General features: G+C 45.0%; 1 protein-coding gene across 1 annotated transcript; it reads right to left on the bottom strand.

The window, feature by feature from the left end:
* Window positions 1-2,480: 2,480 nt before the first annotated feature.
* On the bottom strand, window positions 2,481-36,163 carry LOC114839119 (extensin-like). The gene is made up of 2 exons (XM_034291747.1): window positions 35,990-36,163; window positions 2,481-3,143 (listed from the first exon to the last, which is right to left on the bottom strand). The coding sequence occupies exons 1-2, from the start codon at window positions 36,161-36,163 to the stop codon at window positions 2,481-2,483; spliced, it is 837 nt and encodes a 278-aa protein (XP_034147638.1).
* Between the last annotated feature and the right edge of the window lie 26,960 nt (window positions 36,164-63,123).

Raw genomic sequence — 63,123 nt, 5'->3', positions numbered from 1 at the left:
ATTTGAACTCAGTTGTTTTAAAAAACAATGCGAACACACGTAATCAAACAAAAAACTGTAATGCAACACGCCGACCACAGCACTGCAATCTGCAGAAATATAATTGGTCTCTCCTCTCCATTCTTTAGTATTTAATTGGCAAATTCCAAACTGCAGAGCTTAGTCCTTGGTTCTGAAGTCTGCATCCATGCTGTGCAACTGGGATTCTCCCCAGGGGCTCTCAATACTCTTAGACATCTGGGATGCAAATAAAACTACAATCCCAACCATTTCCCGTCTTGTATTGCACTGCGCCTGAGACCTGAGTTCTGGCTTCATTTGTATACAGCTGCTTGTAGTATTTTCTAATTAATGTGTTTCAGGTTCTATCCAGGTGTGTTTCAGGTTCTATCCAGGTGTGTTTCAGGTTCTATCTAGGTGTGTTTCTAGTTTGATCCAGGTGTATTAATGGTTTTATCCAAGCGTGTTTACAGACAAATCCAGGTGTGTTTTTCTAGTTCTCCACAGGGGTGTATCTGGGTCATTCTAGGTGTGTTTCAGATTCTATCTAGGTGTGTTTCTAGTTTTATCCAGGTGTGTTTATGGTTTTATCTGAGTGTGTTTATAGTCAAATCCAGATGTATCTGGGTCATTCTATGTGTGTTTTCAGGGTCATTCTATGTGTGTTTTCAGGGTCATTATAGGTGTGTTTGCAGTGAGTTTTATTGCAAAACAGTAACACTCCTATCATTGCATCATATTTTCACAAATCGTTTTTGAAAAGTAGTCACATTATCATAGTATTAGAATAGTTTTTTGAAAAGTAGTCACATTATCATAGCATTAGAATAGTTTTTTGAAAAGTAGTCACATTATCATAGTATTAGAATAGTTTTTTGAAAAGTAGTCACATTATCATAGCATTAGAATATTTTTTGAAAAGTAGTCACATTATCATAGTATTAGAATAGTTTTTTGAAAAGTAGTCACATTATCATAGTATTAGAATAGTTTTTTGAAAAGTAGTCACATTATCATAGTATTAGAATAGTTTTTTGAAAAGTAGTCACATTATCATAGTTGTCACGGTTGTGGTTGTGGTAGGACACAGGTGCAGAGTCAAAATGGTGGAAGTAATCCATGGTTTTAATTAAACAGAAACAAAACCACAGCAGCAACCAGTGACAGAGGGCATTCAAACCTAAATGAACGAACCCGGGTGTGGCCACACAGAACATAAATAGGGTCCCCAAATGGAGGCAACGGTCTACACCTGCCTCCAATTGGGGAGACCAAAAAGGATTGAAGGTGGCTGAAGGCACCACCTTCTGTTCTGTTCTGTCCTGGCTATGGCCCCTGCCCAGTGCAGAGATAACTAGGGGCATAGCCAGGACATAACAATAGTATTTTGCTAGGTGACCACATTTTACTAGCCACATTATCAAACACTGACATTCAAGGAGACCAGAGTTTTATCCTCAAAGCCAAACATTTGTTTTTTAGATCACAATAAATGAACAGGTTCTAGACCAACACTTGTACTGTGAAGTGCTTGGTGGGAACAGGCCCAGAACAGACCAACTAAATGGATCTGGTGTGACTCTTGGAGCTTGGAATCAAACAGTCCAAACAAAGGACTTCCTAATAAAGGATCTGTTACAGTCATTGGAGACTCAGTGGAAAGACTGACTGTTCTGTTCACGCCTGCCATTCTCATCTTTACTGTGTTCATCAACTCACCCCTTCTCAAACTCTCTCATCCCTCTATGGCTCTTCCTTCTGTCTTCCCTCTCTCATCCCTCTATGGCTCTTCCCTCTGTCTTCCCTCTCTCATCCCTCTATGGCTCTTCCCTCTGTCTTCCCTCTCTCATCCCTTTATGGCTCTTCCCTCTGTCTTCCCTCTCTCATCCCTCTATGGCACTTCCCTCTGTCTTCCCTCTCTCATCCCTCTATGGCTCTTCCCTCTCTCATCCCTCTGTCCCTTTCGCACTTCCCCTATTTCCCCGATCCCCATCCATCTCTACATCCATTCTCCCTTTCTCATTCTCCCCTCCACCCCAACCACATCTCCCTCCCTCCCTCCCTCCTTCCCTCCCTCCATTTCTCCCTCTCTCCAGAGAGATGTTTCTTTTGTTCCTTTTGTTATGCTAGATTTATGATGTTCCGTCATCTCCAACACGGTGCGTAGCAACCACTGTAGCAACCGTAGCAACAGCCGTCCTATTACAGAGGGCTGTGAAAGTGTTCATCATGTCTGGGGACCCCAAAGTCACTGGAGCATTTAACCATGGAGCTAGTTGGAGCGGAGGCACAGCCCTATACCCCAGCTCTGCCTAGTCCCCAACACCATCCAACTCCAGCAAGCCACCAGCCCAAACCTAGCCCAGCCTGCCCTGGCCCAGCTCTACCTCAGTCTCTCCCCAGTTCAGCCCTACCTCAGTCTCTTCCCAGTCCAGTCCTAACCCAGTCTCTTCTCAGCCCATCACGGCCTAGTTCCCAACCTAATCCAATTCCTGTCTGGAGGGGTGAGGTCTGGGGGGTGAGGTCTGGGAGGTGAGGTCTGGGGGGTGAGGTCTGGGGGGTGATGTCTGGAGGGGTGAGGTCTGGGGGGTGAGGTCTGTGGGGTGAGGTCTGGGGGGTGAGGTCTGTGGGGTGAGGTCTGGGGGGTGAGGTCTGGGGGTGAGGTCTGGAGGGGTGAGGTCTGGGGGTGAGGTCTGGAGGGGTGAGGTCTGGGGGGTGAGGTCTGGGGGGTGAGGTCTGGGGGTGAGGTCTGGAGGGGTGAGGTCTGGGGGTGAGGTCTGGAGGGGTGAGGTCTGGAGGGGTGAGGTCTGGGGGTGAGGTCTGGAGGGGTGAGGTCTGGGGGTGAGGTCTGGGGGGTGAGGTCTGGGGGGTGAGGTCTGGGGGGTGAGGTCTGGAGGGGTGAGGTCTGGGGGGTGAGGTCTGGGGGGTGAGGTCTGGGGGGTGAGGTCTGGGGGTGAGGTCTGGTGGGGTGAGGTCTGGGGGGTGAGGTCTGGGGGGTGAGGTCTGGGGGTGAGGTCTGGAGGGGTGAGGTCTGGGGGTGAGGTCTGGAGGGGTGAGGTCTGGAGGGGTGAGGTCTGGGGGTGAGGTCTGGAGGGGTGAGGTCTGGGGGTGAGGTCTGGGGGGTGAGGTCTGGGGGGTGAGGTCTGGAGGGATGAGGTGGATCAACAGTGGACAGCACAGCTAACTGATTATTTAAACCCAGAAACACCTGGTCTCTCCTCAACATAACAGAATGTGTGCGTGAGTGTATGTGTGCGTGTGTGCTTGCGTGTGTGTGTGTGTGTGTGTGTGTGTGTGGTGGGGGGGTGATGACAGCTCCTCTCTCCTCTGTTGGTTGGAGACAGGGAGGGGCCGTCCAGCTCTCTGTCAACACAACAGCAGCCACACCACTACAAAGACATCAGCACTGTCAAAATAGTAACGGCCTTTTAATCAAAACATTTAGAAACACAAACAACACAGAAGATAGAGCAGGTTGAGACATACAGCTTCCTCATCAGTGTCTGTGTGTATCTGTCATTGTGTCTGTGTGTGTATCTGTCTCTATGGGTCTGTGTGTGTATCTGTCTTTGTGTCTGTGTGTGTATCTGTCTCTATGGGTCTGTGAATATATAACAGTACATTACAGCAGCAGCAACAGTACAGGGAGCAGAATCTGTCCACAGCCTGTAACAGAGGAGAGAATAACACCATGGTGGAGTCATGTTACATTAACAGACTCTTCTGTCTGAAGACAGGCAAGGAAGCTAGGTTGGACAACAGGAAGCTAGGTTGGACAACAGGAAGCTAGGAGCACGTCACTGACAGGTTGCTTTTGAATGGTCTGTCCTGGCGACCTCTAGATTAGAGCTGATCTGCTGTAAGAGGGACATTAAAGTACATATACTGAATCTGAAAGGGGTCATCCTAACAAAACGCCTGGAAAAGAAAATAACCTTTGTTCCCTGAGGGAGTGAACAACAGCTGGTAGATGGAGGTGAAAGGCTGGTAGATGGAGGAGATGGCTAGTAATTAGAGGATAGAGACTAGTAGATGGAGGATAGAGGCTGGTACATGGTGGAGAGTGGCTGGTAGATGGAGGAAAGGGGCTGGTAAATGGAGGAGATGGCTAGTAATGTGAGGATAGAGGCCAGTAATAAGAGGATAGAGGCTAGTAGATGGAGGAGATGGGCTGGTAGATGGAGGAAAGAGCCTGGTAGTTGGAGGAAAGACACTGTTAGATGGAGGAAAAGGGCTGGTAGATGGAGGAAATAGCCTGGTAGTTGGAGGATAGAGGCTGGCAGATAGTAGATAAAGGAGCATTCAGTTGACAGAGAGAACACCTCCGGTGTCCATTCAGCTTGGATCCGATCACATACCAATGATAATCATGATTATTCTGTTTGCTTAAAGGAGGTGTGAGAATGATCCATTTCCAATAAGCATTCAGCTGGATCCTGATGTCATAACTGACGTGCGTCTGACGTCTGTTCAAGCAGTGTGGTCCTCTGGGTCGGAGGCGCTGATCTGCAGTCTGGAAAACTAGGGAGCTGATGATATGAGCTGACAGGCAGATGGCACTTTGTGGAGCGATAGAGATAGGGAAGACCTTGGGAGAAAGGGAAAGAGTGGGATTGTGTAGAGAAGAGGAGAGGAAAAGAAAGAGGGAGGGATGGGCATAGGAAAAAAAAGGGATAACAGGCTCTGCTCCCCCGTCCACACCCTCCCCCGTCCAAACAGTGACAGGGTGGGGAAGCCTGGCAGACACACACACACACACACACACACAGACAAACCTACACACACGGAGGTGTAGTAGAAGCAGTTGACTGCCCGGTGGTGTGTCAGAGGTTCCGTGTTCTAGCTAATCACTGTTCACATCACTGGACTGGGGCAGAGCTTCACTTTCCACCAGTCTGCTGCCATTCTCACCCAAGACCCTCTAGCTGTCGCTTGGCTTATTACATTGACATCGTTCAGCAGTTTTGGAGGCTATTTGTGTTTAAAAACCAAATCTCCCACCAAATTGGTTGTGTCTGAATCGTGATTATGGTCTTGTCACTTTTCAGCCACTCACAGCTGTTGATTCTGCTTCTTATCTCAACTCTTCCTCAACCTGAACAGCCACAATGAATATCCAGAATGCAAGGCAAATCTGTCCTAGCCTCCCCCGAACCTGGACGTTCTCTGCCAGTTTTCACCGCCCCTCGTCTGCACTGGGATACTCCTTCTAAACCCGTTTCCATTGTCCTGTACTTTATGTGAAGATACCCACCATGCGTAGATTCTGATTGGATGAGTGGTAGATGCATTCCACCTATGGAAGGATGAACACTGACAGACCTGTGACATCACAGTGGAAGGTTCCATGACAAGGTGGGCTAATGTCGTTGCAGGGGGCCGTCCCCTGGGAATACTGTCTTCCAATTGGATGCTGTGGCCTGAATGACATGAACAGCAGAGAGCCGAAGATCAAAAGATCTCCTGATTGTCTCTTTTTCATTCTCTTTCCAAAATGGAAACATAAGTGTCAAAACTAAACCACCTCGTTGCCACCAAACATAACGACTGGAAACTGTGAGATATAAATACCCCCCCACCCCCTTGTCTGGTGAGGGACTGTGAGCCAGGGAGGGGGAGAGACAGAGATAGGGGTGAGGCAGAGAGAGGGGAATGCCAGTGAGAGAGGTGAGGTAGGGAGGGGGGAGGTGGGGGGAGGTGAGGGGAGGTGAGGGGGAACTAAGTGTGACTGTCATCACCCCTTAAATATCTCTCTGGAAGCTTTAATATTTGTTTCTGTGACGAAAGGCAGAAAATACTGACAAGAACCCCAGTGTAACGGGTGGGGGGGGGGGTAATAACAGTACTGTATTGCCTCATTAACCTGCCCCATCAACCAGTCCTAGTGAAACTTACCTGTCCATCTCTATAACACACACAGTCTTCAAAATGTTTCTCTCTCTCACACACACACATCCACACACACATGCACACAGAGCTCAGGACTTTTGGTCTTTTGTTTGCATTTAAAATACAATGTAGAGTCAATCTACAGTACTCTCTGTTCCTGTCTGTTTGTCTCTCTGTTCCTGTCTGTTTGTCTCTCTGTTCCTGTCTGTTTGTCTCTCTGTTCCTGTCTGTTTGTCTCTCTGTTCCTGTCTGTTTGTCTCTCTGTTCCTGTCTGTTTGTCTCCCTGTTCCTGTTTGTTTGTCTCTCTGTTCCTGTCTGTTTGTCTCTCTGTTCCTGTCTGTTTGTCTCTCTGTTCCTGTCTGTTTGTCTCTCTGTTCCTGTCTGTTTGTCTTTGTCTGTTTGTCTCTCTGTCTGTCTGTCTGTCTCTTTGTCTGTCACTCTGTTTGTCTGTCTGTCTGTTTGCCTGTCTGTCAGTGTGTCTGTGAGTCTGTCAGTGTGTCTGTGAGTCTGTCAGTGTGTCTGTGAGTCTGTCAATGTGTCTGTTTGTCTGTCAGTGTGTCTGTCTATCAGAGGCTGTCCTCCACTGCCTTCATTAGAAGTACCACAAACCTCTGGATGTCAGTAGTGAATGAAAATCATCCTAAGAGCCAGCTGCAAGACTAAGACTTAGACCAAGAACAAGACCAATACGAAGAAGAAGAGAAAAATAAAGCGGAACAGAGAGAAAGAGTTAAAAGAGAGAGACTGGGTGAAAACATTCATTCATTATGTTACTCTCCACCATGACAGCTGACAGTGATTTGTGGACACTCCATTTAACTAGTATTCCAACATGAAATACTCATAAATATTTTGACAAATGGAAATGTGACACTGTCAACGTCCCTAATTTACATGTCAAACTGTACAAAAATACCTCAATCATGGCTTGGCTGCCTGATTTTCTCCCTGACTGTTTTACAAGCTCTCTCAGTGGAAAGGGTCTGGAGTTATCATTGAGATGAGGTTCTATGTGTATTTGTGTGTATGTGTGTGTATGAATGTGTTTGCATGTGTTTTTATGAGGGTATTTCTGTAAGTCTTTGTGTGAATGAGAGAGAAAGAGGGAGCAAAGGTGTGCTTTGACAAAGGTAGTCATTTTAACTTTCCATTTAAATAAAGTATCTGAATTGAATTGAAGAGACTGAGTAGTACAGAGACTGAGTGGTAGAAAGACAGAGTGGTAGAAAGACAGAGTGGTAGAAAGACAGAGTGGTAGAAAGACAGAGTGGTAGAGAGATGGATTGGTAGAGAAATAGAGTGGTAGAGAAATGGATTGGTAGAGAAATGGAGTGGTAGAGAAATGGAGTGGTAGAGATGGAGTGGTAGAGAGATGGAGTGGTAGAGAGATGGAGTGGTAGAGAGATGGAGTGGTAGAGAGATGGAGTGGTAGAGAGATGGAGTGGTAGAGAGATGGAGTGGTAGAGATGGAGTGGTAGAGAGATGGAGTGGTAGAGAAATGGAGTGGTAGAGATGGAGTGGTAGAGAGATGGAGTGGTAGAGAGATGGAGTGGTAGAGAGATGGAGTGGTAGAGATGGAGTGGTAGAGATGGAGTGGTAGAGAGATGGAGTGGTAGAGAGATGGAGTGGTAGAGATGGAGTGGTAGAGAGATGGAGTGGTAGAGATGGAGTGGTAGAGAGATGGAGTGGTAGAGAAATGGAGTGGTAGAGATGGAGTGGTAGAGAGATGGAGTGATAGAGAGATGGAGTGGTAGAGATGGAGTGGTAGAGAGATGGAGTGGTAGAGATGGAGTGGTAGAGAGATGGAGTGGTAGAGAGATGGAGTGGTAGAGAGATGGAGTGGTAGAGATGGAGTGGTAGAGATGGAGTGGTAGAGAGATGGAGTGGTAGAGAGATGGAGTGGTAGAGAGATGGAGTGGTAGAGATGGAGTGGTAGAGAGATGGAGTGGTAGAGAGATGGAGTGGTAGAGATGGAGTGGTAGAGAGATGGAGTGGTAGAGAGATGGAGTGGTAGAGATGGAGTGGTAGAGAGATGGAGTGGTAGAGAGATGGAGTGGTAGAGATGGAGTGGTAGAGAGATGGAGTGGTAGAGAGATGGAGTGGTAGAGAGATGGAGTGGTAGAGATGGATCCAGTCAGTCCAGGAAGCATCGAGGAGAACTGTTTTTGGGATGTAAGTGTACTTCCTGAATTGAGAGGAAAAAAACTGAGATGATGAGAGCCAATCAGGAGAGAGATAAGATGGAGGAGAGAGGACCAATGACAGGAGAGAGGATCAATGATAGGAGAGAGGACCAATGAGGAGAGAGAGGGCCAATGAGAGGAAAGCGGACCAGCAGCACATTAGGACAACCAACTTGGCAAAATGCTTGTCAAAATTGTCCTCATCACTTCTTATGTACATAGTTCTGTCTGAGTTGGTAGAAACATGCATTCTGCATTGAAATAGGCTATGAACCGCAGCGTTTTATCAAAGTGAGAAGACAATCTCCACTAAATTGTTTGTTCACTGGTTGATTTTCACTTGATTAGTTAGATCAGATTTAATAAAAAAAAGATCTATATCATAAATACACATAAGAAATAAACAGAACAGCCTTGTGGGAGTTAAAAGATAGAAGAAACGGATGTTCATTTATAAATCAATTCTGGAAACAAAGCTGCTTGCACACAACGAGGGACTGGCCTTCATGAAATTCAACAGAGCACCTGTATAACCCCTGGCACTTCTAAAATGGAGTACATATGTTTAAATGGACCCAGAAAGTCATGGAGATTCAGAAAAACTCAAAAAGAATAAAGATAAAAAAAACATGTTGGCAGTTTGAACAGGAAAGGAAACACTTTGTCTTTATGGAAAAACAGATTGATTGTCAGGTGGCAAGGCTGATGAATAGCACAGCTCTGTGTACTCACCTCCCTCGTTGACCCATACACACGGCAATGTTGTTCCTGCTCGAGGTTAGCAAAACAGATGGGGTCAGAGTGATGTGTTTTGTTTTTCGTAGGAATCTGACAAATGCAGGGTTGGTGAACGTCAGGAGAGTTGGATGCTATTCATAGCATCAGAATGTTTGTGTGTGTGTGTGTGTGTGTAGTCAAAGCACACTCTGACCTTGAACTCCCCCAAGAGTAAAGTGTAGAGGTTGGAGGGGTGGTGGGGTGAGGTGAGGTGGGGGGAGAGGTGGTGTGAGAGGTGAGGTGAGGGCAAGGTTGGGTCGGAGGGGAGGGGTTGAGAAGAGCGGCTGGGTTGTGTGTGAGAGGAAGTGTGGTAAGAGAAGCCGAGGGGAGCATCACCCTCCACAACAGACGGAGGGTGTTGTCAACTCAACAGACGGAGGGTGTTGTCAACTCAACAGACGGAGGGTGTTGTCAACTCAACAGACGGAGGGTGTTATCAACTCAACAGACGGAGGGTGTTGTCAACTCAACAGACGGAGGGTGTTGTCAACTCAACAGATGGAGGGTGTTGTCAACTCAACAGATGGAGGGGGTTGTCAACTCAACAGATGGAGGGTGTTGTTAACTCAACAGACGGAGGGTGTTGTCAACTCAACAGACGGAGGGTGTTGTCAACTCAACAGACGGAGGGTGTTGTCAACTCAACAGACGGAGGGTGTTATCAACTCAACAGACGGAGGGTGTTGTCAACTCAACAGACGGAGGGTGTTGTCAACTCAACAGATGGAGGGTGTTGTCAACTCAACAGATGGAGGGGGTTGTCAACTCAACAGATGGAGGGTGTTGTTAACTCAACAGACGGAGGGTGTTGTCAACTCAACAGACGGAGGGTGTTGTCAACTCAACAGACGGAGGGTGTTGTCAACTCAACAGACGGAGGGTGTTATCAACTCAACAGACGGAGGGTGTTGTCAACTCAACAGACGGAGGGTGTTGTCAACTCAACAGATGGAGGGTGTTGTTAACTCAACAGACGGAGGGTGTTGTCAACTCAACAGACGGAGGGTGTTATCAACTCAACAGACGGAGGGTGTTGTCAACTCAACAGACGGAGGGTGTTATCAACTCAACAGATGGAGGGTGTTGTCAACTCAACAGATGGAGGGTGTTATCAACTCAACAGATGGAGGGTGTTGTCAACTCAACAGATGGAGGGTGTTGTTAACTCAACAGACGGAGGGTGTTGTCAACTCAACAGACGGAGGGTGTTATCAACTCAACAGACGGAGGGGGTTGTCAACTCAACAGACGGAGGGTGTTGTCAACTCAACAGACGGAGGGTGTTGTTAACTCAACAGACGGAGGGTGTTGTCAACTCAACAGACGGAGGGTGTTATCAACTCAACAGACGGAGGGGGTTGTCAACTCAACAGACGGAGGGTGTTGTCAACTCAACAGACGGAGGGTGTTGTCAACTCAACAGACGGAGGGTGTTGTCAACTCAACAGACGGAGGGTGTTATCAACTCAACAGACGGAGGGTGTTATCAACTCAACAGACGGAGGGTGTTATCAACTCAACAGATGGACAGTGTTATCATCTCAACAGATGGAGGATGATGTCAACTCAACAGATGGAGGGTGTTATCATCTCAACAGATGGACAGTGATGTCAACCCATCAGATGCAGGGTGATGCAAACCCATCAGATGCCAACCCCCTAAATTTCCTTGTCAACCCAGATTATTTGAGCCCCTGAGGGATGACAGCAGTACACTGTGGCTCCTAGACATTTCTATCAGGTCGTAAACAGTTGTCACACTGTAGCTCACTGACTGCTTCTCAAAGGACACCCTATTCCATATATTCAGAATTAATACTGTATAGCTCAGTATTCCAAATATACAAAACTACAGCTGTACAGCACAGTATTCCAATTAAATAGAACTAGAATTTTTCCTCTCTCTGCCTCACTAGCATTCCCTTGCTAGCCTTCTCTCTCCCCCTCCCTCTCCCTAACTAGCCTTTTCCCTCTATCTCCCTCCCTTGCGAGCCCTCATTCTCCATCGCTAGCCCTCATCCTCCTTTGCTAGCCTTCTTCCTCCCCTGCTCACCTTCTACCTCTCTCTCTGCCCTTCTGACGTGCATTTCCATCTCCCTCTCTATTGTGTTTAGCAGTAAGCTCTTCATGGTTGTTTCTGTCTCCGTGACAACAAATACAATTGCAAACTGATAATGGACATGTCCTGTAATGATGATGTCATCATCAGGAGACAAAGGGAAGCGGCGGATTAGATCAGGGTTGCGGTGGTGAGACAACAGCAGGTATTATCCAGGAGGATCCAAGGTCTTTATAATCTGTTAACACTGCTGGGTTAGGAAGATTACTGGGGCTTTAGAACACAGCACTGCATTATGATCAAAGGATTGCCCCATCCAGCCTCGTGTTACTTTCAAACAGCTCCCCAATCCTTTACACTCACTTCCACTGAGAAAATGACATCTACAGAGCCCTTTACATTGTATTTTCCATTTAGTTACAATAGCCACGGAAAATATCACACAATGCCTAACTAGAATGGCCACTTCAAAGCATGTAAGAAAGGGGAGGCAGTTTAGGTGGGAGAGAAAGGAGGAGAACACAGGGTAGAGGAAAGGAGGAGAAAGAGTCAGGGAGGGAGAAGGAAATAGGAAAGGGCGGAGAGCAGAGAGAGGCAGGGCTGCTTTAGTTGCTTCTGTACACAGTCTTCCTTCACCCCTGCCAAAACACACTGTAATCCAGACACAAACATAGCAAGATGTAGAACTGGGCTCTAGGACTGGGGTACAGGGTTAGGGATATGGTACAGGACTGGGGAACAGGGTTAGGGATAGGGTATAGGACTGGGGTACAGGGTTAGGGTATAGGACTGGGGTACAGGGTTAGGGTATAGGACTGGGGTACACAGTTAGGGTATTGAACTAGGGTACAGGGTTAGGGTATAGGACTGGGGTACAGGGTTAGGGTATAGGACTGGGGTACAGGGTTAGTGTATTGAACTAGGGTACAGGGTTAGGGATAGGACTGGGGTACAGGGTTAGGGTATAGGACTGGGGTACAGGGTTAGGGTATAGGACTGGGGTACAGGGTTAGGGTATAGGACTGGGGTACAGGGTTAGTGTATTGAACTAGAGTACAGGGTTAGGGATAGAACTGGGGTACAGGGTTAGGGTATAGGACTGGGGTACAGGGTTAGGGTATAGGACTGGGGTACACGGTTAGGGTATTGAACTAGGGTACAGGGTTAGGGTATAGGACTGGGGTACAGGGTTAGGGTATAGGACTGGGGTACAGGGTTAGTGTATTGAACTAGGGTACAGGGTTAGGGATAGGACTGGGGTACAGGGTTAGGGTATATGACTGGGGTACAGGGTTAGGGTATAGGACTGGGGTACAGGGTTAGGGTATAGGACTGGGGTACAGGGTTAGTGTATTGAACTAGAGTACAGGGTTAGGGATAGAACTGGGGTACAGGGTTAGGGTATAGGACTGGGGTACAGGGTTAGGGTATAGGACTGGGGTACAGGGTTAGTGTATTGGACTGGGGTACAGGGTTAGTGTATTGAACTAGGGTACAGGGTTAGGGATAGGACTGGGGTACAGGGTTAGGGTATAGGACTGGGGTACAGGGTTAGGGTATAGGACTGGGGTACAGGGTTAGGGATAGAACTGGGGTACAGGGTTAGGGTATAGGACTGGGGTACAGGGTTAGGGTATAGGACTGGGGTACAGGGTTAGGGATAGAACTGGGGTACAGGGTTAGGGTATAGGACTGGGGTACAGGGTTAGGGTATAGGACTGGGGTACAGGGTTAGTGTATTGAACTAGGGTACAGGGTTAGGGATAGGACTGGGGTACAGGGTTAGGGTATAGGACTGGGGAACAGGGTTAGGGTATAGGACTGGGGTACAGGGTTAGGGTATAGGACTGGGGTACAGGGTCAGGGTATTGAACTAGGGTACAGGGTCAGAGATATGGTTTAGGGTTGGGGTACAGTGTTAAGGATAGGCTATATGTTAGGGGTTTACATCCGTTTTCTGTTCAAACTCACATCCATATTATATCATCTGTATGCAAGTTTTCTGAAATGTATAATGGTGACAGGAGAAGTCAATTTCACTCAACTGTTTTCTACTTTGAGAAAAATCTGTCACCCATTGACTTTGACAGGGAAAATTTGACAGAGGCCATGAAAAAGAGCAGTAATTGAGGCCAAAGGCTCTTCCGCATTAAAAACATTGTAAAGTGAGGCCAAGAGGCCTTGATCGAAAGTCTAGAAAACTACTCTGTCCCCATGTCCTAAAGGATTAGTAAACTACAGACCCATTCATATTGCATAATTCATATGAACAAACATCTCATATTATGTACTTCGTATGTGACAATTTGTAACCGTTTTAGGGGTTTCATTTTTTGAACAAACGTTTTGCGTAATCAAGAGTCATTTTTGTACATGACAGAAAATGTATCTTGATTACGTAAAACGTATTACATATTGTAGTATACGAAATACGCCATCTGAATACCAAGATAAGTATTTTTCTAAGGGCCATTGCGTAAAGTGAATGGCTCAGTTGTAATCATCCTTTACGCCAAAGATGAAAAAAGGAGAGGCCATGTGTCCGGCAGTAATGGAGGTCAAAGGCTCTTCCACATTAGAAGCTGAAATTGTAAAGTGAGTACACGAAGCCAGAAGCAATCGAGACCAAATGCTCTTCCACATTAGAGGCTGAAACCGTAAAGTGAAACCAAGAGCCCAGCAGTAGTCAAAGCAGAAGGTGAGAAAAAGAAGCACACCTAATCTGAAATGTCACAGCCTCTTTGAAGGATGAAGAACAATTACAAACAACACTATGACCCAAGTCTTCCTCATTAGAGGATGAATTGATTGTATGTAGAGGCCAAGAGGTAAGCAGTAATGTGTAGTGTAGGTAGTTCTATGGGGAGAGGTCATGACCTTGGTAATGTGCCATTTTAAAGGTGAATGGTTAACACCAGACCTTTATAGGTAGGACTGCATTCATTGGAACGACCTCATGAGCATTCAGATCTTTGAATCGTGCTTCTAGGCTAAACGGTTCTTCCAAGGTGGCCCAAAAGGGGTTACAACTCCAGGCCAGGCTATCAAAAGCTATCAAAATGATCTAATCCTTAATGTCCTCATTGTATAGATCACGATTTGAATGTAATCAATATACACTATTTGCATCTTGGCCCAGTCGATAAGCAAGAGTCAAGACAAAGATCAAAGTCAAAGTAATAGGAGGATCTCCCTCATCGGAGAGCTTATAGCCTCTGACCCAGCAAGAACAAAATGGGAAAGTCAGGCATTTTGGGTTAAAGGGCTTGGGTATAGATCTGGGGTATATGAGTGGGGTATAGGACTGGGATATAAGAATGGGGTAAAGGGCTTCGGTATAGGTCTGGGGTATAGAGCTGGGGTATAGAGCTGGGGTAAAGGTCTGGGTATAGGTCTGGGGTATAGAGCTGGGGTATAGAGCTGGGGTATAGAGCTGGGGTATAGGTCTGGGGTAAAGGTCTGGGGTATAGAGCTGGGGTAAAGGTCTGGGGTATAGAGCTGGGGTATAGGTATGGGGTAAAGGTCTGGGGTATAGGTCTGGGGTATAGGTCTGGGGTATAGAGCTGGGGTAAAGGTCTGGGGTATAGAGCTGGGGTATAGGTCTGGGGTAAAGGTCTGGGGTATAGAGCTGGGGTATAGAACTGGGGTATAGGTCTGGGGTATAGAGCTGGGTTAAAGGTCTGGGGTATAGAGCTGGGGTATAGGTCTGGGGTATAGAGCTGGGGTATAGGTCTGGGGTATACAGGTGGGGTATAGATCTGGTTAAACCATGATTCTCGTTAAATAGAGCTGGTTAAACCATGGTGCTCTTTAAACCATGGTGCTGGTTAAACCATGGTGCTTGTTAGACAATGTTGCTCTTTAAACCAAGGTACTGGTTAAATCATGGTGCTGGTTAAACTATTTTTCTCTTTAAACCATGGTGCTAGTTAAACCATGTTGCTGGTTAAACCATGGTGCTTATTAAACAATGTAGCTGGTTAAACCATGGTGCTGGTTAAACCATGGTGCTGGTTAAACCATGATGCTAGTTAAACCATGGTGCTGTTTAAACCATGATGCTAGTTAAACCATGGTGCTGTTTAAACCATGATGCTAGTTAAATCATGGTGCTGTTTATACCATGGTGCTTGTTAATCAATGTAGCTGGTTAAACCATGATGCTGGTTAAACCATGGTGCTGGTTAAACCATGGTACTGGTTAAACCATGATGCTAGTTAAACCATGGTGCTGTTTAAACCATGGTGCTAGTTAAATCATGGTGCTGTTTATACCATGGTGCTGGTTAAACCATGGTGCTGGTTAAAGCATGGTGCTGGTTAAACCATGGTGCTGTTTAAACCATGGTGCTAGTTAAATCATGGTGCTGTTTATACCATGGTGCTGGTTAAACCATGGTGCTGGTTAAACCATGGTGCTAGTTAAACCATGGTGCTAGTTAAATCATGGTGCTGTTTATACCATGGTGCTAGTTAAACCATGGTGCTGGTTAAACCATGGTGCTGGTTAAACCATGGTGCTGGTAAAATTGACTTTGATGTTGTCCAACTCTTTGCTCTTTCTGCTCATGCTCACAACATTTTAGACAAGGTTGTAACAGCCTTTTCTCATGTGCCTGATGCTGGTTTTGCTTGGCTGGTTTCTGTCTTTTTCTGATGTTCTGTCTGTGTTGAATAGTCAGACAGACAGGCAGACATACAGTTAGATAAACATCTAATCAGACAGACGGGATAAACAAATGTAGAAGATACTTTTTCACACACAGAAGAAATACCCACTCATTTGTTGACTCATTACCACCAGTTTCTCATCCTGTTTTCTGATTGGCTCAGAGGTTGCGAGTAGCGTCTAGCTGGTCAGAAAGGCCAATCACTAAAGCACTAGCCGTGGGTGTTCAACAAAACACAGCGGAAGCATAGCGTAAGGTGAATTAGCAATCGGAGCGAAGATGAACACCTACAGTCGCTACAATGTGACCCCACCTAATTGTTAACATTTAACATGATTACAGGGTCATTTTGGAGGAATGGCTGCAGAGACTTTACATACAGCCCCCTGGTAATGATCAATCAATCAATCAATAAAATGTATTTATAAAGCCCTTTTTACGACATCAGTTGTCACAAAGTGCTTTACAGAGACACCTGGCCTTAAACCCCAAGGAGCAAACAACAGTAGTGTTGAATTTCAGTGGCTAGGAAAAACTCCCTAAGAAGGTCAAATTTTAGGAAGAAACCTAGAGAGGACCCAGGCTCAGAGGGGTGACCAGTCCTCTTCTGGCTGTGCCGGGTGAGATATTAAGAGTCCAATTGGAATAATAAATACATTTCTCTGGGCTAAATCCAGAGTCTATTTGATTTTAGACTAGGTCAGAAGTATGACCAGGTGGACAAGGACAGGGACAGCAATGGGCCCCCCAAACCAGGTAATCTGCAGGTGTGGACCAGGACCTCATCTCCTCCTAAAATTTTAAACTGGAGGAGACTAAGAAAAGTTAATAGTGCATTTTTCATATCCCCCAGCACAATAATATAGCAGCGTAACACCTTGGAACTGAGACGGAGGGGTCCGGTAATGATGATGTCTGTTTCTCACCATGTCTGTCTATCGTCCTGCTGGTCTATCTGTCTGTCACCCTGTCTGTCTGTCGTCCTGCCTGTCTGTTTGTCTTTTGATCAGTATGTCTGTCTCTCACTCTGTCTGTCTCCCTGATGGACTATCTGCCACTCACCCTATCTGTCTGTTTGTCTTCCTGCCGGTCTGTCTGTCTTTTGGCCAGTCTGTCAGTCTTCCTGCCAGTCTGTCTTTTTGCCGGTATGTCTGTCTCACCCTGTCTGCTTGTCTTCCAGACAGACTGTCTTTTGGTCGGTCTGTCTTATCCTGTATTTCTGTCTAAAACTGTCTTTCTGCTCTGGGCTGTATTCGAGGCAGACACCATGATTAATGATATTGATCCAGTTTTCCAGCCTTGTTTTTTCTTCATGATGTTTCATCAGTGTTGCCATGCTTAATTAGTCAAGATTGTTTTCCGCCGCCATCAAAGGGCAATGTAGTGTGCTTGCGTGTGTGCTTGCGTGTGTGCTTGCGTGTGTGTGTGCTTGCGTGTATGTTTTCCCGTGTGCCTGTGTGAGTGAGACAAAGGCTGATGTCTATCATTTAGCTCATTTAGCCTTATAGCAAGCCATCAAAGGGGACGGTAGAAATGTGAACAATTCCAAATATGTCTTCTGGGTTCGCTGGATAAATGATTACATGGATTAAACCATGGTCGAGACGTCACACACAGACACACACACACACATACACACGCATATAGACACATGGTTGTGTGACGGTACCAAACAAACAAAACAAACACAACATTCCACAAAACCATCTCAATTAGGAGATCAGATGCAATGTGATGCTGGAGGCAAGATCTCTCTCCCTCCATCTCTATCTTCCCCTCTTTATTCCTCCTCTCTCCCTCCATCTCTATCTTCCCCTCTTTATTCCTCCTCTCTCCCTCCATCTCTATCTTCCCCTCTTTATTCCTCCTCTCTCCCTCCATCTCTATCTTCCCCTCTCTATTCCTCCTCTCTTGCCCATCCACTCTTTCTCTCTTTCCTTCCGTGTCCCTCTTTCTTTATTTCTCCCTATATCTTCCATTCTGTCTTTTTCTTCTCCCTCTCCCGCCATCTCTTTCTCCCTCCTTCTCCCACTTTCTCTATCTTTTTCTTCTTTCTCTCACTCTCTTCCTACCTTCATCCCTCCATTCCCCATTCCCTCCATCTTCATCAGTGTATTCAGTACTTCCTGGTTACCAGACATGCTCATTTGGTTGTTTCTCTGTAACTGTTTACAACACAATACCACCAGTTAGCTCTAACAGTCTCAGATCTCTAAGATGTAGTTGGTCCTCCAGCCCCATGGGAGGCAGTGGTGTTCTGGCATTGTAAAATGACACCCTATTCCCTTTCAAAGTGTTTACTGAGTACCCAGATAGTGACTGCAATGTAAGCAGACACTAAACCCTACAACTTATATCCTGCTCCTTAAACCCCACTTCTAACCCTCAGCCCTACACACTAAACCCTACGCCCCTAACCCTCAGCCCTACACACTAAACCCTACGCCCTTAACCCTCAGCCCTACACACTAAACCCTACGCCCCTAACCCTCAGCCCTACACACTAAACCCTATGCCCTTAACCCTCAGCCCTACACACTAAACCCTACGCCCCTAACCCTCAGCCCTACACACTAAACCCTACTCCCTTAACCCTCAGCCCTACACATTAAACCCTACTCCCTTAACCCTCAGCCCTACATCTACACTACACTACACCCATTACACTCATTACACCCACTACACCCACTACACCCATTACACCCACTACACCACTACACCCACTACACCCACTGTACCTATTACACCCCGCTGCACCCACTACACCCATTACACAGACTACACCCACTACACCCATTACACCCACTACACCCACTACAGCCACTGTACCCATTACACCCACTACATCCACTACACCCACTATACCCATAACACCACTACACCCACTACACCCACTGTACCTATTACACCCCGCTGCACCCACTACACCCATTACACAGACTACACCCACTACACCCATTACACCCACTACACCCACTACAGCCACTGTACCCATTACACCCACTACACCCACTGTACCCATTACACCCACTACATCCACTACACCCACTACACCCACTATACCCATAACACCACTACACCCACTACACCCACTGTACCTATTACACCCCGCTGCACCCACTACACCCATTACACAGACTACACCCTCTATACCCATTACACCACTACACCCACTAAACCCACTATACCCATTACACCACTACACCCACTAAACCCACTTCACCCATTACACCCACTATACCATTACACCCACTATACCCACTAAACCCACTACACCCATTACACTGACTACACCCTCTATACCCATTACACCACTACACCCACTACACCTATTACACCCACTATACCATTACACCCACTATACCCACTACTCCCACTACACCCATTACACCGACTACACCCTCTATACCCATTACACCACTACACCCACTAAACCCACTACACCAATTACACCCACTATACCCACAACACCCACTACACCCATTACACCCACTATACCATTACACCCACTATACCCACTAAACCCACTACACCCATTACACTGACTACACCCTCTATACCCATTACACCACTACACCCACTACACCCATTACACCCACTATACCATTACACCCACTATACCTACTAAACCCACTACACCCATTACACTGACTACACCCTCTATACCCATTACACCACTACACCCACTACACCCATTACACCCACTATACCATTACACCCACTATACCCACTAAACCCACTACACCCATTACACTGACTACACCCTCTATACCCATTACACCACTACACCCACTTCACCCACTACACCCATTACAACCACTATACCATTACATCCACTATACCCACTAAACCCACTACACCCATTACACCGACTACACCCTCTATACCCATTACACCACTACACCCACTACACCCATTACACCCACTATACCATTACATCCACTATACCCACTACTCCCACTACACCCATTACACCGACTACACCCTCTATACCCATTACACCACTACACCCACTAAACCCACTACACCAATTACACCCACTATACCATTACATCCACTATACCCACTAAACCCACTACACCCATTACACCGACTACACCCTCTATACCCATTACACCACTACACCCACTAAACCCACTATACCATTACACCCACTACACCCACTACACCCACTATACCATTACACCCACTAAAACAGCTGCACCCACTACACCCATTACACCCACTACACCCATTACGCCACTACACCCACCACACCCACAGTATCCTCCAAAACGATTGGCACCCTTGATGAAGATCAGCAGAAAGAGAGTGTGCTAAGTGTATAAAAACACTGAACCTTTTTTATGCTTTTTACTGTGATCGGAAAACACACTGGAAGGGATTTGAGACCTTTCCTCAACAGTATTTCCAGATCCCTGAGATCCTTTGCTGTCACCTTGCCCTCAAAGGGGTTCAAATATGGTTCTTTGGTAAGATACCATGACAATCTAAAATGGATGAAAATGTTTACACATTAGTGTTGACCTACAGCAGGAAGTAGAGACTATGGTGACAGGTATGTAGAGTGACACGGATGATCAGATCCTGTCCCAGGGGGGATGTGTGGCCTGCAGGGTCATGTCAGGAGCTGAGCCAGCTACACTCTTAGGTCTACTCAGCAACTTTTTCAATGTATCTTTTTGTGTTGTGGATCTCGTGTGTGTGTTGTGTTTTAGCCATCTGTGTATAAACATGATAACCAGGTTTTACCAAGGATTCCGTAGCGGTTTTCCGACAGCTTTCCCATCCCGTTGTCTCTCGGCAGGGTGCCCCGCCTCTAACCACTTCCAGATGATCTGATTGGATCATAGTTGGAGACGCACCAATCACACATGACAGGAGAGGGCGGGTTGCTCTGCACTTCTGATAAAACGGACAGAGTAGGAAAACATTTCTAAGGGGACAGTCTATTAAAGAACGCATGAGGCCTTTTCCACCACAGCTGGTTTACACATTACCCAGGGGAGGGGGAGTAGGAGGGGAGTGGGGGGGGGGGTGGAGTAGGAGGGGGGTGGGGGGTGGGGTGGGTAGGAGGGGAGGTGGGGGGTGGGGGGGGTAGGAGGGGAGGTGGGTAGGAGGGAGTGTGTTTGACAGAGATCACAGAGAGTATTTGATTGCCACCCCCAATTCAAAAAAACCAGAACTCCCATCTTCCTTAACCCCTAGGCAGAAACATAACCCAAACACTAACGTTAACCTCAGTAACCACATGACCAAACCTAACCTAGCGCTAACACGTGAAGCAAACCATAATGCCTAAACATACATTCTAACGATGTATGCTTCCCCCTAAAACTAACCTCTATAGCGAGAATTGTATTTTTTTACTAGTGGAAACCGAAAATCCTTGTGGTGACCAATTTGTCAGGTTTTATTATCTTTGTGTCGGCTTCAGGTCCCCACATGAACACATTGGCCTGGATCTCTCTTACACACAAAACATTATGCTAAATACTAAAATAGGCTGTAAAAGCACTATGTGACCATAATGTTTTAATGGATTATACTGTTCACTTCCTCCCACTGAGAGTAGACAAGAATAGAAAAGAGTCACTTCAGACCAGAAGATATAATAATATAATCACCTCCTTCCCATTCTCGCCATGCTGGAGAGACAGAGGTAGTGGGGAGGGGGAGAGAGAAGGAGAGTGATAGAGAGAAGGGAAAGGATAGAGAAGAGTAATAAAATGGGGTAGAGAGAGTGATAGAGAGGGGTGAGTGGGAGGAGTGGTATGAGTGAAATCAGATTTAGAATCACACAACATCATATTGCACATTCATGTCAGGACAGGTCAATGTTTGTACAGGTCTATGTCAGGACAGGTCAATGTTTGTACAGGTCTATGTCAGGACAGGTCTATATTTGTACAGGTCTATGTCAGGACAGGTCTATATTTGCACAGGTCTATGTTTGGACTGCTCTGTGTTAGGACAGGTCTATGTAAGGACAGGTCTTTGTTATTGTACAGTACAGTCTATATTATTGTACAGTGTTTGTTTGGACAGGTCTATGTTCTGACAGGTCTATGTTAGGACAGGTCTGTGTTAGAACAGGTCTGTGTTTAAAAAAAAAACATTTTGTCAAAGAAATATGTTCAGTCTGGTCTAGAGCTGCTTCAATATGTTACAGAGCTGGGTGTTAAAGTCTGCTGCCTCAGTATGTTACAGAGCTGGGTGTTAAAGTGTGCTGCCTCAGTATGTTACAGAGCTGGGTGTTAAAGTGTGCTGCCTCAGTATGTTACAGAGCTGGGTGTTAAAGTGTGCTGCCTCAGTATCTTACAGAGCTGGGTGTTGAACCACGCCTGAGGAATACCTGGCCTGGTGACTTCTGGCTCACCCAGTCCAAAGTTCTTCTGGTTGTGTTGCAGATGTAGCTTCTGGTTGATGATTCCTGTTGTCCCTGCCCACTGCCCACCTGGTCGTCCCTGGTCATTCCTGGTCATCCCAGGTCACCTGGTCATCCCTGGTCATCCCTGGTCACCTGGTCATCCCTGGTCATCCCAGGTCACCTGGTCATCCCTGGTCATCCCTGGTCATCCCTGGTCACCTGGTCATCCCTTGTCACCTGGTCATCCCTGGTCATCCCTTGTCACCTGGTCATCCCTGGTCATCCCTGGTCACCTGGTCATCCCTGGTCATCCCTGGTCACCTGGTCATCCCTGGTCATCCCAGGTCACCTGGTCATCCCTGGTCATCCCTGGTCACCTGGTCATCCCTGGTCATCCTAGGTCGTTTCTGGTCATCCGTCAGTGTCTGGCTTCTATCTCAGTTCCGACACTACTTGGATTATACTTCAGGTTAATGTCACTTCAGGTTAATGAAATGGAACTTTTTAAATTAGAAGTCCAAGCAACGACACGTTTTCAATGCATCCATTCAATAGTTAAAATCAAAGTAATTTTGATATGTTACCATGGCAGCATTGAGCACAGGCCGAATCAACACGCTTAGGATGGGTGATATTAACAGAACCTAGGTTATTCTCATATTACCTATTCCTGGTTCTGTTAATATCACACATCATTGGTTATTCTCATATTACCTATTCCTGGTTCTGTTAATATCACACATCATTGGTTATTCTCATATTACCTATTCCTGGTTCTGTTAATATCACACATTATAGGTTATTCTCATATTACCCATTCCTGGTTCTGTTAATATCACACATTATAGGTTATAATCATATTACCTATTCCTGGTTCTGTTAATATCACACATTATAGGTTATTCTCATATTACCTTTTCCTGGTTCTGTTAATATCACACATTATAGGTTATTCTCATATTACCTATTCCAGGTTCTGTTAACACTTCAAAGACTTTTTCCATTTCCCAACATGTAGATATATGAACAAATATACAGCTCCAGAAAAAATTCCTTTCCAAAAAAGTTGAAAAGGAAAGTTTTGAGTGAGGAACAGAAGCGTTCAATTTGCTGTGGTCTCTAACTTTTAAACCTTACGTTCCTCGCTCAAAACCTTCCTTTTTGACTTTTTTGAAAAGGAAAGAAAAAGATGCAGTGGTCTCTTAATATTTTCTGGAGCTGTGTGTACGTGTTATCTACATTAAATTAGATTCACATCGCTGAAAATCATTGCAAATTATTGTATACGGTAGGACAACCTCTAACAACTCTTTCACCCCTATGCTCACAACTTTCTGATAGAAATGTTTCCAACTAGATTTCACACATCTGCAGATCTCATCCAAAGCTGCTTCAGGAATTTCCTTTCTAGTTATTGGAAAACATTTCACTCCCCCTCCCTTAGAAGTTCTTTTGTGAAGCCCCAGCCATTAATAAACGTGTAAGATACATTATCTGAAGTTAACCAGACAGATGTAACATCTGCTCCGTGTAGCACAGCAGGCAGGCTTCTCATCATTAATCAGTTTGACTATATGTATGTTTGCTTGACACCTGCACTTCACAGTTTACTGTCTGTCTTGTTTCGCAGCAGTCTTGTTTCGTGGTGCAGTTGTTTTTTGGTTTATTTAATATGAAGAAAAGTAATATACTCGCTGTCGTTTTGGTAATTTCCTTTTGCCTTCTTTTATGCACTTGCCACCCTCACACATCATGGATTTACCCTGTGACTTTAACCGGCTTCTAGAAGTCAGAATTCAATGTACTACAAGGTTTTCCTCTGTGATGCGCACAAACCTCTGGAAGCCATTTAAATATAGACGATGGCTGTGTATCAGTACAATTAATGATAATGAAAATGGGAACTGTGCTGGGTTTACCCCTCATCTGACAGACAGACCAACAGAGAGACAGACCAACAGAGAGACAGACTAACAGAGAGACAGATCAACAGAGAGAGACAGATCAACAGAGAGAGACGGATCAACAGAGAGACAGACTAACAGAGAGACAGATCAACAGAGAGAGACAGATCAACAGAGAGAGACGGATTAACAGAGAGACAGACTAACAGAGAGACAGACCCACAGAGAGACAGACTAACAGAGAGACAGACTAACAGAGAGAGACAGACCAACAGAGTGAGACAGACCAACAGAGAGAGACAGACCGACAGAGAGACAGACTTACAGAGAGAGACAGACTAACAGAGAGAGACAGACCGACAGACAGACCAACAGAGAGACAAACCAACCGAGAGAAAGACTAACAGAGAGACAGACCAACAGAGAAACAGACCAACAGAGAGACAGACCAAGAGAGAAACAGACTAACAGAGAGAGACAGACCAAGAGAGAAACAGACTAACAGAGAGAGACAGACCAAGAGAGAAACAGACTAACAGAGAGAGACAGACCAACAGAGTGAGACAGACCAACAGAGTGAGACAGACAGAGAGAGACAGACCTACAGAGAGACAGACTTACAGAGAGAAACAGACTAACAGATAGAGACAGACCGACAGACAGACCAACAGAGAGACAAACCAATAGAGAGACAGACTAACAGAGAGACAGACCAACAGAGAAACAGACCAACAGAGAGACAGACCAAGAGAGAGACAGACTAACAGAGAGAGACAGACCAACAGAGTGAGACAGACAGAGAGAGACAGACCGACAGAGAGACAGACTTACAGAGAGAAACAGACTAACAGAGAGAGACAGACCGTCAGACAGACCAACAGAGAGACAAACCAATAGAGAGACAGACTAACAGAGAGACAGACCAACAAAGAAACAGACCAACAGAGAGACAGACCAAGAGAGAGACAGACTAACAGAGAGAGACATACCAACAGAGTGAGACAGACAGAAAGACAGACTTACAGAGAGAGACAGACCGACAGAAAGACCAACAGAGAGACAAATCAATAGAGAGAAAGACTAACAGAGAGACAGACCGACAGAGAAACAGACCAACAGAGAAACAGACCAAGAGAGAGACAGACCAAGAGAGAGACAGACTAACAGAGAGAGACAGACCAACAGAGTGAGACAGACAAACAGAGTGAGACAGACAAAAAGAGAGAGACAGACAAACAGAATGAGACAGATAAACAGAGAGAGACAGACTTACAGAGAGAGACAGACTAACAGAGTGAGACAGACCGACAGACAGACCAACAGAGAGACAAACCAATAGAGAGACAGACTAACAAAGAGAGCGAGAAAGACTAACAGAGAGAGACAGATCCACAGAGAGAGAGAGAGAGACAGACCCAAAGAGAGAGAGAGAGTGGCAGGGTGCTGCAGACATTTTTGACTTTCTTTCAACTCCCTCTTTCTCTTCTCTGCCCCTCCCTCCTCCCCCTCCCTCCTGTAAGGTTCTTCAGAGACTGGGCAGGGTGCCTGCTGATAGGCCTGTAAACTCTGTGACAAGAAAAGTACCTCTAATGAATAGTGGCCATAGAAACCATCAAATCACAGCAAAGGACTGTGAACAAATGGATCCCTGAGAACATCAGACATGCTCCAGAGCACTGAGACACTTTCCTCCAATTATCACACACACACCCGCTAGAAAGCAGACACATGGCAGGCACACACACACAGACAGACACACACAGCTTCAGGGCTGTGTGTTTTGGTTAATAACGACTGCAATTCATTTTCAATGTAATGCGCTGATTAGGATTAACTTTGAAGTGAATAAGACGAGATGAACATGACATGTTTACAGTACCGTGTGTGTAAATGCATGTGTCCATTACTATGAAGGTCACCACAGGACTGAGTAACGGATGGAGGGTAATTATTATATAGTTCCCCCGTCAGATGGGTCTGACGTCATAGCGCCAAGCCCTTTGGAACGGGTCTGATGGGGCTTTTCCATGCATTCATTCTCTCCCCTGTGACTTGTCCGCCGGTTCGCGTGTGTGTTTTGCATGCTGTTCAAACCTATCTCTCTCTAACCTCTCCTCCTCTCCTGTCATCTCCCCCTCCCCTCAACTCTCTGTAGTTTTACTAGGCAACATGGATAGGTCAGCTTCTCTCTGCCAACAGCAGTTAAACTAACACAAATGTTTTTCTCAGAGGTAAGAGTTATGAACTTATAACAGCAGGTTTCTCAGAGGTAATAGATGTGAATTAGTAACATTAAGTTTCTCAGAGGTAAGTGATATGAACTAATAACAGCAAATATTTCAGAAGTAAGAGATGTGAATGAATAACAGCAAATGCCTCAGAGGTAAGAGATGTGGATGAATAACAGCAAATGCCTCAGATGTGAGAGATCTGAACTAATAACAGCAAGTTTGTCAGTTCAGTTGAGTATCTGTTGAGACAGTTCAGTCCAGTATCTATCGAGACAGTTCAGTCCAGTATCTATCAAGACAGTTCAGTCCAGTATCTATTGAGACAGTTCAGTCCAGTATTTATTGAGCTAGTTGAGTCTATCCAAGCTGATGTGCTCTCTACCTAATGATTATATTGTCATTTATGTCAAGGTTCCACACAGGGCTGTATAGACCTATTGAATAATATCAGTATTAGAGTGCAAAGTAAAACCACTTAGGCCACCATTATTCCAGGCATGCTGTTTTGGCTACACACAATGTAAGGACAATGTTTGCCTTCGTGAAGACTACATTTCCAGTAAACACTGCAGTTGGTTGTACGCTTGTATGTTGTGTGTTATGTGTGTTTGTGTGTGTGTGTGTGTGTGTGTGTGTTTCAAGGACATTCTCATGCTTCTTGTTAAAGCATGGTTACATGTTCTGCTGAGAAAGGTTCAATCTATCAGGCTAGCATCCTGCTAACCATGACCCAGCTTTTGACCCATTCACACCAATAATGATGTCTGGTGCCGGTGTTGTGAGGGGTTATAGTTCTTATAAGAACCGGTACATTCATAGACACAAGCAACTTGTCACCCTGATAGCCACTGTTGTGAAAGGAGGCCATAGGGGACTGTTCATTCTGGAAGTGGAATTCTCATTTGATTCAGTATCAGACCCTTGAATTAAGCTTGAAAAGCCTTAGTTATTGGTTACATGTCTTCCTGTCACCTTGTCTCTCTTCCTTCCTGTCACCTTGTCTCTCTTCCTTCCTGTCACCTTTTCTCTCTTCCTTCCTGTCACCTTGTCTCTCTTCCTTCCTGTCACCTTGTCTCTCTTCCTTCCTATCAACCTGTCTCTCTTCCTTCCTGTCACCTTGTCTCTCCTCCTTCCTGTCACCTTGTCTCTCCTCCTTCGTGTCACCTTGTCTCTCCTCCCTGTCACCTTGTCTATCATCCTTCCTGTCACCTTGTCAATCAATCAATCCTTTTTTCAGTAGCAGTTGTCACAAAGTACTTTTAAAGAAGCACCCAGCCTGAAACCCTAAGGAGTAAGCAACAACAGTGTTGAAGTATAGTGACTAAGAATCACTCCCTGAGAGGGGCCGAAATAAAGGAAGAAACCAAGAGAGGAAACATGCTCAAAAGTGTGACCAGCCCACTTCTGGCTTTGCCAGGTGGACATTTTACAAGTACAAGATTTAATAATTAGTAAATGCATTTGGGCTGTGTCCAGATTCTATAAAACCTAATCCAGGTCAGAAGCATGACCAGATAGACAAGGACAAGGACAACGGGGGGGGGGGGGCAGCTGGAATGGTCAGGTATTGTCTTGATCTGCAACACAACCAGGAGGACTTTGGATGCCAAGCATCAACCAAAGGGACCCCCACCAACCGAAACCACCCTGAACAAGGGCAGAGTATTACCAGCAGAATACACCCCAATTTCACAAGTGCACAACAGAGAGACAACAACAAGCCAGTGACTCCACCTCTTATTGACATTGGAGAGTGGCGATGAGAGCCCACCTGGCAAGACAACAAGGGTGGACAGTATCAAGCCTTTCTTTTCACCTTCCCACCCCTGGGCCAGACTACACATAATCATAAACCATGCTGAAGAGATTAGTCTTTAGTGGATACTTGAAAGTTTGCACTGAGTCTGCATTTCTAACCTTAATTGGCAGATCATTCCCCAGTAGTGGAGCTCTATGAGAGAAAGCCCTGCCTCCAGATGTTTGTTTAGAAATTCCTTGACTCTCCTTGTCTCTCTTCCTTTCTGTTACTTTGTCTCTCCCAGTTCCTGTCACCTTATGTATTGTCCTTCCCATTTCCTTGTCTCTCCTCCTTCCTGATACCTTGTCTCTCCTCCTTCCTGTTACCTTGTCTGTCCTCCTTCCTGTCACCTAGTCTGTTCTCCTTCCTGTTACCTTGTCTGTCCTCCTTCCTGTTCCCTTGTCTCTCCTCCTTCCTGTTACCTTGTCTGTCCTCCTTCCTGTTACCTTGTCTCTCCTCCTTCATTTCACTTGTCTCTTCATCCTCTAACTTTGTCTCTCCTCCTTCCTGTTACCTTCTTTCTCTTACTTTCAGTCACCTTTCAGTCTCTGCAGGTCTTAACTACATTTGGATGCAGAGGAAAGGGGATAAAGAACAAACAATCAATCAGTTTTGTAATCAGATTTGTTGTTGGTTGTAGTTTTACATGTTACATCTGGTGATGCAAGTAACTCCCTTGGACAGACCTCCATTAGGAATGGAGTGGATGTACCTGTGAGTAGCAAGACTTTATAACAGTGGCCACCCCTCCGAGCCTAGTTCCTCTTCAGGTTTCTTCCTATGTTCCTGCCTGTTTCCAAGCAACTGTGCTCCCACATCCGCACTGCTAGCTGTTTGGCTGGAAGGTATGGTAGTATTCCATGACAGCCTGTTGTGTTAGGAGAGAGTAACAGTTGCTAGGTGAGTTGTTGGGAGAGTAACGGTTGCTAGGTGAGTTGCGACATGACGTGCGTCTCACTGATATGGGTCAGAGGAGTTCTGGCAGGGATGAAGCAGGGATAATGCACAATGTTTTTAAAAGGATGACGGTATTACCTGTGGAATGCTGATGGTGTTCTGTGTGGAATAATGAGAAGTTTTCTAAATGTTTAAGGATCGAGGGGGGAATTCCATCTGGGAAGACACTGACAGTTCTGGGAGTCATAACAATATTTTGTAGCAAGGAGAATAAAAGAGTGAGGAGAGAGATGAGGAGTGAGGAGAGGGAAGAGGAGGGAGGAGAGGGAAGAGAGGGTGATGGATGAGTGTTCTAAGGGATGACAGTGATTCCTCAGCCTCAAGAGGAATGACAGCTTGCTAGCTAGCTTATGGTTGTGTTGTTCAAGCCTTCCTGTGAGTGAAAAATGACAGCTAGCTAGATCCGATAATATCTCATCACCGTGGAAATGGGAAGAGCTAATAGTCATCACCGTGGAAATGGGTGATTTACTATAAATCCCCTGGTCTGAGGCCACGCCTTGAAGGTCCACACTGCAGTCTGAAGCAGTCATCCGAGACCACGCCCTGAAGATTTACATTGTTCCATTCCTCCCAGAGGTGGTTCTATTCTCTGGATCCCACAGATACATCTAGTGGATCGTCTTGCTATTTTTTATTTTGAGGATATATTTGCATCACTTAATAATTTTTGTAACCTGGATCTATGTGATGTTTGGGGGATACAACATATTTATAATTACTTTCCAAGGTGTTACGCTGCTATATTATTGTGCTGGGGGACATGAGGGTTGTACTACTAACTTTTCTCAGTTTCCTCCAATTTTAAATTTTAGAAGGAGATGAGGTCCTGGTCCACACCTGCGGATTACCTGGTTTGGGGGGACCGTTGCTGTTCCTGTCCTTGTCCACCTGGTCATACTTCTGACCTAGTCTAAAATCAAATATACTCTGGATTTAGCCCAGAGAAATTTATTTATTATTCCAATTGGACTCTTAATATCTCACCCGGCACAGCCAGAAGAGGACTGGTCACCCCTCTGAGCCTGGGTCCTCTCTAGGTTTCTTCCTAAAATTTGACCTTCTTAGGGAGTTTTTCCGAGCCACTGAAATTCAACACTACTGTTGTTTGCTCCTTGGGGTTTAAGGCCAGGTGTCTCTGTAAAGCACTTTGTGACAACTGATGTCGTAAAAAGGGCTTTATAAATACATTTTATTGATTGATTGATCATTACCAGGGGGCTGTATGTAAAGTCTCTGCAGCCATTCCTCCAAAATGACCCTGTAATCATGTTAAATGTTAACAATTAGGTGGGGTCACATTGTAGCGACTGTAGGTGTTCATCTTCGCTCCGATTGCTAATTCACCTTACGCTATGCTTCCGCTGTGTTTTGTTGAACACCCACGGCTAGTGCTTTAGTGATTGGCCTTTCTGACCAGCTAGACGCTACTCGCAACCTCTGAGCCAATCAGAAAACAGGATGAGAAACTGGTGGTAATGAGTCAACAAATGAGTGGGTATTTCTTCTGTGTGTGAAAAAGTATCTTCTACATTTGTTTATCCCGTCTGTCTGATTAGATGTTTATCTAACTGTATGTCTGTTTTATAAAAGTACTGTTCTATAGAAGTAATGTATATTAATGTTCTACCAGTTCATCTTAGTCATTAGGAACTCATAATGAGTCATTCATGACTTCCTGATTCACTGGGATAGAAATATGAGGTGACACAAATGCTAAACTCCCTTGTAAAATGAGGCAAACTGTTTCTGACCTTCATTCATTAGGAAATGGTAAAATAGTGTGAAAATACCCATCTCCACTATTAGGGCAGTAATGAAAATGTTTAAGTCAATCAAAGCTGTGATAAACTTGTCTGGAAGAGGTGCCAAGTTGCCCAACCATGCACAGTGAGGAGGATAAAGATACAGTTAATAGATGTTTTAGTTTTGAATCTAGCTTGACTATTCTTTACATTTTCAGTAAAAAATACAATCAAAATTGGCTTGGGTCCTCCTGTGATGGTCTGCTGCATATCTTACAGTGGGGCAAAAAATATTTAGTCAGCCACCAATTGTGCAAGTTCTCCCACTTAAAAAGATGAGAGAGGCCTGTAATTTTCATCATAGGTACACTTCAACTATGAGAGACGAAATGAGAAAAATAAATCCAGAAAATCACATTGTAGGATTTTTTATGAATTAATTGGTAAATTCCTCAGTAAAATAAGTATTTGGTCACCTACAAACAAGCAAGATTTCTGGCTCTCACAGACCTGTAACCTCTTCTTTAAGAGGCTCCTCTGTCCTCCACTTGTTACCTGTATAAATGGCACCTGTTTGAACTTGTTATCAATATAAAAGACACCTGTCCACAACCTCAAACTGTCACACTCCAAACTCCACTATGGCCAAGATCAAAGAGCTGTCAAAGGACACCAGATACAAAACTGTAGACCTGCACCAGGCTGGGAAGACTGAATCTGCAATAGGTAAGCAGCTTGGTGTGAAGAAATCATCTGTGGGAGAAATTATAAGAAAATGGAAGACATACAAGACCACTGATAATCTCCCTCGATCCGGGGCTCCACGAAAGATCTCACCCCGTGGGGTCAAAATGATCACAAGAACAGTGAGCAAAAATCCCAGAACCACACAGGGGTCCTAGTGAATGACCTGCAGAGAGCTGGGACCAAAGTAACAAAGGCTACCATCAGTAACACATTACGCCGCCAGGGGCTCAAATCCTGCAGTGCCAGACGTGTCCCCCTGCTTAAACCAGTACATGTCCAGGCCCTGTCCAGGCTCTGAGGTTTGCTAGAGAGCATTTGGATGGTCCAGAAGAGGATTGGGAGAATGTCATATGGTCAGATGAAACCAAGATAGCACTTTTTGGTAAAAACCCAACTCGTCGTGTTTGGAGGAGAAAGAATGCTGAGTTGCATCCAAAGACCACCATACCTACTGTGAACCATGGGGGTGGAAACATCATGCTTTGGGGCTGTTTTTCTGCAAAAAGACCAGGATGACTGATCCGTGTAAAGGAAAGAATTAATGGGGCCATGTATTGTGAGATTTTGAGTGAAAACCTCCTTCCATCAGCAAGGGCATTGAAGATGAAACGTGGCTGGGTCTTTCAGCATGACAATGATCCCAAACACACTGCCCGGGCAACAAAGGAGTGGCTTCGTAAGAAGTATTTCAAGGTCCTGGAGTGGCCTAGCCAGTCACCAGATCTCAGCGACAGCCCCAAAACATCACTGCTCTAGAGGAGATCTGCATGGAGGAATGGGCCAAAATTCCAGCAACAGTGTATGAAAACCTTGTGAAGACTTACAGAAAACATTTGACCTCTGTCATTGCCAACAAAGGTTATATAACAAAGTATTGAGATTAACTTTTGTTATTGACCAAATACTTATTTTCCACCATAATTAACCAATAAATTCATAAGAAATCCTACAATGTGATTTTCTGAAAAAGAAAATCAGATTTTGTCTCTCATAGTTGAAATGTACCTATGATGAAAATTACAGGCCTCTCTCATCTTGCACAATTGGTGGCTGACTAAATACATTTTTGCCCCACTGTATGTTGTTACACCCTACAGCTCCGGAAAAAATTAAGAGACCACTGCACCTTTTTCTTTCCAAAAAAGTCGAAAAGGAAGGTTTTGAGTGAGGAACAGAAGGGTTAAAATTAAGAGACCACTGCAAATTGAATGCTTCTGTTCCTCACTCAAAACTTTCCTTTTCAACTTTTTTGGAAAGGAAAGAAAAAGGTGCAGTGGTCTCTTAATTTTTTCCGGAGCTGTATCTTTCCTATGCATTTGGCTTCTATAAATAAACACCTACAGATCTCTCCATACCACTTCTATACCTCCACACACCTCAATACACCTCAATACACCTCCACACACCTCAATACACCTCCGTACACCTCCATTTACCTCCATACACCTCCATTCACCTCCACACACCTCCACACACCATAAAACCTCCACACACCTCCACACACCTCCATATACCTCCATATATCTCCACACACCTCCATACACCTCCGTGTACCTCCATACACTCTATATAACTCCAGACCCCTCCATACATCTCCACACACCTCCACACACCTCAATACCCCTCCATACACCTCAATACACCTCCATATACCTCCACACACTTCCATACACCTCCACACACCTCCACACACCTCCACACACCTCAATACCCCTCCATACACCTCAATACACCTCCATATACCTCCACACACTTCCATACACCTCCACACACCTCCACACACCTCCATACACCTCCACACACCTCCACACACCTCCATACAACTCCACACCGCCTTAAACCTCCACACACCTCCATGCACCTCCAGACACCTCCATATACCTCCATACACCTCCATAAACCTCCACACACCTCCACACCACCATGCACCTCCACACCTCCATGCACATCCATATACCTCAAAACACCTCCACACCACCATGCACCTCCACACCTCCATAAACCTCCATACACCTCAAAACACCTCCACACACCTCAATACACCTCCATACACCTCCATTTACCTCCATACACCTCCATTCACCTCCACACACCTCCACACACCATAAAACCTCCACACACCTCCACACACCTCCACACACCTCCATATACCTCCATATATCTCCACACACCTCCATACACCTCCGTGTACCTCCATACACTCTATATAACTCCAGACCCCTCCATACATCTCCACACACCTCCACACACCTCAATACCCCTCCATACACCTCAATACACCTCCATATACCTCCACACACTTCCATACACCTCCACACACCTCCACACACCTCCACACACCTCAATACCCCTCCATACACCTCAATACCCCTCCATACACCTCAATAAACCTCCATACACCTCAAAACACCTCCACACACCTCAATACACCTCCATACACCTCCATTTACCTCCATACACCTCCATAAAACCTCCACACACCTCCACACACCATAAAACCTCCACACACCTCCACACACCTCCATATACCTCCATATATCTCCACACACCTCCATACACCTCCGTGTACCTCCATACACTCTATATAACTCCAGACCCCTCCATACATCTCCACACACCTCCACACACCTCAATACCCCTCCATACACCTCAATACACCTCCATACACCTCCATACACTTCCATACACCTCCATTTACCTCCACACACCTCCATACACCTCCACACACCTCCACACACCTCCATACACCTCCATACATCTCCACACACCTCCACACACCTCCACACACCTCCATACACTTCCATACACCTCCACACACCTCCACACACCTCCATACACCTCCATACACCTCCATACACCTCCACACACGTCCGTATACCTCCGTACACCTCCATACACCTCCACACGACATAAAACCTCCACATACCTCCATATACCTCCATACCTCCATACACCTCCACACACCTCCACACACCTCCACACACCTCCACACACCTCCACACACCTCCATACACCTCCACACACCTCCACACACCTCCATACCTCTCCATACACCTCCACACATCTCAAAACACCTCCACACACCTCCACACACCTCCACACACCTCCACACACCTCCATACATCTCCATACACCTCCACACACCTCCACTCACCTCCATACACCTCCACACTGCCTTAAACCTCCATACACCTCCATGCACCTCCAGACACCTCCATACACCTCCACACACCTCCATACATCTCCATACACCTCCACACACCTCAAAACACCTCCAGACACCTCCACACACCTCCACACACCTCCATACATCTCCATACACCTCCACACACCTCCACACACCTCCATACACCTCCACACTGCCTTAAACCTCCATACACCTCCATGCACCTCCAGACACCTCCATATACCTCCATACACCTCCATACACCTCCACACACCTCCACACCACCATGCACCTCCACACCTCCATGCACCTCCATATACTTCAAAACACCTCCACACCACCATGCACCTCCACACCTCCCTAAACCTCCATACACCTCAAAACACCTCCAGACCCCTCCATATAACTCCACACACCTCCATGCACCTCCACACACCTCCAGACCCTTCAGACCCCTCTATATCTCCACACACCTCCACACACCTCCACACACTGCTATATACCTCCATATACCTCTATGCACCTCCAAACACATCCACACACCTCCATATACCTCCACACACCTCCACACCTCCATGCATCTCTACACCTCCAAGCACCTTCACACACCTCCACACACCTCCACACACCTCCATATACCTCCACACACCTCCATGCACCTCCACACACCTCCAGACCCTTCAAACCCCTCTATATCTCCACACACCTCCACACCTCCATGCACCTCTACACCTCCATGCACCTTCACACACCTCCATACACCTCCACACACCTCCATACTCCTCCACACCCCCATAAACCTCCATACACCTCCACACACCTCAAAACACCTCCAGACCCTTCCAGACACATCCAGATATCTCCAGACTCCTCCAGAAACCTTCATACACGTCCAGACCCCCTCCTGTCATCTACAGAGTCTTTGATCTACATCCCCTAAAAAATCAGCCCATCTTATCCTTTTATTATAACAGACACATTCTTTCCTCATGAGAGTAATGTTGACACACAAACACGCACACACACACAAACACACACACACACAAACACACACACTCACAAACACACACACACACACATACACGTACAAACACACACAGACCCACAGACAAGCACACAGACACAAACAAACACAGTATGTTGATGTTTTGTTCCCAATCAATCCCTGATGGAGTTATTGGGTCATTCTCTGGAAGGGGTCTCAGTTGAACCAGCCAGCAGCAGGTGCTGATGCAACATCATCTCCCTGTCTCACATCGATGTTCGACGTTTGTCCATTGGGAGCGTGGTGTCCTGTTGAATACCCAGCCTGGCAACTCCTGGCTGCCCCAACTGGAAGCCAGTGGAGGGTATGAAGAAGTAGGGTGACATGGGAACTTGGGAACACCAGGTGACCCACAGCATTCTGGATAAGTGGCAGGGTTTTGGTGGAGCCCCACCTACAGTAAGTTGCAGTAATTCGAATGTGAAATGACCAGTGCCTGGATTAGTACCTGCGGTGCTTTCTGTGTGAGGTGAGGTTGTAGGTCATCCTCTGTGTTCAGGGCCCAGTACACATCTTGCCACCACAGAGCGAGGGCGTGCCAGCCTAGGAGGTTAAGGACCTTGGAGCCCACTGGGAGAATACACATAGCGTCCTTGGTCTTCACTTGGATTCTCCTCTTCATCTCATCCCACAGTTTTTCAAAAGGATTTAGGTCAGGGTGCTGTGATGGTCATTGCAAAAAGCTATATTTTGTGGTCAGTGACCCATTTTTGTGTGGATCTAGATTAATGCTTTGGATGGTTGTCCTGCTGAAAGGTCCAAGTGACGGGTATCCTAAAAACCTTCCTGACATCTCTGAAACATATCCATCACCATCCTCCATAGTAGGGAGACATTTTCTTCTGTTTGAAAATCCCTCTTCTTACTCCAAAACCTCCTCTGCTGTTTGGGGTCTCTATTTCAGTCTCATCTGATCATAGACTCTAGGTCCAATTAAAGTTCCTGTAACAAACTCTATGCACTGATATTTACATCTTGAGGAGAGCAGAGACATTCTTTGGACCTGAAATCTATTACCTTGTTAACATTTAGTCTAATTGTAGTTTTGGAGACTTGATGGCCCCAAAATGTAACCACAACACCTGCAATTCTTTTGTGGAGTTTGCCCAAACTATTATTTGTGTAAGACCATTAAAAACATAATTCAAAAATGTTGAGTCTTTGGTTTGGGTCTGAGAAGTGCTTTAAAGAATTTGGTCCGAAGCTTTGTCGTCACTCCCATCCACAAAGCCCTTGCATACCACCAATGTATTTAAATGTGATACTACTAAATTTACATACATTTATATACATAGATGTTTCAGCCACCTGGACATATGTACAATATTGACCTTATCAGCTGAGACCAGGTTCACTAAGTGAGTGTGCGTTTCTCTTGGTGTCTCTGCGTGTGTATATTTGCAAGTATGCATGCGTGTGTGTTTGTGTGTGTTTGTGTGTGTGTGTGTGTGTGTGTGTTTGTGTGTGTGTGTGTGTGTGTGTGTACAATCACAACTGAGAACCCTTGCAGCTGATTACCAGATGGAACAAAGCAAGAAACAAGTAATTCATCTTCTGTTTTTTTCAGAGATTATGAACTTTAATCACGTCAAAGTTATTTTTCATTACTTTTATCACATGGAAACATGGCTGAAGGTCTCTATAGTTAATTAGATGCATTACTCCCACATTCAAAATCACAATCTAACAATGTCTGATAGTTAAACATCACGACTGACTGAGACAATGTTGTGGCATAGAATCAGAGCAACACGGTTCTTCTACATGGTTCTTCTTTAAATAACCTACATGTTTCATCAGACAAACAAGGCCTGTTTTCCATATGCCGACCTGCACACTAGATTCCCTGCAACTGGCTCTAGTCAAAGGAGTGAACTACGTAGGGAATGGGGTGTGTTTCGGGCCAGGGGCTGGGTCGGTCATGGTCCCTTCCCTTTTTTCCATAGTTTGTGTTTTGGCTTCATTCTCTGAAAGGAAAAGATTGAGATGTCAGAGATTTTCTGCTGTGATCTGGAAACCGTCCAGAGGGAGCAGGTGTTTTGAAAGAGAGAGAGAGAGTGAGAGACATAAATCTGTTTTGAAAGAGAGAGAGAGAGAGACAGAAATCTGTTTTGAGAGAGAGAGAGAGAGAGAGACAGAAATCTGTTTTGAGAAAGAGAGAGAGAGACAGAAATCTGTTTTGAGAGAGAGAGAGACACTTCATGCGTGTCATCAGCTCAACCATCACCACACCATAATCCTGATGCAAGTAGAACACAGCTTGATCTACAAAAGGTAGATACAGACCACAGCTAGATCTACAACAGGTAGATAGAGACCACAGCTAGATCTACAAAACATAGATACAGAACACAGCTAGATCTAAAACAGGTAGATACAGACCACAGCTTGATCTACAACAGGTAGATACAGACCATAGCTAGATCTACAACAAGTAGATTCAGAACACAGCTAGATCTATAGCACGTAGATATACAGACCAAAGCTAAATCTGAAACAGGTAGATACTGTGGGGAGAACAAGTAGTTGATACACTGCCGATTTTGCACGTTTTCCTACTTACAAAGCATGTAGAGGTCTGTAATTTTTTTCATAGGTACACGGAATCTAAAACAAAAATCCAGAAAATCACATTGTATGATTTTTAAGTAATTAATTTGCATTTTATTGCATGACATAACTATTTGATCACCTACCAACCAGTAAGAATTCAGCTCTCACAGACCTGTTAGTTTTTCTTTAAGAAGCCCTCCTGTTCTCCACTCATTACCTGTATTAACTGCACCTGTTTGAACTCGTTACCTGTATAAAAGACACCTGTCCACACATTCAATAAAACAGACACCAACCTCTCCACAATGGCCAAGACCAGAGAGCTGGGTAAGGACATCAAGGATAAAATTGTAGACCTGCACAAGGCTGGGATGGGCTACAGGACAATAGGCAAGCAGCTTGGTGAGAAGGCAACAACTGTTGGCGCAATTAGAAAATGGAAGAAGTTCAAGATGACGGTCAATCTCCCTCGGTCTGGGGCTCCATGCAAGATCTCACCTCGTGGGGCATCAATGATCATGAGGAAGGTGAGGGATCAGCCCAGAACTACATGGCAGGACCTGGTCAATGACCTGAAGATAGCTGGGACCACAATCTCAAAGAAAACCATTAGTAACACATTACGCTATCATGGATTAAAATCCTGCAGCGCACGCAAGGTACCCCTGCTCAAGCCAGCACATGTCCAGGCCCGTCTGAAGTTTGACAATGACCATCTGGATGATCCAGAGGAGGAATGGGAGAAGGTCATGTGGTCTGATGAGACAAAAATAGAGCTTTTTGGTCAAAACTCCACTCGCCGTATTTGGAGGAAGAAGAAGGATGAGTACAACCCCAAGAACACAATCCCAACCGTGAAGCATGGAGGTGGAAACATCATTCTTTGGGGATGCTTTTCTGCAAAGGGGACAGGACGACTGCACCGTATTGAGGGGAGATGGATGGGGCCATGTATCACGAGATCTTGGCCAACAACCTCTTTCCCTCAGTAAGAGCATTGAAGATGGGTCGTGGTTGGGTCTTCCAGCATGACAACGACCCGAAACACACAGCCAGGGCAACTAAGGAGTGGCTCCGTAAGAAGCATCTCAAGGTCCTGGAGTGACCTAGTCAGTCTCCAGACCTGAACTCAATAGAAAATCTTTGGAGGGAGCTGAAAGTCTGTATTGCCCAGCGACAGCCCCGAAACCTGAAGGATCTGGAGAAGGTCTGTATGGAGGTGTGGGCCAAAATCCCTGCTGCAGTGTTTGCAAACCTGGTCAAAAACTACAGAAAACGTATGATCTCTGTAATAGCAAACAAAGGATTCTGTTCCAAATATTAAGTTCTGCTTTTCTGATGTATCAAATACTTATGTCATGCAATGGAATGCAAATTAATTATCTAAAAATCCTACAATGTAATTTTCTGGATTTTTGTTTTAGATTCCGTCACTCACAGTTGATAAAAATTACAGACTTCTACATGCTTTGTAAGTAGGAAAACCTGCAAATCGGCAGTGTATCAAATACTTGTTCTCCTCACTGTATACATACAGCAAATAGTTCTTCAACAGGTATACAGTGAGGAAAATAATATGGGCTACAACAGCAGAAGACCCCACCGGGTACCACTCATCTCCACTACAAATAGGAAAAAGAGGCTACAATTTGCACGAGCTCACCAAAATTGGACAGTTGAAGACTGGAAGAATGTTGCCTGGTCTGATGAGTCTCAATTTCTGTTGAGACATTCAGATGAGAGTCAGAATTTGGCATAAACAGAACGAGAACATGGATCCATCATGCCTTGTTACCACTGTGCAGGCTGGTGGTGGTGGTGTAATGGTGTGGGGGATGTTTTCTTGGCACACTTTAGGGCCCTTAGTGCCAATTGGGCATCGTTTAAATGCCATGGCCTACCTGAGCATTGTTTCTGACCATGTCCATCCCTTTATGACCACCATGTACCCATCCTCTGATGGCTACTTCCAGCAGGATAATGCACCATGTCACGAAGCTCAAATCATTTCAAATTGGTTTCTTGAACATGACAATGAGTTCACTGTACTGAAATGGCCCCCACAGTCACCAGATCTCAACCCAATAGAGCATCTTTGGGATGTGGTGGAACGGGAGCTTCGTGCCCTGGATGTGCATCCCACAAATCTCCATCAACTGCAAGATGCTATCCTATCAATATGGGCCAACATTTCTAAAGAATGCTTTCAGCACCTTGTTGAATCAATGCCACGTAGAATTAAGGCAGTTCTGAAGGCGAAAGGGGTTCAAACACAGTATTTGTGTAGGTATATATATATTTGTGTGGGTATATATATATATTTGTATAGGTATATAAACCAAACAACAGCCCGAAAGTAAAGACATACCACAGATTGATACATCTACACAGCCAGATCACAGATCTATAACTGAAAACCTGCAGGCATCTCTATCAGTCTTCTCTCACTCTCTTTCTTTCATTCTTTTCTCTCTCCCTGTCTTCTCATTCTCCTGTTCTTCTCTCTCTTTCGTCAACATCTGGTTCCAGGGAAAAGGCTGACAACAGTCATGAAATCACTAGCAAGAGAGAGGGAGAGTGGGAGAGAGGGAGTGAAAAAGACATTGAACGAGAGGGGGAGAGAGGGCAAAGTTATGGAGAGAAAATACGTGGGGGTTAGGCAGGGAGGAACAAGTACAAGGTGTTTTTAATTAGCCTTCTATAGTTAACCCTGATCTGTTTCTTGGTTCCTGTGTTCCAGTGTCTGGCCTAATAGAACAACTAACAGTAAATTCACACCACTGGCTACAAAAGGGCTAGATAATGAATGTTAACACCTCTAACAGTTCTGGACATCATCACCTAGAGGCTGTGTTTGACCAACATCCCTAAACCATCTGCCTACATCCAGCCAACATAAAGCCAACACAATGACTTGACGACAGAGCCAGCAAAATGTCTCAGTGACAGAGAACAAACACAATGTCTCAATGACAGATGTCCAACACTTGACAACAGAGCCAACACTATGCCTGGCTGAAAAAGAGCCAACACTATGCCTGGCTGAAAAAGAGCCAACACTATGCCTGGCTGAAAAAGAGCCAACACCATACTTGGCTGAAAAAGAGCCAACACCATGCTTGGCTGAAAAAGAGCCAACACCATGCTTGGCTGAAAAAGAGCCAACATCATGCTTGGCTGAAAAAGAGCCAACATCATGCTTGGCTGAAAAAGAGCCAACACCATGCTTGGCTGAAAAAGAGCCAACATCATGCTTGGCTGAAAAAGAACCAATACCATGCCTCGCTGACAACGAAGCAATCCCATGCCTCACTGAAAAAGAGCCAACACCATGCCTCACTGAAAAAGAGCCAAGACCATGCCTCGCTGAAAAAGAGCCAACACTGACCCTGGACGGCAGAGAGTTTTAGGAAACTGGCTTAAGGTTTTTTGGCCTTTATACTTCTCTATCTGACCTGGCCAGTCTGTCCCACACAAAATTACTAAAGCTGTGTATTTGTCCCAACTACCTGATGCAGAACCATAACTGGCCTATCCAGCTATACTATCTGACTGACATCTGGCCTATCACTACCAAAACCAAACCAAAACCAGACCAAGAGGCACAGACTGGGCATTTAACTTCTTGCACTTGATATCTCATAGAATGTCTGACAGAACTCTTTCTGAATATGGTTAGCCAGGTGCGTTCGTCTACAGGGCGGAAATAGAGCCTAAAAATTAAAAAGAGAGAATATAAATTCACGGAGCAAGAACAAGAGGGACAAACAGAAACAGATAGCAAAAGAACGAAGGGGGAAAAACAGGGAGGGAGAGAAAACAGAAGGATCAAAGATCGTAGAAGAGCCCATAGTTAGACCCAACCGAATAATTAAAAAACGAAATAAAAGACTTGACACACTGGAAAGAATCAACCAAAAAAACTGGCAAATTGGAATGCTACCATTCCCTAAACAGAGTACCTGACCACTGTGACCGACATGAATTTAAGAAAAACCTGGGGTTTGGTCTGGGGTTGGTCAATATGGTGTGGGTTTGGTGAAGTTTGTTTAGATTTGAAAAACGATATTATACATTCAGGCAATATGTTAGCAGTTGTGAAAAATTGCTAATACCTTTTTGTTAAGTGGTCAATTGTCATGTGAACATTGTGTTAGGCTATGAATATTCAATAGTTTTTCCCACTAGTTTCAGATTTTTGGAAAGTGCAGAGGAAGTGAATGAGTGTCAGATGAGATCAGGACGCGTGTTCACACTAGATATGAACAGGGATAATGGGACAGATAGCCAGACAGACAGGCAGACAAACAGGCAAACAGACAGGAAGACGGGCAGGCAGAGAGAAAGCTTGCCCAGTGAAGACCTCCCTCTTTTACATTAGAACCCAGAGAACAGAACCGAACAGTGTTATGATGTCATAGATGGAATGTTGAAGGGTCAGTGTTCCAGAACACAAGAAGGACAGATGTAGAACATACACACCTAAATGTCAGCCTTCGATAAAACTGAAATCACACGCTCCCTCTCTCTCACACACACCACTCCAGCTGAAGAAGCTGCCCAGACTAGCAGCACTGTGAACCTGACTCCCAGGTGTTGTTCCAATAGACTGGTGGTTTGGAACCCATGAACCACACAGACTCGGCAGCTGCAGTCAGGCTATTACCATCGAACCCTGAATGGCTCTGAAATAAATTAAAGATGTGGGGAAATGTTCTGGAACCACAGAGGGCAAACAGAGGGTGAGGAGGACGATGCCATGAAAAACACACTGCTTGACCAATTGAGGAGAGAGTAGAAGAGAGGAAAAGATAAGGATGGAGACAGGATAGGAGGGGAGGTTTGGGGAGGTGAGGGGAGGTGAGGGGAGGTGAGGGGTGAAAGATCTCTTTATTTTGTCAGTATACTGGTAACACATTAAGACTAGAGAGGCCAGGTATTGTTACACCCCACTTCCTGTTAGTAGGGACTGTTTTACACTCCTCATTTGTCTACAATATTCATATATGTCTCCTATTGGAAAAATAACCATTTAGTCTTGGGTATGATTATTTGACAACACAACCACAGGATTTCCAACTCACTTTTTGGCACCACAGAAGTCTTCCTCAAATATATTTTTGTTGAAATTAGCATTCTAACATTGTACATCATGGGTGATAATTTGACCTTCAGTCGTGGGTAATGTAACTTAAATGAATATGACTCACTTGGACTTTTTTGTGTTAAATGAGTCCAGGTCTGGTCTGTCCAGCCGTCGGTCAGTCTTCCTGGTCTGTCCAGCCGTCGGTCAGTCTCTCTGGTCTGTCCAGCTGTCGGTCAGTCTCTCTGGTCTGTCCAGCCGTCGGTCAGTCTCTCTGGTCTGTCCAGCCATCGGTCAGTCTCTCTGGTCTGTCCAGCCATCGGTCAGTCTCTCTGGTCTGTCCAGCCGTCGGTCAGTCTCTCTGGTCTGTCTAGCCGTCGGTCAGTCTGCCTGTCCAACATCCTGTCTCCCTCCTTCCTGCCTCCCACCCTCTTGCTCTTCACCAGCATTGATACGTAGTATTGTTATGGGGGATGTTGATAAGCTGTATTGTTATGGGGGGGTTGATAAGCTGTATTGTTATGGGGGGGGTTGTTAAGCTGTATTGTTATGGGGGGTTGATAAGCTGTATTGTTATGGGGGATGTTGATAAGCTGTATTGTTATGGGTGGGGTTGATAAGCTGTATTGTTATGGGGGGTTGATAAGCTGTATTGTTATGGGTGGGGTTGATAAGCTGTATTGTTATGGGGGGTTGATAAGCTGTATTGTTATGGGGGGTGTTGATAAGCTGTATTGTTATGGGTGGGGTTGATAAGCTGTATTGTTATGGGGGGTTGATAAGCTGTATTGTTATGGGGGGTGTTGATAAGCTGTATTGTTATGGGGGGTTGATAAGCTGTATTGTTATGGGGGGGGTTGATAAGCTGTATTGTTATGGGGGATGTTGATAAGCTGTATTGTTATGGGGGGTGTTGATAAGCTGTATTGTTATGGGTGGGGTTGATAAGCTGTATTGTTATGGGGGGGTTGATAAGCTGTATTGTTATGGGGGGTTGATAAGCTGTATTGTTATGGGGGGTGTTGATAAGCTGTATTGTTATGGGGGGGTTGATAAGCTGTATTGTTATGGGGGGGGTTGTTAAGCTGTATTGTTATGGGGGAGTTGATAAGCTGTATTGTTATGGGGGGTGTTGATAAGCTGTATTGTTATGGGGGGGTTGATAAGCTGTATTGTTATGGGGGGTGTTGATAAGCTGTATTGTTATGAGGGGGTTGATAAACTGTATTGTTATGGAGGGGTTGATAAGCTGTATTGTTATGGGGGGGTTGATAAGCTGTATTGTTATGTGGGAGTTGATAAGCTGTATTGTTATGGGGGGGTTGATAAGATGTATTGTTATGGGGGGGTTGATAAGATGTATTGTTATGGGGGGGTTGATAAGCTGTATTGTTATGGGGGGGGTTGATTATCTGTATTTCTATGTTGTATTGTTATATTGTTATAAGAGCTCTGCCTACGTCACTGTGTGGTCATCACACCCAATTAACAGATCCAGAAGAAGACCACATTATTATGTCAGACAAACACACACACACACACACATTTTGTCTTGTCACTTGTCACTAAGGTGAGGGGTTATTGACCCATGCTGGCAGGTCAATCAGAAGAGGTCAATCAACTGTCCCATCTCCTGAATGTTGAGGAAGGTCAAGTACAAGAGACAGCTGGGAATGTATTTTATAGAATGCCCTTACAACCTTTGACCTCTGAACTCTTTCTGTGGGAGTGCATTTGCTACAGTAAGACAACTGTAAAAAAAGAGTAATGCATTGAAAATGTTAAATACAATGTTTAAAATAGAGCCCAGTGACACAGCAATGGGTCTTTGTTTCCCTGTTTCCTTTCTTCTGGACTGTTTCGCCTGTTTGGTCTGTTTGGTCTGTTTGGTGTTTTTGGTCTGTTTGGTGTTTTTGGTCTGTTTCATTTGTTTAGTCTGTTTGGCCGGTTTGGTGTTTTTGGTCTGTTTAGTCTATTTTGTCTGTTTGGGCTGTTTGGCCTGATTGGTGTTTTTGGTCTGTTTCACCTGTTTAGCCTGTTTGGTGTTTTTGGACAGTTTGGTGTATTAGGCCTGGTAGTCACCTTTATCTCTTCACTGTAATCCCTCTGTACTTGGACATTGACTCTGAACAAGGAAATGAAATCGTGTAATGGATTCCACAAATCCTTACTGGCAAAGTAACAACAGTTTCCCTCTGTGTGTTCTCCTGGGTTAGTGGTGGATCTGTGTGTGTGTGTGTGTGAGAGAGAGAGAGGGAGAGAAAGAGAGAGAGAGCATCCTCATGTTTCTAACAGCTTTTCAACTCTGCGTCTCTTCTGGAAAGGTTTAGAGCTTACAACTCTGTCCCATCTCTCTTCGACCTGCTCCAATCTCTCTTAATTGGCTGTTACTTAACCAAAGTATTGGATGACATCAAACACAGGCAGGCAACAGAGGAAAGGGATAAGCTTTAAACCTCTTAGTATTCAGAGTCTGGCCCTCTGTCACAGATACTGTGATAGTAATATAATAACTGCATGAGTTTCTATAGCCGAATGACCTCAGCTCTTTACCTCAGACCACCAGAGAGAAACAGGAATCAGACAGGAAGCTGAGAAGAAACCACTAGGAAACAGAATCAGGCAGGAAACAGAATCAGGCAGGAAACAGAAAGGAAATAAAGTAGAAACAGACAGAAATATGAGAGGAAATTGACAGGCAAGAGGTAAGAGGATCTCATCCATCTTAATTTATTCTCTTCAATGGTGACTTTTCACCCTGTCATGCTGTCTGAGTCTCAACTGCTAAAATGAGTAGATACCTGTAGCTACTAACCTGCTCTACCATTCAGATAGTTAATCCGATAATTATTTTGTTTCATTCATTTGTAACAATTTATAGATTTAATAATATAATGTTTGTGTTGATCAGTGAGATTTAAAAAAAAAATTCATTTTCGTAACCAGAACTGGCGATGTAACCAGAACTGGCCTATCCATCGTCCACGCGATGTAACCAGAACTGGCCTATCAATCGTCCATACGATGTAACCAGAACTGGCCTATCCATTGTCCATGCGATGTAACCAGAACTGGCCTATCCATCGTCCACGCGATGTAACCAGAACTGGCCTATCTATCATCCACGTGATGTAACCAGAACTGGCCTATCCATTGTCCACGCGATGTAACCAGAACTGGCCTATCAATCGTCCGCGCGATGTAACCAGAACTGGCCTATCCATCGTCCACGTGATGTAACCAGAACTGGCCTATCTATCGTCCGCGCGATGTAACCAGAACTGGCCTATCAATCGTCCATACGATGTAACCAGAACTGGCCTATCAATCGTCCATGCGATGTAACCAGAACTGGCCTATCAATCGTCCGCGCGATGTAACCAGAACTGGCCTATCCATCGTCCACGCAATGTAAAAGAAAACATGACTCACTGGACCAGACAACCTTCTGTCACTGCTCCAAGGTCCAGTTCCAACGCTTGTGTGCCCATTGTAGGTGCTTTCGACACTGACAGGGGTCATCATGGGGTCATCATGGGGTCACCCATACACAGCAGGGTGGGATGCACTGTGTGTTGTGACACCTTCCTCATGTAGGTTGTGCCACAGTAGACCTTCTGTCCATTCTGACCAGATGGGATATCCTTCATTGCCCTCATCGATGAGCCTTGGGCGCCCATCACTCTGTCGCCGGTTTTTGGTTTGTCCCTTTTCGGACCACTGTTGGCATGGACTCACAACTGCTGATCAGGTGCACCCCACAAGCCTTGCCATTTCAGAGATACTCTGACCCAGTTGTCTGGCCATAACAATTTGGCCCTAATCAAAGTTACTCAGGTCTTTACTCCTGTCAATTTGTCCTGCATCCAACACGTTGACTGTGAGAACTGATTGTTGGCTTACCATCTAATCTACCCAGACCTTCACATGTGCCCTTGTTAGGAGATGATCAATGTTATTCCCTTCACCTATGAGTGGTCATAATGTTTTGGCTTATCTGTGTAGATATGTATAGTGTTTGAGTATTTACAGCATATTAATTGGCCAGTCTAGTCACTGTTGACCAGGCCTGGTCACTGGTGACTGATTATAGATAGGAAATGTGATAGTAGATAAGTTACTATGTTGACCGTAACAGTAGGAAGAGCAAGCTAGCACATTCTTTGTAGTCGGCTGGGAACTCGGCAATTGTCATCTGTATGTCTGCAAAGCAATTAGGTCTCTCTGTTAAATCCTGGTCCCTCACAGTGCTGCAGTTTCCTCTCCTCTCATTGATTTACTGCCTCTCAACAGGCTACTAATGGCCCAGCGGGGTCCACTGGCTCTCTACCTCACTCTGAATTGGTCTGGCTTTCATCCCTGTACATTACATTCACACACACAATACTATCCTCAGGAATCTATCTTCAGGAATCTAAGGAAAGTTTGACCAATTTGACAAAACTGGCTTTGTTCCAGGACAGAGAATAATATATGACAGCCATGTTGTATGCTAGACGTGATTCAAATATAGTGCTGCAACTCTAAATCAGGATCTCATCCAGTAATATAGCAGGATCTCATCCAGTCATATAGCAGGATCTCATCCAGTCATATAGCAGGATCTCATCCAGTAATATAGTAGGATCTCATCCAGTAATATGGCATGATCTCATCCAGTAATAAAGCAGGATATCATCCAGGCATATAGCAGGAGCTTATCCAGTCATATAACAGGATCTTATCCAGTCATATAACAGGATCTCATCCAGTCAATTAACAGGATCTCATCCAGTCAATTAACAGGATCTCATCCATTAATAAAAAAGTAAAACATACAGGAGCCAGGATAACAAAAACGCATTTTACCTGGAAACTGTTAACAACTTTTGACACCTACCCGGTCTGGGGCCCACATATTCTGCTGGGCATTGTCGTCTGTGGTTCTGAGGTCTGGGGCCCATTAATTCTGCTGGGCGTTGTCGTCTGTGGTTCTGAGGTCTGGGGCCCACTTATTCTGCTGGGCATTGTCGTCTGTGGTTCTGAGGTCTGGGGCCCATTAATTCTGCTGGGCGTTGTCGTCTGTGGTTCTGAGGTCTCTGGACCATTAATTCTGCTGGGCGTTGTCGTCTGTGGTTCTGAGGTCTGGGGCCCACTTATTCTGCTGGGCGTTGTCGTCTGTGGTTCTGAGGTCTGGGGCCCATTAATTCTGCTGGCCTTTGTTGTTTGTGGTTCTGAGGTCTGGGGCCCACTAATTCTGCTGGGCGTTGTCGTCTGTGGTTCTGAGGTCTGGGGCCCATTAATTCTGCTGGCCTTTGTCGTCTGTGGTTCTGAGGTCTCTGGCCCATTAATTCTGCTGGCCTTTGTTGTTTGTGGTTCTGAGGTCTGGGGCCCACTAATTCTGCTGGGCGTTGTCATCTGTGGTTTTGAGTTCTGGGGCCCATTAATTCTAGTACAGGGAGGGTCATGTAATTTGTAAATGATGAACGTGGGACTCAGACAGGCTACTGGCTACGGGCAAAGTACAATTGATAGAACCAGTTTTGTGATAATTGTGCTTTTGTCTGTGCCCATAAAACCAGGCCAGACTGGGAATTGGAGTAGGAGCTGAACCTACAGACATCCCCTCTACAAAAGAGCAGTGAACTCGCGGGGGGAATGAATTCTGGACCCCAGTGGAAATGTCTGTCAGTCTGCTGTCTTATGGTAACTAGCCTAATTACGCCTGTTGATTAGGTTTTTAGTTAGTGTTTTGCATTGACCTACTGATGGACTTAATCTCCCTATGAGTTGCTGAAGTCTATCGAAAGCTGCCTGTCTTCTTTGTGTCAGTAATGGCTTTTGAGCCTTTCGAGCGTTGCCTTCTGTTACTTTGGATTTTTGTTTTCAACCGCTTTCATTTGGAAGAGACTGTTACATTCCATATAGAGGACCGTATTCATTGTTGGCATTCTCCAACATTACATGAAAAGACACACATGGTTTACTTACACTACACTAAAGGGTGAGCAGAAGAGAGAGGGAAAGTTAATGAACAGAGGGAGGTAGAGAGAGAGGTTATTTCTGTTAGTGTTTGTTTTTGGCTGGAAATTGCCAGATTGATTCAGCTCTGTTTAAAACTATAACAACAGGTGTCTTTGTTCCTTGTCTGTTCTGCAGCGGGCTGAGAAGGAGGTTAGGGAGGTGGGGAGCAAGGTGGTAGGGGGCAGGGAGTGGGGGGCTACCACAAGCCTCTCTATATAGGGCAGGCAGAAAGATACAGAAAGGGGAAGAAAGCAGGGGCTTCAGAGAGAGAGAGCGAAAGGGAGAGCGTAGAGGGCTTTGAGTTTCAGGTCTTTGAAAGTGATATGGGGTGAGCTGTTTCTCTCAGGGCTGACCTCCAATCTGCTGTTGATGGATGGACCACCCTGTTTTCTGTTCCTACAGTCCCTCATTTACCCCCATCCCTCTCCCCAAGGTGGGGCTTTTCAACCTTTCCTTTACCCCCATCTTTCTCCCCAGGTTGGGGTTCCTCAACCCCTCATCTACTAACATCTCTCCCCTCCCCATGTCCATTTTGCCCTGGCTTTGTCCCTCTGTCTCCCTCCCTGGTTGAAGGATGGTGACTTAACACAGGGTTTTTCAACCTGTCCATTGGGAACCCCGGTCATGGGACGTTATGTGATGCGTCCACTCCCACATCAGTGTTGGGACATTGCCCTGTGAGAACTACCTGGCCCAGGGCTGGAAAAGGGGGTTTTTGAACGCAGCCCAGCTGTCACCCCCCTGACAAGGCACACCTGCCTCCAATTGAGTTTCATCAGGAGGTAAGAGGCATGCTCAGACGACATCCGAATCTACCCTGGGCACTACGACCAAACCGGTCTGTTCCATGCGTCTCTCTTCCATGTGTCTGTCGTGGGTCTTAAACTTTACCTTTTCTAACATTTACATGGTCAACTCCTGGAATTACTGCACCAGCCAAAGAGTCATCTGTGGATGAGATTTTAGAAAAGGTACATTTTACAAACTGGGACTGACATTTTTCACTTAAAATGTGTATGACATGTACAACAACCAATTGGGGTTCCCAAATTTTGTGTTTTCGTTGTGTCAGAGTTTTTCATATAGATAACCGTTTTAGAGTTCCATCAAATTGCTTTAGTGCGGTAAGAGCAATATAAACAGATGACAATGCACATCAGTTTTACCCTGCTCTTCCTGAGTGAGACAGTAAGATGGATAGACAGACAATCAATTCAAACATTAATGAACTTAGACTTACTTTAGACATTCATTATTATTCCCCTTTAAAATGTAAACTAGACAATGTGGTGATGTGAAGTGATTATGGCCTTATGGTTAAATATAAAAATGTAATGTAAAACAGCTTTAGGGACCACTTGAAACATACATGAAACATTCACAGACATTGAGATGACTTGCTATTGCTAGTGCATTTGAGCGTCAAGTGTTTTTAAATTATATTTGAGCACCTTGCAACAGAAAAGTTCTTTAATGCATGCAAGCATTTTAGATACAGTAATTAGATAACGTGTGTTTGAACATATTTTGCAAGACTTGGGTTTGCAGCACACCAGACTAGTTTGCTTGGAAGCACAGATTGTTTTTAGTTTGTGTTTTTGTTCCGGGCTGTAATTGATTTAAAATGATATGACCCAACAGTATGCCATTGTTTCATTCATCATAAACACCAGCAACATTTGTCCTCTCGCAAATCGTATGCTATTTACGGTTTGCATTAGCATACACTGTGTTCATGACCAAATGGATCCTGGGAATTTATCAAATACAACAGAAGGAATGTGCTAGAATGGCCACCCAACTGGTAAACCTTATCTACTGGACATGGTGAGCTCCAATGTAAACTAGCAAGGAAATACAATTCACAACTTTTCTGCTATAAAATAAAACAAAACAAAATGTATTATACAACCAAGAAAGTTGGGACACAGTGTAAAATGCTAATAAAACCAGATTGCAATAATGTGCAAATAATTTATCTAAGTATTTAATTGAAAATAGTACAAAGACAACATATTCAATGTTGAAACCGAGAAATGTTATTGTTTTTGGAAAAATATATGCCCATTTGAAATTTGATGCTAGCAACGTTGGGACAGGGGCATGTTTACCACTGTGTTGCATTACCTCTTCTTTTAACAATACTCTGTAAACCTTTGGGAACTGAGGAGACCAATTGCTGAGGAGACCAATTGCTGTAGTTTTGAAAGTGAAATGTTTTCCCATTCTTGCTTGATATAGAATTTCAGCTGCTCAACAGTTCGGGTCACTTTTGTCTTATTTTTCGTTTCATAATGCGCCAAATGTTTTCAATGGATGACAGGTCTGGACTGCAGGCAGACCAGTTTAACACCTGGACTCTTTTACTACAAAGCTGTGCTGTTGTAAGCCTTCACAGATGTGCAAGTTACCCATGTGCACTAATGCACCCCCATACCATCATGGATGTTAGCTTTTTAGGCGAGAAGGCAGCAGCAGTTCTGGATCTTGTTTATGTATGGTTTCTTTTTGCATAGTAGAGCTTTAATTAGTATTTGTGGATGCATCGACAAACTGTGTTCAAAGACAATGGTTTTCAGAAGTGCTCCTGAGCCCATGCAGTGATGTCCATTGCAGAATTGTGTCAGTTTTTAATGCAGTGCCCTAAGATCACGGGCACCCAGTATTGGTGTTCGGCCTCGTCCCTTGGGTACAGAGATTTCTCCAGATTTTCTTAATCTTTTCATTATATACTGTAGATGATGAGATCCCCAAACTCTTTACAATTTTACCTTGAGAAACATTATTCTTAAATTTTTGCACTTTTGGCCCAAGCAGTCTTTCATAGAGTGGTGAACCCCTTCCCTTCTTTGCTTCTGAAAGACTCATCCTCTCTGGGATGCTCTTTTTGTACCCAATCATGTAACTGACCTGTTGGCAATTTACTTAATTAGTTGTGAGATGTTCCACCAGGTTTTTTTTTGTATTACACAACTTTTCCAGTCTGTCATTGCCTCTGTCTCAGCTTTTTTGAATAGTTGCTGGTAGCAAATTCAAAGTGGAAATATATTATTCGAGAGACCATAACATTTCTCAGTTTCAACATTTGATATGCTGTCTGTGTTCTATTTTCTATTGAATATATAGGGTTTAAATGTTTTGCATATCATTGCATTCTGTTTTTATGTCAATTTTACACAGTGTTCCAACATTTTTGGAAAATATGTAATCTGTTTATATTTTGATGTCGGCTGTTTCTTGTTCTTGCATCTATGGTAACTCCCAGGGATTGATGCCAGTGCTGTCAGATTCATCTTTATAACATACAGAATATCAAGAATTCTGGAATATAAATGGTTATGCAAAAGTGATTCTGTCTGTGTGTGAAGGTGTGTGTGAGAGAGAGAGAGATGTGTGTTTCCTTCCCTCTCCTAGGTGTGGTATTGTATGTTGGTTCCTGCCCTGTGTTTTGAAGGGAGTGTAGAGTCCCATTGGAGGGGGCAGTACCGAGCCCAGGATACCTCAGGCATTGGTCACCATCAGAGGGTCAGAGGTCAGCTTCTTTCCTTGACAGCAGGCTTGGCCTGAAAATCCCAATGTTGAGACAGTGGACTCACAACCTTCCTTTTTATCTTCTCATTAGTCTCTCATCTCTACTCCCAGACTCTCCTTTCTCTTCCCAAACTCTCCCCTCCATTTCCAGACTCTCCACTTTATTCCAAGATTCTACTCTCTCTTCCAAAACACTCTTTCTTCCCAGACTCTCCTCTCTCTTCCTAAACTCTCTCTCTTCCTAAACTCTCTTTCTTCTCAGACTCTACTCTCCTCTCTCTTCCCAGACCCTCCTCTCTCTTCCCAGAATCTGTTCCCAGCCCACCCTGCCTATCTCTCTCTCCTGCCCAATTCTGTGATATCCAGTTGCACCCAAGACCCTGGCTTGTCACGCAACTCACATTAGGTCGAGGGGCGGAGGGTGTAAAGATCACAGTGGCTGAGTACACAACCATTTCACTGACAACCTTGGTTAGATCACAGTGGCTGAGTACACAACCATTTCACTGACAACCTTGGTTAGATCACAGTGGCTGAGTACACAACCATTTCACTGACAACCTTGGTTAGATCACAGTGGCTGAGTACACAACCATTTCACTGACAACCTTGGTTAGATCACAGTGGCTGAGTACACAACCATTTCATTGACAACTTTGGTTAGATCACAGTCCTCGGTTAGATCACAGTCCTCGGTTAGATCACAGTCCTCAGTTAGATCACAGTCTTCGGTTAGATCACAGTCTTCGGTTAGATCACAGTCCTCGGTTAGATCACAGTCTTTAGTTAGATCACAGTCTTCGGTTGGATCACAGTCCTTGGTTAGATCACAGTCTTCGGTTAGATCACAGTCCTCGGTTAGATCACAGTCCTCGGTTAGATCACAGTCCTCGGTTAGATCACAGTCTTCGGTTAGATCACAGTCCTCAGTTAGATCACAGTCTTCGGTTAGATCACAGTCTTCGGTTAGATCACAGTCCTCGGTTAGCTTTTGAAAGTGCCAAAGTCACCTGAGGGAGTAACGAGAACGAAATGAGACAACCGCTGCTGATGCTCCCACCTCACCCCAACGTGGGGCACTGCCAAGGCTCCAACTTCATCTGCAGTGGTCAGCTTGGCACTGCCTTACACAGCTGCGCCACCTGGGAACCTCTTTCTCCTCTCCTCTTTTTCTCTCTAACCATAGCCTCCACTTTCTTTGCACCATATGGAGTATATGAGATGACGTATCAGAATCTGTTTTTAGTGGACCTCATGATGGGAGAATCTGTATCTTTTTCTGTAACGATTACAAAGGATAAATAAGATAAAGTCTTGTTTGCAAGAGAGGACAACTGTGAAAGATCGAGAAAGATTGAGGAGGACTGCAATGTTTTAAACATGACTGAAGAGGTTTAGAGAGATCCAAACAGAGAAAGTAGAAAGCAGAACCTAAACCTAGAAGACTGTTCCTACATCAATCCACCCTGTCATGGCAGACTCATAAACAGCACATCCACTATCTGTGGAGGATATCTGTGGTGGATAGACAAACGTATCCATCTATCTGCAAACACTGACACAGAGCCAAGCAGCAAGATAGTCAACAGGTCAGCCATTTTATATAGTCAACCAGCAAACCAGCCAGTCAGCCAGATTGACTGCAATCCTGTTAGCCAGTCTCTGATTCTGCCAGCCAGTCAGTAAGTCAGCCAGTCAGTAAGTCAGCCAGTCAGTTACCTAGCCAATTAGATGCAAGACCATTTAGCTGCTAAGAGAGATTGTGGAGGATCTCAAAGATCTAAATTGCAACCATATGTTCTCTTCCCTGTGATGCTAGCAGAGAGATGTCAGGGACTGATAAGGATGTTTCAAGACTTCTTATTATGACGCTCTGACATACCAAAGGATTTAAGGGTTTCATACACAGGCATCAAGAGGAGAACCCCTCCACAATTACACACACACACACACACACACACACATACACACACATACACACACAGACACACACACACACATACACACACAAACAGACACACACACATACAAATACACACCAAACACACACACACACACACACACACACACCAAACACACACACACATACACACACAGACACACACATACACACACACACACAGACACACACACACATACACACAGACACACAGACACACACACACACACAGACACACACACACATACACACAGACACACAGACACACACACACACACACACAGACACACATACACACCAAACAGACACACACACACACACACACCAAACACACACACACACAGACACACAGACACACACAAACACACACAGACACACAGACACACACACACACGTACCTCCATGTGTCTCTAGTGTCAATAAAACTGGAACATGATCGCAGCATTCAGTGGAGTGGACCGCCAACACACAACACTATGGAAACACACAAACCAAACTAAACACACACACACAGGCACTACACACAATAGACTGGCCGATCATTTTCTGCAGAGCTGCTTTCCAAGATATGTATGTAACCCATGTGTGTGAGGTACACCAATGTTTTTAATTAGAGCAGGCTGAAAATTGTGTGTGTGTGTGTGTGTGTATGGGGGGGGGGGGTGGCGATTGCTTGGCCTGTGCAATCTGTCTGTCCTAAATCAAACCCTATTCCCAGGGCTCTGGACCAAGGTAGTAGAGGGGATGAGATGCTATTTGGGACACATCATATCTGTCTGGAGAATAGATGACACAGTAGTGAATGACTGGGCTCCTGCGTATCACGCCAACAGACCACGAACACATAGAACAACAGACAGTCATTACATTACAATGTCAGACAATAGCTGCTTCGCTCATGGAAAGAACCGTTTCCCTCCCTGATACAGTCGATTCTTGTCGTTGAACCAGTATATTGGAGACACCCAACAAAGGCTGTGAAAAAACAAAAAGGAGATGACTCATCAATGGTTAACACAGCTAAAGACGTAGAAACACAGATGACTAGGAATAAGGAGAGCTTTACAGGAAACTGGCACATCAACAGCAGCCGAAAAGAAGCTCCTGGTTTGTTCCTGTGGATGGAATAAATAACTACAGCTCAAAGCTTGAAGAAGAAAGGAGGGAGAGCATATAAAGAAAAGCATCTATGAAGAAGATCATCTACTGAGAAAAATAAAATGTAGAGCAGGAAAAATGCATCAACCAGACAGACCATGAGCTGTCATTGGGCCCCTCCATGGAAAACCACACAGACAGAACATGTGCTGTCCATGTGCAAATTTTGGGTGTGACATTAGTAAAGACCAGGTCTTGGAATCTGTAGGGATACAACAGGTTCTCTTCTTCAGTTGGTCTCAATGACACTGATATTCAAGCGTTTCGACAGTTTAACAGGATACGAAGTACATGACCAAAAATAGCATTTGTTGTCAAGGTGAACCCCACTATCACTTTTTGGTTACTGACATTCATTTCTGGTAATTTTCCATTCCAAATTGCATTCTTACTTTTGCAAATATTCCTGAACACCCTTGTGAATATTCCTGAACAGCTCATGTGTGTACTGTGATAGGAGTGTAATCAGGATATGGATGAACTGTCTCAGAAAGTGGTTCCAGGGAAAGCGCCAACTACCGAGGAGAGAAAAGACATCCCTGACATTAACCCCAATATTGCTGGAAGAAGCACATCTGTCTGTGGGGACTATTGCTGTGTAAATACGACATGGACATATCTAAAGGCAAACTATATCAAACAGTTGGACCTTTATATATAAAAGATTTTACTCCAAAATCCAGATGTACTGTTGGAATTCACACCGATCATTGACCATGGGCCTAATATTGTGTAGGTCCCACTTTTGCTGCCAAAATAGCCCTGACCTGTCGAGGTATGGTCTCCACTAGACCTATGAAGGTGTATACTATCGAAGTATAGCCTAACACCTCAAAAAGCAAACAACGACAAGTTGTTGATGCACAGTGGTTAGTGCTTGTTCAAATGACCAGCATGTTGATACATGCAGGTTGGGTCTCAAGTCTTTAGGCAGAATGCAGATCACACATGACGAGGTTCAGTCATCATCACAAATTAAAGGGGCCCTGTGTAGAATCCTAACACAATAACACAACTTGTGTCCTCCTCGTCTTTCCTTATCAAACGAGACTGGATTAGTACCAGGTAGTCCAGGTTGGTTTAGGATGGAAAGGATAGTACTGAATGGATTAGTACCAGGCAGTCCAGGTTGGTTTAGGGTGGGGGATAGTACTGACTGGAATACTACCAGGTAGTCCAGGTTGGTTTAGGGTGGAAAGGATAGTACTGACTGGAATAGTACCAGGTAGTCCAGGGTGGTTTAGGGTGGGGGATAGTACTGACTGGAATAGTACCAGGTAGTCCAGGTTGGTTTAGGGTGGGGGATAGTACTGACTGGAATAGTACCAGGTAGTCCAGGTTGGTTTAGGGTGGGGGATAGTACTGATTGTACCAGGTAGTCCAGGTTGGTTTAGGATGGGGGGATAGTACTACGAGTGTCTAAAGAGAGTATAAGGAGATTACAAGTCAATGTAAACTGATAGACGGACAGGCCAGATAGTTTAAATGGGGAATATAACACTATAAAAAATTATGTGAAACATTAACTTAAGACATTAACTGCAGATACATTCTGGTCAGGTCTATTGCTAGTAGTACTGTACAAATCTTACATATTGCCCCCTTAAATTGAATGTAAATACAATACATGATTTTAACTATTTCATTTTCTAAATATAACTTACGGGGATAAATATGCCAAAAATTACATTTGACTTCTTCCTTTATTTAATTCCCCAAACATGTGCACATGTCTTTGTGTTTCGACATCAGCAAGTTCGGAGTCAGAGCTCATAATCAGTATTGCCACAATGGATTTAAACATCATGTCCTGTGTATTCGGAACTGACTTGCACACATACAAACATACACCTCCCAACACACTACTCACACACTAGCATTCACAAATACAAACACACAATCCTACACCCGCACTCAAAAGTACTCAAATACACACTCACAGGAACAGACACAACCACTAGAGACGGAGTTAGTTTTCCAGACAGAACTGGCGGACAGGTGGTCCACAGACACTTCAGAGAAAGAAGAGAAGAATGAGGGAGGAACAGAAAGGATAGCAGAGGAGGGGAGGGGAGGGGAGAGGAGAAGAGAGGAGGGGAGAGGAGGGGAGAGGAGGGGAGAAGAGGGGAGAGGAGGGGAGAACTGGCACCATTATATATGACTGGTTAAAAGTAGTGCCCAAACTAGGAAGTAGGCTGCCATTGGGACTACTGCTTGTCGGACTGAGGAGTGTTGATGACATTGGACACACCACTCCCCCTCTCCTCCACCTACACACTGCTCCCCCTCTCTTCCCCCATCACACCACTCCCCCTCTCCTCCACCTAAACACTGCTCCCCCTCTCCTCCCCCATCACACCACTCCCCCTTTCCTCCACCTACACACCACTCCCCCTTTCCTCCCCCATCATACCGCTCCCCCTCTCCTCCACCTACACACCACTCCCCCTCTCCTCCACCTACACACTGCTCCCCCTCTCCTCCCCCATCACACCACTCCCCCTTTCCTCCACCTACACACTGCTCCCCCTTTCCTCCCCCATCACACCGCTCCCCCTCTCCTCCACCTAAACACTGCTCCCCCTCTCCTCCCCCATCACACCGCTCCCCCTCTCCTCCACCTACACACCGCTCCCCCTCTCCTCCCCCCTACATACTGCTCCCCCTCTCCTCCCCATCACACCACTCCCCCTCTCCTCCCCATCACACCGCTCCCCCTCTCCTCCCCCATCACACCGCTCCCCCTCTCCTCCCCCATCACACCGCTCCCCCTCTCCTCCCCCATCATACCGCTCCCCCTCTCCTCCCCATCACACCACTCCCCCTTTCCTCCACCTACACACCGCTCCCCCTCTCCTCCCCCATCACACCACTCCCCCTCTCCTCCACCTACACACTGCTCCCCCTCTCCTCCCCATCACACCGCTCCCCCTCTCCTCCACCTACACACCGCTCCCCCTCTCCTCCACCTACACACCGCTCCCCCTCTCCTCCCCTTCACACCGCTCCCCCTCTCCTCCCCCATCACACCGCTCCCACTCTCCTCCCCCATTCACTGTCCACAGCCATCCCCTCTCAACCCCCTGATTACTACATTTCCAAGACTCGTAATCTTCTGTAAACAATCTCTGTTTTCATTATCTTTTAAATGTATTATCGGTATGAATGTATGTTTCCAGGTCCAAGACTGGAGAAAAAAACAACCCCGTCCGTATTGATGCCAGCTGCTACTGCAGCCATACCGTAGGTGAGGAGAGAAACATACAGAGAGAGAGGGGGAGAGAGAGACTTCCTGCCTGCTGGGCCCTGTCCGGGGCCTCCCCCAGATAGGGCCACAGTGTCACTGGACCCCCCTGCCCCAAGTTCTTACGCTGCTATATTACAGTTTTTCCTAATTGAATACACACTATTCTCTGAATAATACTCCAAAACTATTAACACAATGCCCGTCATAAAAAGCTACATCTACAAAACCTTAAATACACACTAATTGTGTCAGAATATCATATCTGTTGCAAACACTAAATACTAAGAGAACTGTGTGTAGAAAAATTTAACTCTCTCCAAAATGGAAGATTCATGTAGGAAAACAAAAAGAATCCACCAACACCACCAGTAAAGAAGAACTTTATTGAAAATGTTAAATATATTTACATATAACACATATACATTTTTGTATCATCAAACAACAAAAGGTTACAGTATTGTACAGTACACATGAATGGAGAGAAAAGAAAACACTGAAACATGGCCATATGTTTTCATCCACATCACTACTGAAGTTCCCTGGCCAAGCTGTGGGGGATATGCACCTAGGCATGTCTCTGCAGTGACTCCATTACCTGGAGAAGACTCACTTACTGATGAGGGCCCCAATCATACACCTTCCATCGCCATGCTGAGAAAAACTGGCTTGAGGAAGGGGGAATATGGTGGAAGGAAAATCATTTGTATCTGGGGGTGGTTGGTGAGCCTGGGGCTCTGTGTTGTCTTTCTGGGGTGGTTGGTGAGCCTGGGGCTCGGTGTTGTCTTTCTGGGGGTGGGGAAAAAAGTAATACACTGCATCCAGGAACACCAGAAGGAGTGTTGTGTTTTAAGGGGGTCGAGTGGGACATGGTGATGGACAATCCCTGCTGACTGATAGCAGCACACATGGTGATGTTTCCAGCCCTTTGGCCAGGGACCTCCATCCGTGGGGATGTTTCCAGCCCTTTGGCCAGGGACCTCCATCCGTGGGGATGTTTCCAGCCCTTTGGCCAGGGACCTCCATCCGTGGGGATGTTTCCAGCCCTTTGGCCAGGGACCTCCCCCCTTGCTCCATTTTTACTCAGTGGCCAATGTGTTCCTTCAAAGGTATTGCCTCTTGGTCAGATTGAATCCTTCTTCTTCCTGTCTCCTCTGTCTTCCCCATCCTCTTCTCCTGTCTCCTACAATCATGAGTCCTTGTGTGTCCTTTTTTATACTTGACAGAACCAGGGGAACTGGGTGAACAATTTGTTTTGTCTGGTGATTAATGTATTCTAACAAATGGCACAGGTGTTTTCTTAATGACAGTTGTGCTCACACATTGAGAATTGTGTGTAGTGTTTTGCAACATGAGTGAAGTGGACTGGCAAATTGAGTTGAAGCAACTAGAATGTGTGCTTGGTTCCGCAGAAATGGTATATGGTTCTGGGAGGTTAGCTTGAACATCTGATAGTTCTGTGTACGCTTTCGGTCACAGGGTATAAACAACTTGGGAAAATGATATTGCCGTAATATATTCTAAATCCTTGTATATCTAAGGAATGCACTCTGAATTTTCCTTATCTCCTGCTCTGTCTAAACTTAGGAGGACATGAGCCTTTGGACCAGAACTCAGGACTACCAGGCCCAAAAGACTCATATCTGTCCCTGTAGAAAGTCCTCCTGGATGTGATGCAGATCAAGTAACTGACGATACCTGATGATTTCAACAGCCACTTCACTGACCATCCCGCCCCCCAGGTTGTCCCTGTCCTTGTCCATCTGGTCATGCTTCTGACCTGGATTATGTTTTACAGCCTCTGGACACAGCCAACATGCATTTAATAATTATTACAATTTATGTGGCCAGAAGAGGACTGGCAACACCTCAGAGGCTGGTTCCTCTCTAGGTTTCTTCCTAAGTTTTTGCACTTTTAGGGTGTTTTTCCTAGCCACGGTGCATCAACCCTGTTGTTGGGTTTTAGTCTAGGTGTTTTATAAAAGCACTTTGTGACAACTGCTGATGGAAAAGGGCCTTTATAAAATACATTTGATTGATTGATTAAAAGAGAAAGAGGGTAGAGGGGAAGCCAATTAGATAGTATCCCTAACCTAGTCAGGAACAGTAGTCAAGATCACAAAAATATATTCTACTAGAAAACAACAAATCATACGTACCTTGGTCTAAACAACAACACCACACGGTTGTGAATGACCTGAGAGTCAACTGAAGACGGAACTTCTAATTGTATTTATTTATTCCAGCATTATTTAAACAGATAAGTCTGTTGAGAAGCAATACATATTTTTCAATGACAGTGTGGCCAAAGGCAGAGGACAAAGCAACACAGAGAATTATAGAAATAATGTACAACCTGGTTTACAAACACTGGGATGTGGCATAAAATTTTAATAAAAACAGAATGACATGCAAATCATTTAAACCCCATATTCAATAGAAAATAGTACAAAGACAACATTTCAAATGTTAAAACTGAGACATTTAATTGTTTCTTGAAAAATAGATGCCCACTTTGAATTTGATGCTAGCAACATGTTTCAAAATAGTTCTGACAAGGGCAACAAAGACTGGAAAAGTTAGAAGAAAATACAGCAATTGGTTAAAAGAAGAGGAGATGCAACACAGTGGTAAGCATGCCCCTGTCCAAACTTTTGTGAAATATTTGCTGGTGTCAAATTCAAAACGGGCATGTATTTCTCCAAAAACTATAAAATTTCTCAGTTTCAAAATTTGTTATCTTATTTTGTACTATTTTATATTAAAAACAGGGATAAATGATTTGCACACCATTGCATTCTGTTTTTATTTGAGTTTTTTACGCAGCATCACAACTTTTTGGGATGTGTTATAAAAAATCAGCCTGGTGCTTGGCAGGGTTTAAGGTCCAGTCATCAGCCAATCAGCCTGGTGCTTGGTAGTGTTTAAGGTCCAGTCATCAGCCAATCAGCCTGGTGCTTGGTAGTGTTTAAGGTCCAGTCATCAGCCAATCAGCCTGGTGCTTGGTAGTGTTTAAGGTCCAGTCATCAGCCAATCAGCCTGGTGCTTGGTAGTGTTTAAGGTCCAGTCATCAGCCAATCAGCCTGGTGCTTGGTAGGGTTTAAGGTCCAGTCATCAGCCAATCAGCCTGGTGCTTGGTAGGGTTTAAGGTCCAGTCATCAGCCAATCAGCCTGGTGCTTGGTAGGGTTTAAGGTCCAGTCATCAGCCAATCAGCCTGGTGCTTGGTAGGGTTTAAGGTCCAGTCATCAGCCAACGATCACTTTAGTCCAATGAGACCAGTGTGTCAGTGATGAAGGTTTGTGAAGGCCCAGAGCATGCTAGCTACAGCTGGCTTCAGCATCTGTCTGGTGAACACTCCATATTCCCCACATAGTTTTTGCTGTTTGACCTGAGCCAAGGTGTACTACATAGAGAATAGGGAGGTATTTGGGACACAGACTCTTACTTCTATTACACAAGAGTTCTATTAGGCTAAATCTATATACTTAATATAGACTTATTAAGTTTCACCTACTGACACACGACAGACCAATCAGCCTCCACCTACAGACACACACAGACCTACTGCACCAAATTCAACCTACAGACAGTCAACAGACCTACTGCACCAAATTCAACCTACAGACAGTCAACAGACCTACTGCACCAAATTCAACCTACAGACAGTCAACAGACCTACTGCACCAAATTCAACCTACAGACAGTCAACAGACCTACTGGCCTCACTAAATCACTCTGAGAAGTCAATTACCTATAATTAGTAATTAATGATCTGTAATGTCTGAATCAAGCCCAGCTTTTCTCTCTGTCAACAACAGACTGCCTACTTCAGATGGAGAGAGAATGAGAGAGAGACAGAGAGAGAGAGAGAGGAGAGGAGATGAGGAGAGTGAGAGAGAGAGACAGAGAGAGAGAAAGAGAGAGAGAGAGAGAGGAGAGAAAGTGAGAGAGACAGAGAGAGAGAAAGAGAGGAGAGGAGGAGAGTGAAAGAGAGAGACAGAGAGGAGAGGAGGAGAGTGAGAGAGAGACAGAGAGAGGGAGGAGTGTGTACGAGAAATACAGGAGAGGAG

The sequence above is a fragment of the Esox lucius genome, chromosome 4, assembly GCF_011004845.1.
Source record: "Esox lucius isolate fEsoLuc1 chromosome 4, fEsoLuc1.pri, whole genome shotgun sequence".
Taxonomy (NCBI): Eukaryota; Metazoa; Chordata; class Actinopteri; order Esociformes; family Esocidae; genus Esox; species Esox lucius.
The sequence above is the reverse complement of the archived record's forward strand: the minus strand, read 5'-3'. Positions and strand labels throughout refer to the sequence as shown.

What these genes read in the sequence shown, in the direction of transcription:
- LOC114839119 (XM_034291747.1), bottom strand. Translation starts at nt 36,163, where the DNA reads ATGAAGAGGAGAATCCAAGTGAAGACCAAGGACGCTATGTGTATTCTC. An exon ending in TCACACAGAAAGCACCGCAG is followed by an intron (nt 3,144 to 35,989) that starts GTACTAATCCAG and finishes TCATCCCTCCAG; the next exon opens with ACCTCACCCCCCAGACCTCA.